Below are 72089 nucleotides of genomic sequence, written 5' to 3' on the forward strand. Positions count from 1 at the left end.
ATAGGTCATGTTCTAAATAAAGGATTGTACTTGGGCAAAATTATAACTTATCTTTTCAAACTTTGTTTGGCCGGGGGCAAGTAGATGGAATCCTTTTACAGGCTTCCTTGTTCTTTGAACAAAGTAGGAGATTATCTACACATTATATTGGTACTAAATCACAAGGGAGATTTAGATCTTTTAAGTCTTGATTGAGGACCTGGGAAAAATAGGAGGGGGCTCTAGTGAACTCCTGAGACATGACTGTCCAGGTAGATTGTTGTCCTCTCCAGGTGAGGGCAAAAAGGTATTGATTGTTTTGATCTAGAAGCACACTAAAAAAGGGCAAAGATCCACTATAGCGAAGCAAGTGGCTTCAGGTGGAATTGATGATAGGATGGTGCTTGGGTTAATTTCTATCAAGAAATGAGGTATACTTATTCTGTTGATGGACTTGAGGTCTTGAACAAATTTATATCCTTGTCTGTTTGGTTTCTTTTCTAGCAGGATGAGAGTGTTATGAAAGACAGGGTATGAGAAGACCTTTGTATATGAGGTCTTCACCTATAGGCTTAGCTCTTCCTTTGGCTTCAAGAGATATTGGGGAAGTCTGGGTAATGGTTTGGTAGAATGTAGCTGAATTTAATAGATCCTGCTCCCATTACCTTTCCTATGTCAATAGAATTTCTAGCCCATAGAGGGTGGGGTTGGGTGTCAAGATCTTTATTTGGGGTATATAGTAAATATGGAGAGTGCAAAGGTATATTCAAAAAAGACACAATTGGTTATGAATAGAGAAGTCCTCTGAAACCTCAAGAAATAGTTTCTTAGGTGTGATTTCAATATAATGAGTCTATGTGCAAAGTAAGTCTCTCCCTATTAAATTTACAGGTGTGTTATCATAGAACAGGAAGAACTGTTTCCAATCAAGGGCTCAAGGGTTACAGTTAAAGACTCAGGATGTAGGGAAAATCTGTGAGTTATTTGAAATAATGACCACCCGTGTGGTTTCTTTCCTCCAAGGAAGAGGCTGAGCAAAGGTGGCAGCGTTTAGATATAGAAACAGTAGCACTTGTATTGGTTTGTACTGGAAATGTTTCAGGTATGGTTTTTAGGAGACTTTGCCTAACTTTTCAGGCTTGTTTTCAGACCCTCAGGTTTATTGTGGTAAGAGAGATCCTATAGGTCCTTTTCTGGGTGAGTCTAATCTGCTTTGCCATCTAGGAGTTAGCATCTACATTTCTGACCAATATGTGTGAGTGGTATAAGTCAGGTAATTATAGGTCATATGCACCCAGAAGAATTCTAAATTCTTCTATGAATATTTGCTGGTCTTGTCTGAATTTAGGGAAATCTTTACTAATAGCTCTTAATTCAGTTATGGGGGATGGATTTTTAGAAGCAACTGGCATTTTAGGTTCTTGGGAAAGTTGTTGCGGAAAGGTGGGGCCTGAACAGGGGAATTGGAGGGAGGAGTCAACAGAAGTGCAGAAGGAGAGAGATTGGCAGGATAAGGGGAAGAAAGAGATTTTGAATAGGTCCTAGGCAACTGGAGGACAAGGACAGGGGATTTATTAGAGAAATGAATCTTGTTTGTTGTTTGTCAAGTTGCTCATAAGCTTTGGGGAAGGAATTTTTTAATGAAGGAACTGTTGATTCAAAGTTTTGTTTTGAGGTCTCTTTAAACCCAATAAAAAAAAATACTGCCATTGAACCTGGAAAATCTTTTTCCCTTTCATTTCTAAGGTGCTTCTCAAATGAACAGTTTTGTTGAAGTCAAATCACCCTTGCTGAAGCTGTGTCATTTAGAGAGAGAGGCAAGAGAATTAGGATTGTAATGAGATTATATATAAGCAGCAAGGCATTTTTCCTGGAAGAGAAGAGGAGTTAGACTTATATTACCTAATAAAGGTGGCCAATGGTGGGTAAAACATGATACTGATACACCTTGTGTTTTAGGCCCCTGTTCTGATGGTTGACTATCTCTGAATGCAGACCCAACAGTCTGCACCCCCTAACAGGCAGATGACCAGAGAACACTCTATCTGGATCAAAGCTGGAGTTTCAGGATGAAAAAAATTCAGGACAGAAGAACCTCATCTAGTTTTATTGATTGCCCACAGCAAAGTTTCTCCAAAGGGGTGCTGGTTTGGTGAGAACTGCAAACTCACCAGACTGAGGCTGGCTCAAACAACAGGCTTATAGGACCTATTACAGTGTTCTACTCTGTGATTCTCTTTCTGTGACAAAGAACACATTTAGTCAGCACAACACAAAATGGAAACACGAAAGAGAGCAAAAGAGGAGAAAAGGAATGGCTCAATTCCACAGGATGCCAAATAAATGGAAGTGGTAACAAAACCTGGTATCAGACCGAGAATAAATAACCAAGGAACTCAATGCAGTGAGAGAGTTCAGACCTGCTGTTGACTTACCACATTGATACATACTTTATAAGCCGAGAGTAGCAAGGCACAGGGTGCCTCCATGAGTACTGCACCTGGTTGAAGGCTGAGGTTTGGCAATGGGCAGTGCAGATTACATCTTACTGGGACCTCCAGGAAAATGGAAAATAAACAAAGGCTACTCAAATGAGAACAAGTGGAAGCTATTTATACAGAGCTTGCAATAGCAAGGGAGTCAGCGCAATCACTTGCATTTGACAGAGATTTTAGGCAGGTAAGGGAGTGAGAAAGCTTTAAAGTGAAAAAAAGGAAGTCTTCAGGTATGTTTGATTGGAGGTTGTTGGCATGATAGGAAAGCTGGAGGCAGGCTAACTGGAAGCAAGGCATCCTATGTAATTGGTTTGGTTTGTATACTTTGTATCTTAGATACAGCATATGTGACTTTCTCTAGCTGGTCCTGAGTTGTAAGTGGGGGTGGAAATTAGGGAAGCTGGCAGTTACTCACTAAGTCTGTCTATTTGGGGCCAGTTACTGATGAAGTTATGGTTTTGTTTCTGGGCTGGGTGCTGCAAAGGTTGTGGGTCAGAATTTTATTGTCATATGTGGTCTGGCCATTGTTCATTTGTATATTCAGTCTCTCAGATCCTGTTATCCCCATGGCTTCCAAGCAGTCCAGCTCTTTAATGGCATTTGCCATCACTGGCCATCTTGGACTATTGAGCTTCTCAATGATACTGGTGTCTCTCCAGTGCATTTCTTATTGCTTTGTTGCACAAAGGTCCCTCTAGTCCCTCCCACACTCTCTAGTAGCTGATATATTATTCAGCTTAGCTAGTATATCTGCTGTATCGTTTTCACTGCTTGAAACTTTTTTTTTTAAAGATTTTATTTATTTATTCATTCAACAGAGATAGAGACAGCCAGCAAGAGAGGGAACACAAGCAGGGGGAGTGGGAGGGGAAGAAGCAGGCTCATAGCAGAAGAGCCTGATGTGGGGCTTGATCCCATAACGCCCTGAGCCGAAGGCAGACGCCCAACCGCTGTGCCACCCAGGCGCCCCCGAAACTTTTTTTTTTTTTAAGATTTTATTCATTTATTCGACGGAGACAGAGACAGCCAGCGAGAGAGGGAACACAAGCAGGGGGAGTGGGAGAGGAAGAAGCAGGCTCATAGCGGAGGAGCCTGATGTGGGGCTCAATCCCATAACGCCGGGATCACGCCCTGAGCCGAAGGCAGACGCTTAACCGCTGTGCCACCCAGGCGCCCCATCACTGCTTGAAACTTTTGATCCATTATTCTACTGTCTGCCTCAGCATTTATGGTATTTTTACTTAACTTTGTGTGGGACATCCTTTTCTCTAAGCTTCCAAGAGCCACCCGTCCAAATGTGAGCACTGCCTTATAGGGTCCTTGCGAGTATTGTTCAATCCTGTATCATGAGTGCTTCTAAATTGATAGACTCTCCCTTCTCCAGGCTGACCTCCAGCACCCTCAGTTCTATACTTGGCAACTGCTGGTAATATGTGGAGTGAGTTCTATAGCTCTTCCAGGGTATAGGCAGTCCCCTTCCTTATGTATAGGCCTAACATTTCCCTGACTGGATTATATTGTATATAACTTTAGTTACTGGCCTGGTGACAAAGAGAGGAGATGGAGGCAGATCTTGAGGTTGGTGCATGTTATCTTGCCAGGAAGAGGCTTCTGTATCATCTTAAAGCAGGGAGAAGTGCCAACTTTTCACAGAAAGGAGTGGGCCACTTCTGAGGTTCAAGAGGATTGAGAGGGATCTGGGGATTCAAAATATTCAGTATATCTTTCTGGTTGTCTCCATTCAATGTCTCAGTGCTCAGTTAAGCTGTGATCTCACCATTACAGACTTGCCTAGTTTGAGAATTCAATCTTATATGGTTCTCCACTATCTCTACAGTGAATCCTGGGTTGGATCTTTGGGGTCTACCATTGACCCCTTTAGCTCCAGGAGGCTATTTGTATGCTGTCGAGGAGACTGTCTGAATCTCTTTTATTGGTAATTAATCACCCTTAGCCTTTCATTCTTTATCTTGAATGTATTGATTGTCCCAGCAACAGCCATTCAATTCCATACTGCTTATAAATGTTACTTCTTATAATTACTCTGTCCCCCAAATTCCTCAAATGCCTGAGATGTTGCCAATGCCAGTGTAGTCCCTTCTACCAGTACATCAGTAAGTTCACCATTGATTAAGATCTTATCTGCTTTGCTGTAGCATGCCATGGGCTATTCATACTCCATGATTCAGCTCTGAAATCCACTCCTCCCTATGGTAACTCCTGGTACTAACTGTATTAAATTGGTTTGGAGAGGGCGCCTGGGTGGCACAGCGGTTAAGCGTCTGCCTTTGGCTCAGGGCGTGATCCCGGCGTTATGGGATCGAGCCCCACATCAGGCTCCTCCGCTATGAGCCTGCTTCTTCCTCTCCCACTCCCCCTGCTTGTATTCCCTCTCTCGCTGGCTGTCTCTATCTCTGTCGAATAAATAAATAAAATCTTAAAAAAAATAAATTGGTTTGGGAAGACTGCAATGGAGATTTGCATGCAGGAATTTGGAGGAACAAAGAAAATATGACTGGGCAGATGGAGAACTTGAACTGGGTTACAATTGCAACAAAATCATCAGACAACCCATGGAGAGCTCTAGAATTGGGCTAGACCTCCAGAATTGTCTTGAACCAAGGGAACTGGGCCTGTGCATCCCCTAATTGACAATCGCTGGAGTGGACTTACCATAGAGGTTGAAGGTAATTCTTGGAGAGCAACTCAGCTGAGTTAGCTGCTAATACTCCCAGCGGCAGTTCTGATGGAGTGGGGGTGGGGACAGTCCACTCCAGCATCACTACAGCATTAAAATTGGAAATTGGGCCGTGTGTTATTGCTTGAGGATGAGAAATATGACTTTTGAGTGCAAATTATCTGAGTTCCATATGCTTGGCTCTGAGTTCTGGATCTTTGGGAGCCATTATGATGCACATACAAAATTCCAATATGGAACAGAAAATGAATTACCATTCAAAATGGGTCCCCAAGAAAAACAGAGCTTTTCGTCTATGGTCAGGTACAAGACAGGGTTGTCCACTCTCACCATCGTTATTTAACATAGTACTGGAAGTCCTAGCCTCAGCGATTAGACAACAAAAAGAAAAAGAAGGCATCCAAACCAGCAAGGAAGAAGTCAAACTTTCACTATTCGCAGATGACATTATACTTTATGTAGAAAACCCAAAGGACTCCACCAAAAAATTGCTAGAACTGATACACAAATTCAGCAAAGTCTCAAGATCCAAAATCAACATGCAGAAATCAGTTGCATTTCTATACATTGGCAATGAAGAGAAATCAAGGAATTGATCCCATTTACACTTGTACCAAAAACCATAAGACACCTGGGAATAAACCTAACCAAAGAGGTAAAAGATCTGTATGCTGAAAACTATAGAACACTTATGAAAGAAATTGAAGAGGACACAAATAAATGGAAAAACATTCCATGCTCATGGGTTGGAAGAGCAAATATTCTTAAAATGTCTATACCACCCAAAGCAATCTACACATTTAATGCAATCCCTATCAAAATACCACCAGCATTTCTTACAGACCTAGAATGAACAACTCTAAAATTTGTATGGAACTACAAAAGACCTTGAATAGCCAAAGCAATCTTGAAAAATAAAAACAAATCTTGAAGCATCACAATTTTGAACTTCAAGCTATATTACAAAGCTGTAGTCATCAAGACAGTATGGTACTGGCACAAAACCACACATAGATCAATGGAACAAAATAGAAAACCCAGAAATGGACCCACAACTATATGGTCAACTAATCTTCGGTAAAGTAGGAAAGAATATCCAATGGAAACAAGGCAGTGTCTTCAACAAATGGTGTTGGGAAAATTGGATAGCCATATACAGAAGAATGAAACTGGGCCACTTTCTTATGCCATACACACAAATAAACTCAAAATGGATGAAAGACCTAAATGTGAGATAGGAATCCATCAAAATCCTAGAGGAGAACACAGGCAGAAACCTTTTTGACCTCAGCCATAGCAATTTCTTACTAGACACATCTGTGGAGGTAAGGGAAACAAAGCAAAAAATGAACTTTTGGGACTTCATCAAGATAAAAAGCTTCTGCATGGTGAAGGAAACAATCAACAGAACTAAAAGGCAGCCTACAGAATGGGAGAAGATATTTGCAAATGACATACCAGATAAAGGGTTAGTATCCAAAAATCTATAAAGACCTTATCAAACTCAACACCCAAAAAACAAATAATCCAGTTAAGAAATGGGCAGAAGACATGAATAGACATTTTTCCAAAGAAGACATCTAGATGGCTAATAGACACATGAAAAGATGCTCAACGTCACTCAGCATCAGGGAAATACAAATCAAAACCACAATGAGATACCACCTCAAACCTGTCAGAATGGCTAAAATTAACAAGACAGGAAACAACAGATGTTGGTGAGGATGCAGAGAAAGGGGAACCCTCTTACACTGAGGGTGGGAATGCAAACTGGTACAGCCTCTTTGGAAAACAGTATAGAGGTTCTTCAAAAAGTTAAAAATAGAACTTCCCTATGATGCAGCAATTGCCCTACAAGGTATTTATCCAAAGGATACCAAAATACAGATTCGAAGGGATACATGCACCCCAATGTTTATAGCAGCATTATCAATAATAGCCAAATTATGGAAAAAGCCCAGATGTCCATTGACTGATGAATGGATAAAGATGTGAGGAATATATATATATATATATATATATATATATATATATATATATATATATATATCCATATGGATATATATATAGGAATACTACTCAGCCATCAAGAAGAATGACCTCCTGCCAACTGCAATGATGTGGATAGAGCTAGAGTGTGTTATGCTAAGTGAAACAAGTCAGTCAGAAAAAGATAAATGCCACATGATTTCACTAATGTGGAATTTAAGAAGCAAAACTGATGAACATAGGAGAAAAGAAAAAAAGGAGAGAGGGAGGCAAACCATAACAGACTCTTAACTATAGAAAACAAACTGAGGGTTGCTGGAGGGGAGGTGGGTGGGGGATGGGCTGATGGGTATAAAAGAGGGTGAGTGTTGTGATGAGCCCTGGGTGTTGTATGTAAGTGATGAATCACTAAATTCTACTCCTGAAACCAATATTACACTGTATGTTAACTAACTAGAATTTAAATAAAAATTTGAAAAAACAAAACAGAAAAACCCAAAATGTGTCCCCACAGCAAGACTTCTTTACCCAGAAGGAAATCAATCTCAATCACTGCCAAATAATTGGAGTTTATGCCTGAGGAAATGGAATTATTGGGCTAATTGATACATAATTTAAAATAAGAATGCTTAAATTCTTCTAGAGATAAAGGAGGAGATATCCATCAAATAAGAAAAGTTTATATGACATTGATTAAAAGTTGTGAAATAAGGGCAGGTAGATTTTTTAAAAAACAAGCAATTAGAAGTCTCGAAAAGGAAAAATGCAGTAGTTGGAATGTACACTGTCTTATAAAGAACATAAACAGAATTTTGAAAATAGAAAAGGACAGAATCAGTGAATTGTAAGAGAGAAAGTGGGTTATCATAAAGACCACAAAAACAGAATATGGATACTAAGAGACGCAAGGGTAAGAGCAGTGATTAAGCAGTATCACCATTTATCTAATAGAAGTTCCAGATATTGGAGAGGTATTCAATGGTCCAAGAGAACTGACTCATTCTTTTTTGATATTTTTTTTAAAGTTAATTCTCCAGATTTAAAAAGCTCATTGAGTTGCAGCAGCGAAATTTCCCCCACTAAACACATCACGTTGACATTGTAGAACATCGAAGTCAAGAAAATAGTTAAGTAAATCGTAAACAGAACCCCTGCAAAGGAGTGGCAATACAAGGCTTCTTAACTGTGACGATAAATGGCAAGGCAAATAATAGAGCAATATCTTTTTTTTTAAAGATTTTATTGATTTGTCAGAGAGAGAGAGAGCGCGCGCACAAGCAGAGGGAGCAGCAGGCTCCCCGCTGAGCAAGGAGCCCGATATGGGGCTTGATCTTAGGACCCTGGGATCATGACCTGAGCTGAAGGCAGATGCTTAACTGACTGAGCCACCCAGGCACCCCTAGAGCAATATTTTTAAAGTAGTAAGAAAGTATAGGCATTATTTTATTTTTTCAAAGTAGGCTTGAAGTACATAAACCCTTCATGAAAGGGTTTTTAATGAGATCAAGAGTTGGTTGCCCAACTGACTGAGCCACCCAGGTGCCCCTAATTATTTTAGAATTCCAGCTCTCACTAGAACATTACACAGGTTTGAGGGTGTAATTGAAATATTTGCAGACATGCAAAACTAAGATTTACAAACAGGCCACAGTTGAAAAAATTTTAAAGTGTGTACCTTGTAAGAAGAAAAACGAGGATGGAATGAAGGAGTGGAATGCAAGAATGGAAGGTGAGCAAAGACACTGGGAAAGCATGTTGGCAAATCTAAATAATAATAATTAATATTCAACAGAAAAAAATGAACATCTTGTTGACATTAGCTTTATCCTGAATAATTTATTTCTTTATAAATATGAGGCAAATCTGCAAAATATATTTTAAAATTAGAAGTTGTGTGTATATGGTTGTTTGTAAAAACAAAACAAAATTAAAAACAAGTAAAAGGAACCAAAGGTAGAATTAGAATTGTATCAAATAATGTGGAATAGCAGAAAGGCAAAGATTTACATTTTTAGGAGTTGCACATCACCACATTAAGAGATTAAATACGGAAGTACAAAAGTCATCTACATATACAGAAAAGTTTGCGTTAAAATTTAACATTAAAAACCCTTAAAGTGACCCAGCAGTTAACTGCCTTTCCCTTTCTACCTTCTCTTCTCAAGTCCTGAGGAGGGCATCCAAGTTTTAAGATCCCTGAAGCCCCAAGCCTGGTCCCATTTGCTCTGTTGGCAGGTTTCTGTATATACCCAGTGACCCAAAGGTTCCATGCAGCTATTTTATGTATACACACAATTAACTGCCAACATTTACAATAATTTGAGAAAGTCTTTGTAGTCAGTACAAATAGACAAAACAGAAGTCCAAGATTTTTGCATGATTAGAAAGACTCTAACTTCTTCAACAGGATAAGGGCTATCTACCAACAATGCACACACACACACACACACACGCACACACACACGCACATACACACATACAAAATCATGCTTTATGGTAGAATTTAGAAGCACTTGCATTAATACAAGCCACAAGATAGGGATGCCACAACAACCTTACTGTTCAACCTGGAATTGGAGTTAACATCCAATAAAAAAATCAAGGACACAAACTTAGGGTTACAGAAGGGAGGGGTAGGAGGATGGGGTGACTGGGTGATGGGTCTTAAGGAGAGCACGTGTTGGGATGAGCACTGGATGTCACAGGCAACTAATGAATCGTTGAACACTACAACAAAAACTTATGATGTACTATATGTTGGCTAACTAACATAATGAAAAATTAAAAAAAATTAAAAAAATCAAGGAAAAATAAAATGTAAGAGGCTTGTCAAAAAAAAAGAGACAATATTCGCATTATTTTGGACATATTATTGTCTTTATTAGTTAAGCAAGATAATCTACAGATAAGCCATTAAATAAATTAAATCATTTTTCTGGATACCAGAACAACACAACAAATTATGCCAGTAACAATGTACAAAATATATCCAGGATCTTAGAACTATCAAAGCACAGAGTCTTTAGAATTATGAACTTTTCCAGCACAGGAGAATTACATTAAAAATATAGTGGAAGAAAATAATGCCAAAGAGTTGGTTCTTTTGGGAAAAATCCCCCCCAACCGAGCAATACAGTTATAACATTTGATAACCTTCTCATTAAGAAAAAGAGGGCACATGATCATGGCTCCTCATTCTGTGTTTGTTTTGTATCCAGCAAACATTTGTCCACATACACCTATTTGTCAGATTCCCCAAAAGCATCTCCAGCCACCAAAAAGTCAAAATGGCAAGGCTGTCATAAACAGGGTAAGGACATAAACAGAGTAAGGACACTGGGGCCAAAACTCTCTAAGAAATTTTTTTTCTTTTTAGTAATTACTCAAATTTCGGAGGAAGAGGTGCAGTGGTAGGGTGCTGGGGAAAGGATGGGTTTTTAGAAAAAAGTGCAAAACTAGGAGAATGGAGCTACTTAAGTGTAACCTTATAGAGAAAACAACCTAAGCAGCATTTCGGATTTCTGGAAGTACACTGTATTTCCAGCAGCATGTCGTTGCTGAGGTGATTTCCTTTCAGATGTTTCGGTTCGCCTTGATCCAAAATTTTGCAATGCAGCCTGCATCAAAAAAGCATCTGTCCGTGATTCATGCTTGGCGATTCTTGCAGGTTGTGCAATGTACACACAGGGGCTGGTAGAAGACTCTCTTAAGGTGCCCACTGGATGGCAAGGGATTGTGGGAGCAGTTCATTCCCGGAACAGACGTCTCCGGGCCTTGCGAGAGGGACCCGGAGGGCGCTGGGGGCGCACTTGGGGACCTGGACTCGGAGAGGGAGGTAGAGGTTGGAGTGGCGAGCTGGGGAAGGGCTCCAGAAGGTGGGCGTCCAGGCTGAAGTAGCGAAGAGGAGAGCGTCTCTTTGGACGAGGGGTGGGGGCCCCAGGCCAGGGATCTGGTTTGGGGCCCTGCGGGTGGGGGCGGAGCCCAGGGACGGAGCCAGCCGCGGGGTCCAGCCCAGGCGGCAGGAACTCGGGGTCCGCGTCTTCCTCGTAGGCCTCTTCTTGGGCGGCCACCTCTGGGACAGATGCGCAGAAGAATCCCTGCTCGACGGCGACTTGGTGCCCGGGCGCGTTCCGGAAAGCGCCGTGTTCTAGGCCGGCGGGCGAGGGGCCCTGCCCTCCCGAGCTGAGGAGGGCCTCGGGGACCAGCACGAGGGAGAGCTCTCCGAGGGTCACTTGCAGGGCCGACGTCGCCTGGGGCTCGAGCACCAGCTCCACGTCGTCCAGGAGCAGCTGCAGGGCACAGCCCGTGGCCAGGACCACCACGGAGGTGAGTGCGCCGGCGGCGGCGGGCGGCCCCTCCAGGCCTTCCAGGCCCGCGGGCTCCTCGGTTCGCCGGCGCTTGGCAGGGCGGGGTCCTCCGGGCGGCGGTCCCCAGCAGAGCTCAGGGTAGGCGCTGGGGCTGCGGGGCCGGCTGCCCATCACCTGGACGGCGCGTCGGGCGGCGCTCCCGGGGCCTGGCGGAGGGTGTGAGGGACAGGGTCCTGCACGCAGTGACAGGTTTGGACGACAGGCGAGGCGTCCGGGGGCGGCGGGGCGCAGTGCCTGGCGACGCAGAGACAGTGCCTGGAGTTCTGGGGGCGCCTCCTGGGAGGCCCGCAGTCCTGGGGTTCTGGCTTCGCAGCACGGGTGGAGGGCTCAGCCTCGGGCGTTCGAATCCCAGGTTTCTCACACTGACGGATCTGCGCGGATAATTCAAGTGACGCCTGCGGAACCAGAGTCGTAAAATGTCAGACTAGGCTCCGCCCCTTCCGAGGCCCCGCCCCCTGGAGATCACGGTGTCTGTGCAGCCCAATAGCTGAGGCTGTGGTTAAGGAAATACTTAACTGGGCCTCTAGGAGGCAGAACAATGGTACCGCTTTAGGGCTTGGCTTCCAGTGTGGAAATCTCGGCCTTCTTTGAGTTGACTTCAGGTGAGGAGGACCTTAATCAGAAAAGTGTTTGAGTGTCAATTCCCAGCAGTGGAAAGCGACACCAGGACAGGGAGATGTAACGCCCGCCTCCTCCGAAGCCCCGCCCCGGAAATGACCTGGGCTTTTCTGTATATTGAATAGCGGGAAGCATTTTTGGACCATTTTCTTACACCTCTGCGGAAGTTGTAAACCACTCTCAAGAATCTTTCAGATGTTCTGTTGAAGGGGAAGTGAGATTAGAATTGAGTGCGTTAATAGCTGGCCCTGCAAGATGAGTTATTACCATACTACATACATACCCGTTTTGTCCTGTAGTAATGATTATAGTACCATCATAAGTATTAGGAGTTTATTTAGTTTGACCTAAAATACAACCACAAAGTATGTCTATTTTAGCCCATTTGACAGATGATGAAAATGTCATGCAGAGGGTTAATCGGTTTGCTCATAAGCCGGGAACTACCAGAACTGGGTCTGACGTGACAAGGCCCACTTAAGAAGATGCAAAGTCGGCACCTTGATCTGAGTGTCAAGTGTATTGTGGCTGCAAAAGGAAGGTGTGGCTCAGCTCGTTGTCTAGTGTTAACATGAAGAAACACCCAAAACTGGTTTTGGAATAAGTAATACTCCTAATATGGTTACAGAGGACAACAAAACATTTCCTTCCACCCCTGTTCCTTAACCATGCGATTGCTCACCTTATACCTTTTTACAAAATAACATATTTATATTTTCATTTTTAGAGCTGCATAGCATTCCTTTGTATGGAATTACATTTAAACCAGACCTCTCTTAATGGACATTTAATAGAGTGGTCTGTGACTTGGTGGCATTGCCATTCCCTGGCGAATTTTGGAAAATGCAGATGCTTTCCCCCATCCCAGAATCACTGAATAAGAATTCCTGGAGCGTGGGGCCTAGGAATTCTCTGTAAGCACCTCCAAAAAAATTTGTTTTACACTGAGGTTTAAGATCACTGAGTTTGTTTTCATTAATGGTGAGTGGTTCGGGTAGCACGGTGGTTATGCCTGCGATCAGGGCCCTGACTGTTGGTGACAAAGTTAGGCAGAAAACTCAAACTTCCTGGGCTACATTCAGGGTTTTTCCTTGCACAAGTGGCCAGCATCCGCTCTTATGGCAGGGCTTCCGGGGTTCCTGGCTGTGTGGCGGGAAATTCCTGTGAGCTGACGCAACCTGGGGCAAGGCACTGTCTGTGAGAACTAGCAAGGGCTCTGGCGGTGCGACCAGGGGAGGGGAAAGGGAGAGGGTGGGCTGCTGGGAGACTGCAGTCCTCACGGGGTGAATGTGGAAGCCGCTGCAACCTACTCCAAGGGTCCTAGGTGATAGGAGCAATCGCTGTGCTGCTGGTGTTCAGGCAGAAGATAGTGGTGGTGGTGCAGGGGGTGAGGGAGTGGGGATGGGGGAGGAGCTTGCAGGAACCACTGCTTCGGCCCTTGAATTTCCACGCCTGGGGAATAATGGGAGTTCCACTCAGGAGACTGAAAGTGAACGTGCCCTGGTGTAAGGCACACATGGATGAGTTAAAGCTAGCCTGGCTAAAGCTAGCCAGGACACAGGGAGGGGTTTAGAACTCCTGGCCTGCCCAGGAGTGGGGCTCTGAGCAAGGTGGAGCCTAGCCTTGGCTGGTGTCTGCTGCTCACCTCATCTAAGCCATTCCACTTTGGAGCTCATCATTGTCCTTGGTCCTGTGAATCCTCACTGGGAAGTCCTCTTCCAAGGTAATATGGTCCTGCCCTGAAACAGAAGCAGTTAGCAGGGGTCCTGGAATAGATGCACCCAATTTTCTCTTCTGGTCATCCACTTTCTACTTGGGTGATGACGGGCAAGTCATTTCACTTTCTCTGAGCCTCAGTGTCCTTACATATAAAAGGGAGAATGCCATCTACCGTGCCAGCTGGTTGTGAGATAATGTACGTAAAATGTTGGAACATAGTAAGTGCTTAGTAAATAGCAGCTGTTTACTGTTTATTATGTTTATAATCTGTCTCTCCCGCTTGACAATGCCAGCACTGTTCCCCAGCATTTTGAACAGCGCTTCACATGCAGCAGGCATTGAATGAATGGTAAAAAATACCGTCATCGTCATCATCATGATCTTCATCCTAAAAGGGAGTCTGATCTGTTAGAAAGTACTCTTCCAGGTATTTTTATGACATAATATGTATATGGTTCAGGAATGGCTTGCTGGGTACCGGATCAGATATCTTTCATCCTGCCTGACTTAACTTTCCTGCAAGAGGCCCAGGGACTGTCAGGGCCACTCTTTGGGTCAATACTGCCTAACCAATCAGCACGAAATGCTTGAACCACTGTCGGGGTGGAATTAACAACTGTAGCTTAAGGTTCTGGGCAGGGTACAGGTTGGCCACAGACATGTCCTATTGGAAAAAAAAAGTGGAAGTATCTTGGCTACTGGAAGTTAGGTACAAGGTGGACATCAGTGAGTGGGACTCAAGAGTTTCCTCCGCATTGTGCATCAGAACACTCTGACTCCTTCATTGCTTGGTTGGAGACTCTGAGGCCCAGGCCCTGCACTCCAGGCCCTGACACTGGTCTTGGCATTGGCTGTTATGTTATCTCCTAGAATGCACAACTGGCTTTAAGAAAATTTTATTTACATAAGTAATAATACCTGAATACATTTTCAAAAACTGTAAGCAGTGTAGCCCTCCCTTCCACTCCCCACCAACTCCCAATCCCGGATTGATGTAGTAAGATACTTTTCTTTGTATTTACAAACATAACATAGGGGATTTGTTTCCTTCCTGGAATGGCAAACTATTGTGGATATTTTTCTGTAATATGTTAGAGCTTACTGCTACTTGGTATTGTTATCAGCAAAGTACAGGATCTCTTGTGTCTTTTACGAAGAGATCTTTTTCAACATGCAATACTGGTGTCTGTATCTTGTTTGAATATTTTGTATAAGTACAAGATAAGGCAACTTCAAATGTCTCTTGCACAGCAACTCCTTTGTCTTTGCCTGAAGAAGAATGATTATAGTGGCCCATTCACTTTCTGCTTATCTCCTGGTAATTCTGGTAATATTGGTATATCTTTATTTCCTGAACACATCATTGAGGGGTGAATGGCATCATGCAATTACTGATGCTTTTACAATGATTAGATATGATCATGGCCTATGTTATCATAAAATCATCAATACCTTACTATTTTAAGAATGCCCAAATTGACAGTAAAGTAGTTATTTGGGTATCTGGTCTTTTAAAGGCTGAAGCTAAATTGCAGTTGTTTTTTTTTAACCAAATACTTAAGTTTCTATGTTATAAGCGAATGCCAATGATTTCTCTCTCTCTCTGTATAATTTAAAAATTTTATTTATTTATTTATTACAAAATTTATTTATTTATTTGAAAGAGAGAGAGAGAGAGAGAAAGCATGCCTGCCCCCAAGTAAGGGGAGCGATGGAGGGAAAGAATCTTTAGCAGACTCTGCTGCTGAACGTAGAGGGGAGGGGGGCTTCATCAGGACCTGAGATAAAGTTATCAGTCCCCTGTTCAACTGACCAAGCCCCGGGGCACCCCTTATTTATTTTTTACAATTTTAAGGTACAGATGGCCTTTATTGTTTACAAAGGGAAGTAGAAGAGGAGGAGACACGGCAGCTCTGGCTCCAGGGACAGCTCCAAAGACTGAGTCCACTGCTGTCCTCCCAGTGGTTTCTGTATATTAATTTTGCATTCAAATTTCTTATGGAATTGTCTTATTTTTTTCAGTTACTTTCTAGGTTTACAATCATATGGTCAGCAAATGGTCTTCTTTTCTTTTCTTTCGAAGTTTTATATGTCTGATTTCTTTCTCTTTTCTAATTTTGTTGGCTAGTGACTCCAGTACAATGTTAAATACTAGTGGCAAAGTGGCATCTTTTTCTTGTTCTAGACTTGGGTGGGAATGCTGCTGGTGTTTGCCTGTTAAGCGTAATACTGGCTGTTGTTCAGAAATTAATGTCATGTCAAAGAAGTATCAATCTCTTTCTGTTTTGTTAATTTTTTAATGCTTCGTTTTGAAATATTTCCTAATTTACAGAAACATTGCAAAAATAATACAAAAAACTGCCGTTTATCCTTCATCAACTTTTTACATTTTGTCACATTTGCTCTATATTCTCTGTCTCTCAGAAAGACCACAGGAGATATAAATATATATATATATATATATATATTCCTTGAATCATTTGAGAGTATGTTATATATATTAGGCCTTTTCACTGTATAATATTTCAGTGTATATTTCCTAACAAGAATATTCTTATATATCTTTAGTGAAATTATCAAATTAAGAAAATTTTGACATTGATACCATACTTTAACAGTCCATTTTCCAATTTTGTCCATTGTACCAATAATTTTTTATAATATACTTCTATTTATCTATCTCTATATCTACCTTTTAAAAAATTCTTTTATTTATTTATGTATTTATTTATTATTTTGCCTAGAAGATGTAGGTTAGGATCATGTATTGCTTTCAGGTGTCGTGTCTCAGGGGGAGAGTTGGGGGGAGGGGCAGAGGAAGAGGGAGAGAGAGAGAATCTTAAGCAGACTCCACACTCAGCATGGAGCCAACCAGGGGCTCCAACCCAGGACCCTGAGGACATGACTTAAGTAGAAATCAAGAGTCGGACACTTAACTGACAGAGGCACCCAGGTGCCCTGCTTTTTATTTTGATGTAGTCCCAATACTTTATTTTTGCTTTTGTTTCCCTTGCCTCAGGAGATCTATTTAGAAAAACACTGCTTAGGTCTTATAATGATAATTCTTGTCTTAAAGTCTGCTTTTTCTCAATGTTAATATAGTTACTCTAGCTCTCTTCTGGTTACTGTTCACATGATAGATCTCCTACCATTTCAACTCATTTGTTTCTTTGAATCTTAAGTGTGTTTCTTATAGACAGCACACAGTTGGATCTTGCTTTTTTTTAATGCAGTCCAACAATTTCTGCTTTTTGATTGGGATGTTTAGACTATTTGTATTTGTGGTAATTATTGATATGGTTGAATTTACACTTGCCACTTTGATATTTATTATCTAATTGCTTCTGTCTTTTTTGTTCCTCTGTTATTCCTTGACTTCTTTTGCATTAAATAAATATATTTTTTGTGTGTCTCATTTTAAATTTCTCTGTTGATTTTTTAACCATATTATTTTGAGCTGTTTGTGGTTGGGATCTAGGGATCACCGTATGCTTCTTAACTTATTACAGTCTGCTTAAGAGTAATTCTAACTTAATTTCAATATTATATAAAAACATTGCTCTAATATAACACCATTCCCTCTTTTTCATTCTATACTTTCATCTATATTATATTTATATACGTTATGAATCTAATAATGTCATAATTATTGCATTTTATAATCTTATGTCTTTTAAGGAAGAGAAGAAATGAGAGAATATATTCATAGCATTTCTTAATAATAGGTATTATTATTTTTAGAGTAGTTGTAGGTTCACAGAAAAATTGAGCAGAAAGTAGGAACAGTTCACATATACCCCCTCTCTCACACATGTATAGCCACCCTAAATATTAACATCCTGCACCAGTATTACATTTGTCACAATTGATGAGCCTACAACGACACATCATTATTACCCAAAGTCCATAGTATACATTAGAGTTCACTCTTGGCATTGTACAGTTCTGTGGGTTTTGACAAATGTGTAATGACATGTAGCTGTCATTATGGTATCATACAGAATAATTGCCCTAACAATCCTCTGCTCTGCTTATTCATTCTTTCCTCCTCTTCCCTAACTCCAGGCCATAATTGTCTGATCTCCTTACTGTTTCCATGGTTTTGCCTTTTCTGGAATGTTATATACTTGGAATCACAGTTTGTAGCCTTTTTCAGATTGGCTTCTTTCACTTAATAATACACATTCAAGGTCATTTTACGGCTTGATAACTCATTTGTTTTTAGTATTGGATAATACTCCATTGTCTTATGTGCCATAGTTTATTTATCTATTCACCTATTGAAGGACATCTTGGTTGCTTCCAAGTATCAGCAATTACGAGTAAAGCTGCTATAAACATCTGTGTGCAGGTTTTTATATGGTTATAAGTTTATAGCTCCTTTCGATAAACATCAAGGAGCACAATTGCTGGATCATATGGTAAGAGAATATTTAGTTTTTTAAAGCAACTGCCACACTGTTTTCCAAAGTAGCTATACCACTTTGTATTCTCACCATCAATGAGTGTTCCTTTTGCTCCATGCCTTTGTCAGCATTTGGTGTTATCCGTTTTTGTTTTGTTTTGTTTTTTTGGTTTTTTTTAGATTTTCACCATTCTAATAGATATGCAGTGGTATCTCATTGTTTTAATTTCTTTGGTGACATGAGTGGGAAGCACCTTTTCATATGCTTATTTTCCACTTTCTGTTTTCTTTGATGCAGCTATTTTGCCCATTTTAAGTCAGGTCGTTTATTATCTTATTGTTGATTTTTAAGAATTCTTTGTATATTTTGGCTAACAGTTCTTTATCAGATATGTCTTTTGCAAATATTTTTTCTTGTTCTGTGACTTATCTTCTCATTCTCTTTATAATGTCTTTACAGAACGGAAGTTTTAATGCCAATAAAGTCTAGTTTATCAATTATTTTTTTCATTAGTGTTTTATCTAAAAAGTCATGACCAAACCCAAAGTTATCTAGATTTTTTCCCATGTTATCTTCTTAGGAGTTTTCTAGGTTTTGCATTTCTGTTTAGGTCTGTGAGCCACTGTAAGTCAGCTTTTGTGAAGGGTGTGAGGTCTGTGTCTAGATGCTGCTGCTCCTGCCCTTCCTCCTCCTCCTCCTCTCTCTCTCTGTGTTTGCACATGGATGTCTAATGTCTAGTTGTCCCAGAACCATTTGTTGAAGGGTTGTGTTTTCTCCATGGTGTGCTTTTGCTCCTTTGGCAAAGATCAGTTAATCATATGTGGGTCTATTTTGGAGCTCTTTATTCTGTTCCATTAATTTGTGTGTCTATTCTTTTTGCCAGTTTTACACTGTCTGGATTGCTATATCTTTATAGCAAGGTGTTTTTTTTTAAAGATTTTATTTATTGGGGTGCCTGAGTGGCACAGCGGTTAGGCGTCTGCCTTCGGCTCAGGGCGTGATCCCGGCGTTATGGGTTCGAGCCCCACATCAGGCTCCTCTGCTATGAGCCTGCTCCTTCCTCTCCCACTCCCCCTGCTTGTGTTCCCTCTCTCGCTGGCTGTCTCTATCTCTGTTAAATAAATAAATAAAATCTTTAAAAAAAAAGATTTTATTTATTTATTTGAGAGAGAGAGAGAGATTGGGTGCATGTGTGCGTGCAAGTGTTGGGAGGGAGGGGCAAAAAAGGAGGGAAGGGGAGAGAGAGAGAGCAGGCTCCACATCCAGCATGGAGCCCAATGCGGGGCTTGATCTCACAACCCTGAGATCATGACTTGAGCTGAAACCAAGAATCAGGTGCTTAACTGACTGAGCCACCCAGGTACCCCTATAATAAGTCTTAAAGTTGGGTAATGTCAGTCCTCTGCCTTTGTTCTCCTGCAGTATTGTGTTGGCTATTCTGGGTCTTTTGCCTCTCCATATAAACTGTAGAATCAGTTTGTCAATATCTACAAAGTGATTTGTTGGGATTTTGACTGGGATTGTGTTGAATCTATAGATCAGATTGAGAAGAATTGAAATCTTGACATTATTGAATTTTCCTAACTATGAACATGGAATAGCTCTCCATTTTAGTTTTCCTTTGGTTTCTTTCACCAGAGTTTTGTAGTTTTCCTCTTATAGATTTTGTGCATGTTTTGTTAGATTTGTATGTATGTGTTTCATTTTGTTGGTGCTAATGTAAATGGCACTTTTTTTAAAATTTTGGATTCCTATAGTTCATCGCTGGCATATAAAGAAGCAGTTGACTTCTGTATATTAACCTTGCTGTGATTGCATTGTTCGGAGTGTTTCCCCTTCCCCCGCCCCAAGTGTTTTTGTTGATTCTTTGGGATTTTCTTTTCTTTTTTAAAAAAGATTTTATTTATTTATTTGAGATAGATAGGTGCAGAGAGAGAGAGAGAGAGAGAGAAAGAGCACACGAGCAGGGAGGGGGCAGAGGGAGAGGGAGAAGCAGGCTCCCCACTGAGCAGGGAGCCTGATGCTGATTCCAGGACCCCAGGATCATCAACTGAGCTGAAGGCAGATGCTTAACCGACTGAGCCACCCAGATGCCCCTGATTCTTTGGGATTTTCTATATAGACAAGCATGTCATCTGAGAACAAACACAGTTTTACTTCTTCTTTCTCCGTTTGTATACCTTTTATTTCCTTTTTTTTTTTTTTTGGCCTTATTGCACTAGCTAGGGTTTCCAATACAATGTTGTATTGGAGTGGTGAGAAGGAACAGCCTTAACTTGTTCTTGACCTTAGCAGGAAAGCTTCTAGTTTCAACCCACAGTTATGATGTTAGCTGTAGGTTTTGTAGATTTTTTAAAAAGATTTTATTTATTTATTTATTTATTTGACAGAGAGAGACAGCCAGCGAGAGAGGGAACACAAGCAGGGGGAGTGGGAGAGGTAAAAGCAGGCTCCCAGTGGAGGAGCCTGATGCGGGGCTCGATCCCAGAACGCTGGGATCACGCCCTGAGCCAAAGGCAGACGCTTAACGACTGAGCCACCCAGGCGCCCCTGTAGATATTTTTTATTAAGTTGAGAAAGTTCTTCTCTATTCCTAATTTGCTGTGAGTTAAAAAAAATCATGAACGGATGTTGAATTTTGTCAAATGCTTTTATTCTATCTACTGATATCTCCATGTAATTATTCTTCTTTAGCTTGTTGATGTGGTGGGTTACATTGATTGATTTTCAAATACTGAACCAGCCTTATATATGCGGGATAAATCCCACTTTGTCATGGTGTATAATCTTTTTATTGGATTTTATTTGCTAATTTTTTTAAATTGAGATTTTAAAAAATTTATATTCATGAGAGCTATTAGTCTATAGTTTTCTTTTTTTGTAATATCTTTGCCTGGTTTTGGTATTATGGTAATGCTGGCTTCATGAAATGAGTTAGGAAGAATCCCTTTGGCTTCTATCTTCCAGAAGAAATTATAGAGAATTGGTATAATTTCTTACTTAAATGTTTGGTAGGACCCTCCAGTGAATCTATCTGGGCCTAGTGCTGTCTTTTTGGAAGGTTAATTATAGATTTGATTTCTTTCATAGATACAGGCCTATTCAGATAGTCTATTTATTCTTTGCAGGTGAGTTTTGGCAGATTGTGTCTTTCAAGGATTTGTTTCATCTTGGTCATCAAATTTGTGGGCATAGAGTTGTTTATAATACTCCTTTATTATTCTTTTAATGTCCATGAGCTCTGTAATGATTGTCCCCTCTTTTGTTTCTGATATTAGTAATTTGTATCTTCTTTCTTTTTTTCTTGGCCTTGCTAGAGGTTTATTTATTTTACTGCTTTTTCAAAGAACCATCTTTTGGGTTTGTTGATTTTCTTTATTGATTTCCTGTTTTTAATTTCATTGATCTCTGCTCCAATTTTTATATTTTCCCTTCTTCTGCTTACTTTGGATTTTTAAAAAAGATTTTATTTATTTGAGAGCGAGAGAGAGGGAGAACATGAGCGGGGTGAGAGGCAGAGGGAGAAGCAGGCTCTCTGCTAAGCAGGGATCCTGATGCGGGGCTCGAGCTTAGGACTCCAGGATCATGACCTGAGCCAAAGGCAGATGCTTAACTGACTGAGCCATCCAGGTGCCCCTGCCTACTTTGGATTTAATTTGCTCTTTTTTATTTTCTGAATGTAAGATTACATTTTGGATTTTAGATCTTCTAAGATATGCATTCGCCTTCTTGCTAGACACATCTCCAAAGGCAAGGAAAACAAAAGCAAAAATGAACTATTGGGACTTCATCAAGATAAAAAGCTTCTGCACAGCAAAGGAAACAGTCAACAAAACTGAAAGGCAACTTATAGAATGGGAAAAGATACTTGCAAATGACATATCAAATAAAGGGCTAGTACCAAAGATCTATAAATAACTTCTAAAACTCAACACCCAAAAATCAAATAATCCAGTCAAGAAATGAGCAGAAGACATGAACAGACATTTCTCCAAAGAAAACATTCAAATGGCCAAGAGACACACGAGAAAGTGCTCCACATCATTTGGCATCGGGAAAATACAAATCAAAAGCACAATAAGATACCACCTTACACCAGTCAGAATGGCTAAAATTAATGAGACAGGAGAAGATAAATGTTGGTGAGGATGTGGAGAAAGGGGAACCCTCTTACACTGTTGGTGGGAGCGCAAACTGGTACAGCCACTCTGGAAAACAGTATGGAGGTTCCTCAAAAAGTTGAAAATAGAGCTACCCAATGATCCAGCAATTTTACTACTAGGGATTTACCCCAAAGATACAAATGTATTGATCTGAAGGGGCACCTGCACCCCAATGTTCATAGCAGCAATGTCCACAATAGCCGAAATGTGGAAAAAGCCAAGATGGCCATTGACAGGTGAATGGATAAAGAAGATGTGGTATGTATGTATAATGGAATATTCTTAGCCATCAGAAAGGATGAATACTTACCATTTGCATTGACATGGACGGACCTGGAGGGTATTATGCTTAGTGAAATGAGTCAATCAGAGAAAGAGAATTATCATATGGTTTCAGTTATATGTGGAATATAGGAAACAGTGCAGAAGATCATAGGGGAAGGGAGGAAAAACTGGATGGAAAGAAATCAGAGAGTGAGAAAAACCATGAGAGACTCATAACTCTGGGAAACAAACAGGGTTGCTGGAGGGGAGGTGGGTGGGAGGATGGGGTAATTGGATGATGGCCATTAAGGAGGGCACATGATGTGATGAGCACTGGGTGTTGTACGCAACTGATAAATTGTTAAACACAACATCTGAGACTAAATATGTTGGCTAATTGAATTTAGATAAAAGAAAAAAGAATAACATGCATTCAATGCTGTAAATTTCTGTCTACCACATATGTTACTGTTTTCTAGTTATTGCTTTTGCTCTTTGTTCATATTTTTGTCTTCTATTCTTTTTTTGCCTTTTTGTTGTTTTAATTGAGCATTTCATATTATTCCATTTTCTTTCCTTTCTTAACATATCAATTATACTTTTTCTTTTTTGCTTTTAAAATGGTTGCCCTAGAGTTTGCAATATACTTCTACAACTATTCCGAGCCCACTTTCACATGACACTGTAACACTTCACAGGTTGTACAAATACCTTATAATACCAAAATATTTATAATTACTTCCTCCTGACCCCTGTGTAATTGCTGTCATTCATCCCACTTACATGTACGGCATAATCATCGAATACATTATTGGTATTATTATTTTGAACAAACTGTTATCTGTTAGATCAATTAAAAACAAGAAAAAGAGTACAATTGCTGGATCATAGAGTAGCTCAATTTTTAACTTTTTAAGGGACCTCCACACTGTTTTCCACAGTGGTTGTACCAACATGCATTCCCACCAACAATGTAGGAGGGATCACTACTGGGTGTTTACCCCAAAGATACAGATGTAGTGAAGAGAAGGGCCGTATGCACCCCAATGTTCATAGCAGCATTGTCCACAATAGCTAAATCATGGAAGGAGCCGAGATGCCCTCCAACAGATGACTGGATTAAGAAGATATGGTCCATATATACAATGGAATATTACTCAGCTATCAAAAAGAACGATTTCTCAACATTTGCTGCAACATGGACGGCACTGGAGGAGATAATGCTAAGTGAAATAAGTCAAGCAGAGAAAGACAATTATCATATGGTTTCACTCATTTATGTAACATAAGAAGTAGGAAGATCAATAGGAGAAGAAAGGGATAAAGAAGGGGGGTAATCAGAAGGGGGAATGAAGCACGAGAGATTATGGGCTCTGGGAAACAAACTGAGGGCTTCAGAGGGCAGAGGGGGTGGAGGAATGGGATAGGCCGGTGATGGGTAGTAAGGAGGGCACGTATTGCATGGTGCACTGGGTGTTATACGCAACTAATGAATTATGGAACTTTACATCAAAAACCAGGGATGTACTGTATGGTGACTAACATAATATAAAAAAATTATTATTAAAAAAATAAGAAAAAGAAAAGTTTTTATTTTACCTTCACTTATTTCTTCTCCAATGTTCTTTATGTAGATCCATATTTTCTTTATGTAGGTCTACCTTTCTGACCTTTATCATTCTCCTTCTCTCTAAAGGACTTTTAACATTTTTTTTGCAAGGCAGTTCTGTTGCAACAAATTCCCTCAATTTTTGTTTGTCTGAGAAAGTTTTTGTTTCTCCTTAATTTTTTTTTAAGTAGGCTCCATGCCCAGTGTGGAGCCCAGTATGGCGCTTGAACTCAGGACCCTGAGATCAAGACCTGAGGAGAGGTCAAGAGTTGGACGCTTAACCGACTGAATCATTGAGGCACCCCCCTCCATTTTTGGAGGATAATTTCATATGATACAAAATTCTGGGTTGATTTTGTTTCTCTCTACATTTAAATATTTCACTCTACTCTTCTTGCTTGCATGGTTTCTGGGGTGAAGTCAAATGTTATTCTTCTCTTTACTTCTCTGGAGGTGAGCTGTGTTTTTCCTCAGGCTGCTTTCAAGACTTTTTCTTTCTCTTTGATAGTCTGTAGCTTGAATATGGTATGGCTATGTGTAGTTTTTTTTTAGATTAACTTTTTAAATTATTTTTTTGCATTTATTCTGCTTGACATTCTCTGAGCTCCTGGATGTATGGTTTCATGTCTTGTATGAATTTGGGAGAAATTCTCAGTCATATTACTTCAAATATTTTATTGTTTCTTTCTTTCTTCTCCTCTGGTATTCCCATTATGTGTATTTTATACCTTTTATAGTTATCTCAGAGTTCTTGAAAGTTCTGTTTTTTTTAATTTAATTTTTAAAATTGAAGTGTGGTTGACACACAATGTTACAGTAGTTTCAGGTCTATCTGTTTTGTTTTATTTTCCAGTCTTTTTTCTGTTTTATTTTCAGTTTTGTAAGTTTCTATTTATATATCCTCAAGCTCAGAGATTCTTTTCTCAGCTGTGTCTAGTCTACTAATGAATCCATTAAAGTCATCTCTACCATTGCTTTTTTTTAAGGGTTTTTTTAAAAAAAGTCCAGTATTGCTAAGATATAGTGTTACATTAGTTTCAGGTACACAATGTAGTGATTCAACAATTCTGTACATTACTCAGTATTCATCATGATAAATTTACTTTTAATCCCCATTCCCTATTTCACCTATCACCCCATCCTACCTCTCCTCTGTTAACCATCAGTTTGTTCTCCGCAGTTATTGGTTTGTCTCTCTTTTTTTCTACTTTGCTCATTGGTTTATTTCTTAATTTCCACATATGAGTGAAATCATATGGTATTTGTCTTTCTCTGACTGACTTATTTCATTTAGCATTATACCCTCTTGTTCCATTCATGTTGTTGCAAATGGTAAGATTTCATGTAAGATTTCATTCTTTTTCATGGCTGAATAATATTCCATTATATATTTTATTTTATATATCTCTCTCTATATATTTATGTATATATCTACACATACACACATACCACATCTTTTTAATCATTTATCTATCAATGTACATTTAGACTGCTTTCATAATTTGGCTATTGTAAATAATGCTGCAATAAACATAGGGGTGGCATTTGAATTAGTGTTCTTGTTGTGGTTGTTGTTTTTGTATTTTGTAAATAGCCAGTAGTGTGATTACTGGATTGTAGGGTAGTTCTATTTGTAACTTTTGAGGAACTTCCAAACTGTTGTCCACAGTGGCTGTACCAGTTTGCATTCCCACCAACAATGCATGAGGATTCTTTTCTCTTCATATCCTCACTAACACTTGCTGTTTCTTGTGCTTTTGATTTTAGCCATTCTTAAAATATTGCATTGTAGTTTTGATTTGCATTTCCCTGATGATATTCATCATCTTTTCATATGTCTGTTGGCCATTGGTATGTCTTCTTTGGAGAAAATTCTATTCATTCTTCTGCCCATTTTAAAGCAGATTATTCGTTTTTTGGGTGTTGTGTTGTATAAGTTCTTTATACATATTGGATACTAACCTTTTATCAGATATGTCATTTGCAAATATCTTCTCCCATTCAATAAGTTCCTTTTTAGTTTTGTTGATTGTTTCCTTTGTTGTGCAAAAGCTTTTTATTTTAGTGAGTCCCAATAGTTTTTGCTTTTATTTCCCTTGCCTCGGAAGACATCTCTAGAACAGAGTTGCTACAGTTAATGTCAGAGAAATTACTGCCTGTACTTTCTTCAAGGACTTTTATGGTTTTAGGTCTCACATTTAGGTCTTTAATCCATTTTTAGTTTATTTTTGTGTATGGTGTAAGAAGGTCATCCAGTTTCATTCTTTTGCATGTAGCTGTCCAGTTTTCCCCAAACCACTTGTTGAAGAGACTGTCTTTTACAACTGTATAGTCATTCTTCTTTTGTTGAAGATTAATTGACCATATAGTTGTGAGTTTATTTCTGGGTTTCTATTCTTTGCCATTGATCTATGTGTCTATTTTTGTGCCAGTACCATACTGTTTTGGTTAGTACAGCTTTGTAATACAACTTGAAGTCCAGAATTGTGATACCTTCAGTTGTATTTTTCAAGATTGTTTTGGCTATTTGGGGTCTTTTGTGGTTACATACAAATTTTAGGATTATTTCTTCTAGCTCTGTGTAAAATGCTGTTGGTATTTTGATATGGATTGTATTAAATGTGTAGATTGCTTTGGGTAGTATAGACATTTTAACAATATTTGTTCTTCCAATCCATGAGCATGGAATATCTTTCCATTTGTTTGTGTCATCTTCAGTTTCTTTCATCAGTGTTTTATAGTTTCCAGAGTATAGTTCTTTCCCCTCCTTGGTTAAGTTTATTTCTAGGTATTTTGTTACTCTCAGTGCAATTATGGGATTGGTTTTTTAATTTCTCTTTCTACTGCTTCAATATTAGTGTAGAGAAATGTAACAGATTTCTGTACATTGATTTTGTATCCTGTGACTTTACTCAATTCATTTATCAGTTCTAGGAGTTTTTTGGTGGAGTCTATAGGGTTTTTATATATAGTATTGTATTGTCTGCAAATAGTGGAAGTTTTACTTCTTCCTTACCAATTTGGATGCCTTTTATTTCTTTTTGTTGTCTGATTGCTGTGGCCAGGACTTCCAATACTATGTTGAATAAAAGTGGTGATAGTGGACATTCTTATCTTGTTCCTTACCTTAGGGGAAAAGCTCTAGTTTTTCCCCATTGAGTATGCTATTGCTGTGGGTTTTTCATATAAGGCCTTTTTTTTTTTATGTTGAGGTGCTTTGTTGAGGGTTTTTATCATGAATGGATATTATACTTTGTCACATGGTTTTTCTGTGGCTATTAAAATTATCATGATTTTTATTTCTCTCTTTTTTTTTCTTGAGCTCGACATACGTTTTTCTAATCAAAGGTTTAAAATGAAGAGCAGTTTCTCTTTGCAGCAAATGTACATTAAAAGAGAGTCTCTGTATAGCCAAGGGCTCTGGGCCCTTCCTTGCCCTATGTCCCTCCACTTATCTGGCCAAACCCCAAAATACAGTGTTATTGTTCTGCAGGAGATAGAGACAGTGCATTCCCTACCCCTTGAGGAGGCTGGGTGGGAGGTGATGGGGGAACCTGGGGTCCAGGGGCTGGAGCCTGCTTGGGTTTATTGCTTCGAGGGGGAGCAGTAAAGCCTTATGTAAACGATGAGAAGAGGAACAAAGGGGGCAGAACCTGTGCTCTCCAAATTCTCCTCTGCTCTAGAGAGGGGGCTGGATTAAGCAGCAGCAAAACATCACCCACTGGGACACTGTGGCCTCCACTCCCTTCCCTCCCTGAGATCAGGCTTCTGCCCCCACCCTCCACATACCCTGCAGTCCCCTATGGCTTCTGCAAGGTCCCCTATACTCTAGGGCACATTATGGCTTGCAAGGGGCAACACTGTGTCCTGAGCCTGGGCACACATGTCCCCAGCTTCTAAAACCCCCTGGGAGGGGGAGAGGAAGGGCATAGGGCCTGGTCCCAGGGGCTGATGGTATTGCCCTGGCCCTGCCAGCAGGCTGTAGCACTGCCCAGACCCAGCTCTGCCCCGTTGGAGCTGACCCTGTACTGGGTGGGTCCTGCCAGCACCCCCACCCATGCTCACCCCTTGCCTCAGTCATCATGGTCTCGAGCACTTCCAAGAATAGCTTATGCATGGGCACATTGCCTTCCAGCTTCACCCATAGATATAGGCCCACACTTTGCCCACTGTCTGGTGAAGGAGTGGTAGCATGAGCAGCCTGCCTGCCTGACGCTGCTCAGTACCCCCTCCAGGGCCCACCCTGCCTGCTTCATATTCTGGCATGGTCTCATGTAAAGCTTCTCATAGCTGCTCCACAAGCTTGGCATCCTCAATGTGCACAGAGTCTGAATTGGCAAGGGCCAGGGCCTTCGTTGGACTTATACCTTATGCTCCAGCTGGAGTGCCTGTAGTCACCTCACCAGTTACAGCAGGACAGCCCCTAATTCCCCCAAGCCAGCCGCTTGTGCCCCCTTTTCATCCAGGACTAGGTCCTCATCAAAGGCCAGTTCATCCTGCAGTAGCAGTGAGCGCTAGGCCACACCCGACACCAGGACCTCTATCCATACACTCTGCAGTACTGACATCTGGTCAGACAGTGACAGTGATGAGAAGCCTAGGATGCTCTTAGCCCAGCTGATAGTGACCATGATCTCTCAGTCAGAGAGGTCACAGAGGGTAGCCAGAGCTGGAAGGTTGGGGGCCCACTGGGTCAGGCATGGCCTGTACTTCTCAAGGTCCACCACCAGCAGGTCGTACACCAGTGCATTTACTGGAGCGGTTTTGGGAGTGCCGCTAGCTATTGTCAGGGGTCCAGCAGGGAAGGAGCCTGGGAAGAGCACTGGATCCCCCTCTGGCTGCTGCTTGTACTTCTGTCACCTATCCCGGACATGGTCCAGACAAACCTTGAGCATGTCCATCAGCAGGCAGTTGGTGAAGGGACAGGCCTGATAGGCCTTGTGTCTCTGCTTGGTGAACTTGTACTCATTGGAGGCTGGACAGTTATACTTGATGCTCCCCTGGATGGTCCTCTTGAAGAAGGCTTTGCAAGCCTCACAGGATGCCCACCCTAGTGGTAGCTGGAGGCCCCATCCCTACAGACCAGGCAGAGGTGTTTGAACAGAGAACTGAGCACCAACTTCCCACCACCCTGCTTGCCAGGTCCAGGCCCCTCCACATCGTCGTCTTTTTTGTGGCCTGGGGCGCTGTGGGTGGGAGCTGGGCCAGGGGCAGGAGGTAGGGATGTGGGATGGGGGCGGCTCAGTCTCTGAGGAACACTTTGGGCTGTTGGGGCTGGCTGGCTCTGCCTTGAGGTAGAGACGCTCAATGCCCACCACCTGGCACTTGTCACCTGGGACTCCACAGGGCAGGCGGGCAGGCATGGGGCCCCAGTGCCAGAGTGGGCAGGTGAGCCTGGGGCCAACAAAAGTCCCTCCTCCACCCTGCCTTGTCCCCTCACTGGGCAGAGCTGCAGGCAGCTTGTGGGATTCATTGCAGCCACTTCCTACTCTGCTTCCTTCAGCTCACAGGGGCATGGGCTATCCTTTTTCTTATTGATGTGATATATCACATTGATTGTTTTATGAATATTGAACCACGCTTGCATCCTGGGAATAAATCCCACTTAATCATGGTGAATGATTTTTTAAAAGGTTTTATTTATGTATTTGACAGAGAGAGAGAGAGAGAGAGCGTGAGCACAAGCAGGGGTTGTGGCAGTCAGAGTGAGAGGGAGAAGCAGGGAGCCTGATGTGGGGCTTGATCCCAGGAACCTGGGATCATGACCTCTGCTGAAGACAGCTGCTTAACCGACTGAGCCACCCTGTGAATGATTTTTTAAAAATGTATTATTAGATTTGGTTTGCTAGTATTTTGTCAAGGATTTTTGCATCTATGTTCATCAGGACCTGTAGTTCCCTTTTTTGGTAGTGTTTTTATCTGGTTTTGGTCTCAGGGTAATACCAGCCTCAGAATGAATTTGGAAGCTTTCCTTCCTTTCCTATTTTTGGAATAGTTTGAGAAGAAGTATAGGTATTAATTTTTCTTTAAATGTTTGGTAGAATTTGTCTGTGAAGCCATTTGGTTGGAACTTTCTTGTTTGTTGGGAGTTTTTTGATTACTGATTCAATTTCATTGCTGTTAATTGGGCTGTTCAAATTTTCTATTCTTGCTTCAGTTTTGGTAGGTTGTGTATTTTTAGGAATTTATCCATTTCTTCTAGGTTGTCCAATTTGTTGGCATATAATTTTTCATACTATTCTTTTACAATTGTTTGTATTTATGTGGTGTCAGTTGTTATTTGTCGTCTTTCATCTGTAAAGATTTTGTTTATTTGAGCCCTTCTCTCTCTTTTCTCTCTCTCTGTCTCTCTTTTGATCAGTTTGGCTAGAGGTTTATCAACTGTGTAGCTGTTTTCAAAGAATCAGCTCCTGGTTTCACTTACCTGTTGTATTGTTTGTTTATTTGTTTGTTTTAGTTTTTAAACATTTATTTTTTTCTCTAATGTTTACTATTTCCTTACTTCTGCTGGTTTGGGGTTTTGTTCTTCTTTTGCTAGCTCCTTTAGGAATAAGTTTAGTTTATTTGAGATTTTTCTTGCTTCTTGAAGTAGGCCTTTATTGCTGTAAACTTCCTGTTAGAACTGCTTTTGCAGCATCCCAAAGATTTTGGACCCTTGTATTTTCATTTTCAATTTTATTTTTTTCCAGATAATTTTTTTACATCTTCTTTGATCCATTCATTGTTCAGTAGCGTGTTCCATGTATCTGTGGTCTTTCCTGATTTTTTCTTGTGGTTGATTTCTAGTTTCATAGCGTTGTGGTCAGAAGAGATGCATGGTATGACTTCAGTCTTTTTGAATTTATTGGGACTTGTTTTGTAGCCTAATATGTGATGTATCCTGGAGAATGTCCCATGTGCTTGAAAAGAATGTGTATTCTGCTGTTTTAGGATGGAATGTTCTGAATATATCTGTTAAATCCCATCTGGTCCAGTGTGTCATTCAAAGCCATGGTTTACTTGTTGATTTTCTGTTTGGATATACTGTCCATTGTTGTAAGTGGAGTGTTTAAGTCCCCTATTGATTAGTTCCTTTATGTTTGTTATTAACTGTTTTATGTATTTGGGTGTTCCCATGTTGGGTATATAAGTATTTAGAATTGTCATATCTTTGTGTTGGGTTATCCCCTTTATTATTGTATAGTGTCCTTCATTATTTCTTCTTGCAGTCTTTGTTTTAAAATCTATTTTGTCTGATATGACTATTGCTACCCTGGCTTTCTTTTGACATCCATTTGCATGATAAATGTTTCTCCACCCCCTTACTTTCAATCTGCAGGTGTCTTTATGCCTGAAATGAATCTCTCATAAGCAACATATAGATGGGGTCTTGTTTTTTCACTCTGTCTTGTCATTCACTCTATCATCTTGTGTCCTTTGATTGGAGCATTTAGTCGATTTACATTCAAAGTGATTATTGATAGATATGTATTTATTGCCATTTTGTTACTTGTTTTGTGGTTGTTTTTGTAGTTTTTCTCTGATCCTTTCTTCTCTTGCTCTCTTTCATGGTTTATTCGCTTTCTTTAGTGATAAACTTCGATTCCTTTCTCTTTATTCTTTGCATACCTATTACTGGTTTTTGATTTGTGGTTACCATTATGTTTGTATATAATATCCTCTTATAGCAGCCTATATGAAGTTGATGGTTGCTTAAGTTTGGATCCATTCTTTACTCCTCTCCCCCCACATTTTTGATATATGGTGTCACATTTTACATTCTTTTATTTTCTGAATCTCTTGACTGATTTTTACAGATATACTTATTTTTACTGCTTTTGTGATTCCTAGTTTTCATATTTCATTTATGGTCTTTCCTTTCCACTTAAAGAGTCACCTTTAATATTTCCTGTAGGGTTGGTTTTGTGGTCATGAGTTCCTTTAGTTTTTGTTTGTCTGAGAAACTCTTTATCTCTACTTCTGGTCTGGTTCTTCCTTCCTTTCTCTCTCTCTCTCTCTCCCCCCAACAGGGGGCTCAAACTCATGACCCAGAGATCAAGAGTAGCATGCTCTACTGACTGAGCGAGCCAGATGCCCCTCTTCTATTCTGAATGGTAGCCTTACTGGATAGAGTATTCTTGGCACCAGTTTTTCCCTTTCAGCGCTTTGAATTTATCATGTCACTCCTGCCTGGCCTGCATAGTTTCTGCTGAAAAATTTGCTGATAGCCTTAGGGGGTTTCCCTTGTATGTAGCTGTCTTCTTTTCTCTTGCTGCTTTAATTTTTTTTCCTTTATCACTACTTTTTGCCATTTGAATTACTATGTGTCTTGGTGTGGACCTCCTTGGGTTGATTTTGTTGGGGGGATCTCTGTGCCTCTTAGATCTGGATATCTGTTTCCTTCCCCAGATTAGGGATGTTTTCAAGTATTATTTCTTTAAAAAAATTTCTGCCCCCTTTTCTCTCTTCTTCCTCTGGGATCCCTGTAATGTGAATGTTATTACACTTGATGGGGTCACTGAGTTCCCTGAGTCTATTCTCAATTTGCATAATTTTTTCCCTCTGACTTGCTCAACTCGATTGCTGTTTATTACTCTGTCTTCCAGGTCATTAATTCATTGCTATGCTTCCTCTAGCTTGCTATGTGTTCCTTCAAGTGTATTTTAAATTTCATTTATTGTGTTTTTCATCTCATGAGTATCTTTATGATTGTTACTTTAAATTCCTATCAGGCATATTATTTATATCCATTGCACTTAGGTCTCTTGCTGTGGTTTTTCCTGTTCTTTCATTTGGGACATATTTCTTTGTCTCCTCATTTTGTCTAACTCTGTGTCTATTCCTATGTGTTAGGAAAGTGAGCTTTATCTCATGCTCTTGAAGATAATGTCTGATGAACAAGAGGTCCTGTAAAGCTGTGCAGTGCACTGTCCCCTGTTCTTCAGGACTTAGTGCTTCAAGGGGTGTCTCCTATGTGTGTTGCCTATGCCCTGCTGTTGTGTCCTGGCTGCTCTTTCCTTCAGCCATTTGCAGAGGCTCTCTTTGCCTGTTGTGGGCAATGTTTTGTCCTGCTGCGGGGTGGGGCACATTTAACAAGGTGCATGCTGGTCTGCTTGTGAAATGCTACCTGCCTTGGCTGCCACCAGAACTGAGCGCCTGTAAAATGCTTGGCTTGGAGATGTGGTGTTGGTGGGGTTTGTGCCAGTCTTCTTGGGGAAAGAATCTACAATTTCTGGACTGAGGCAAGTGTGACTAGGAAGAATGGTTCTGCTAAAGCACAAAGGAGTGGAGCTTTGTGTAAGCAAGGTAGATAGCTAGTGTCGGTGCAGTGCTGGTTCCCACAGGTGGCCCTGTGTTTATTCTGAGGGCTGGGGAAGGGAAATGTTGCCTACCAGCTCCTTTGTTCTTGGAGGACTCTTTGTGTGATTCCTGCCTCTCCAGCTACACTGTGAGATGAGTAAATAACTCTCCCTCCCATATGCTCCAGTCGTTTTTCAAGCTGCTATTTCTACACTGTATCTCTGTGGGCTCTTTGCCGTGCTGTTTCTTTAAGAGTGGAGACTCAGCTTCCTATCACCTTCCAGGCTCTCCTAGAGCTGAGCCTCTGATATTTTAAAAATTCCAGGCTTTAAGTCCCACTGATTGTAGTAATTCATGAAATTTCAAAGCTCTCGCTTTGAAAGCCAAATGTATGAGGATTTGTCCTCCCCATGAGGGATCCCTGGTGTGCTAGTCTGTTTCTTGCCCTTCACTGTGCCCCCTACTCACTCCCAATCATGGACAACCATGATTCATTTTGCTTCCAAACCATATCTCTGCCCTTCCTACCTTCTTTGATGTGGCCTCTTCTCTATCTTTAGTTGTGGAGTTTATTCTGCCAGTCTTTGGGTCATTTTCTGGGTTATTTGTGCTGATGTGAGTGTTATTTAGTTCTATCCATGAGAAAAGATGAGCTTAGAGTCCTTCTACTCTGCCATCTTTCCAGCCTATCTACGGATTTCTTTTTGATTATTAGAGTTTCTGTCTCTCTACTTACATTATTTATTTATTCTTGCATGTTGTTTCCTTTTTCCATTGGAGCCTTTGGTATATTAGCCATAGTTATTTTAAATTCCCGGTATAATAATGCCAACATTGCTACCATATCTGAGTCTGGTTATGATGTTTGTCCTGTTTCTTCAAGCTGTGTTTTTGGCTTTTAGTATGTCCTGTAATTTTTTGTTGAAAGCCATGCATTACTTACTAGGTAAAAGGAACTATAGTAAATAGGCCTTTAGTGATGTGGTGGTAAGATTTGTGTGGGGGAAAGCATCCTATAGTCTTATGATTAAGATCTCAATCTTTTAGTGAGCTTGTATCTCTGGGCTGTGAACTCCACACCTATTTTTCAATTTCATCTAGTGTGGGACAGGATGGCTAGAGGGGGATGAGTTGGGCATTTCCCTTTCTCCAGATTAGTCAAGCTCTGAGAGAAACCCAATAAGTTCTGGTAAAATAGTTTCTTTCGAGATCATGCCTTCTTAAGAACAGAATGCTCTGGCATATTTAAAAATGTTTATTTTCCCCTCCCTCTGCTGGAAGCAGGAGGGGAATTTTCTCCAGTCTTTACTGGTAGAGCTCCTGGAAGTAAAACCCACAAAAATGTGGATTCACTTCCCTAAGTTGTGATTCTCTGTATCTGTCTTTCTCTCTAATTTTGGTGGCAGCAGTTTTCTGTGACTTCTCTGATGGATTTAAGAAGAGCTGTTGATTTTCATTATGTTCAGATTTTTACTTGTTTTTTAGGATGGAGTAACAACTTTCAAGCCCCTTATATGCTGGATAGGAAACTGGAAGTCTCTTCATAATGTTTGAGTGCTAATGTAGATATTTACCATTTTCATGCTATTTATTTCCTTCTTTGGATTTGAGTTGTTGTCTGGTGTCATTTCCTTTTACTTGAGGACTTTATTTTGTTGTTGTTTCTAGATTTTATTTATTTATTTGAGGGAGCGAGTGAGAGCGAGAGAGATCACAGAGGGAGAGGGAAAGGGAGAAGCAGACTCGCTCCTAAGCAGAGAGCCTGATGCAGGGTTTGATCCCAGAATCCTGAGATCATGATCTGAGCAGAAGGCAGATGCTTAACTGAGCCAACCAGGTGCCCCAACTTGAAGGACTTTAGTATTTTTTTTGTACAATTTTTTAAAAAATTTAAATCCAGTTTAATTAACATATAGTGTATTATTAATATCAGAGGTGGAATTTAGTATTCATCAGTTGCATATAACACCCAGTGCTCATTTGTTCAAGTGCTCTCCTTAATGCCCATCACCCAGTTACCCCATCCTTTCCACCTACCTCCCCTCCAGCAACCCTCAGTTTGTTTCCTATGATTAAGAGTCTCTTACTGTTTGTCTCCCTCTGTTTTTGTCTAATTTTCCTTCCCTTCCTCCATGGTTCATCTGTTTTGTTTCTTAAATTCCATATATGAGTGAAATTATATGATATTTATCTTTCCCTGACCAACTTATTTTACTTAGCACAATACCCTGTAGTTCCATCCACGTCATTGCAAATGGCAAAATTTCATTCTTTTTGATGGCTGAGTAATATTCTATTGTGTATATATACCACATCTTCTTTATCCATTCATCTGTCGATGGACATCTGAGCTTTTTCCATAGTTTGGCCATTGTGGACGTTGCTGGTATAAACATTGGGGTGCAGATGCCCCTTTGAATGTTTGTATACTTTGGATAAATGCCTAATAGTGCAATTGCTGGGTCATAGGGTAGCTCTATTTTTAACATCTTGAGGAACCTCCATACTGTTTTTCAGAGTGGTTACACAGGTTTGCATTCCCACCAAGAGTATAAGAGGGTTCCCCTTTCTCTGCATCCTTGTCAACATCTGTTGTTTCCTGATTTGTTTCATTGTGCTTTTGATTTGTATTTCCTTGATGTCAAGTGATGTTCAGCATTTTTTCATGTGTTTGTTGGCAATTTGGATGTCTTCTTTGGAGAAATGTCTGTTCATATCTTCTGCCCATTTCTTTTTTTTTTTTTTTTAAAGATTTTATTTATTTATTTGACAGAGAGAGAGCCAGCCAGTGAAAGAGGGAACACAAGCAGGGGGAGTGGGAGAGGAAGAAGCAGGCTCCCAGTGGAAGAGCCTGACGTGGGGCTCGATCCCAGGACTCCGGGATCACGCCCTGAGCCGAAGGTGGATGCTTAACGACTCAGCCACCCAGGCGCCCCACTGCCCATTTCTTGACTAGATTTTTTGTTTGTTTGTTTTTGTGTGTGTTGAGTTTGATAAGTTATTTATAGATTTTTGATACTAGCCCTTTATCTGATAAGACATTTGCAAATATACTCTCCCATTCTATAGGTTGCCTTTTAGTTTTGTTGACTGTTTCCTTTGCTGTGAAAAAGCTTTTTATCTGAATCAAATCCCAGTAGTTCATTTTTTGCTTTTGTTTCCCTTGACTTTGAAGACATGTCTAGCAAGAAGTTGCTGCAGCCAAGGTCAAAGAGGTTGCTGCCTATGTTCTTCTTTAGGATTTTGATGGATTCCTGTCTCACATTTAGGTATTTCATCCATTTTGAGTTTATTTTTGTGTACGGTGTAAGATAATGGTCCAGTTTCATTCTTCTGTATGTGGCTGTCCAATTTTCCCACCACCATTTGTTGGGGAGACTGTCTTGTTTCCATTGGATATTCTTTCCTGCTTTGTCAAAGATTAGTTGACTTTAGAGTTGAGAGTGCATTTCTGGGTTCTCTAGTCTGTTCCATTGATCTATGTGTCTTTTTTTGTGCCAGTATAGTACTGTCTTGATGATTGCAGCTTTGTAATACAGATTGAAGTCTGGAATTGTGATGCCTCTGGCTTTGGTTTTCTTTTTCAACATTTCTTTTGTTATTTGCGGTCTTTTGTAGTTCCATACATATTTTAGGGTTGTGTGTTCCAGCTCTGTGAAAAGTGTTGATATAAAAATAGGGATTGCACTGAATGTGTAGATTGTTCTGGGTAGCATAGACATTTTAACAATATTTATTCTTCCAATCCATGAGCATGGAATGTTTTCCTATTTCTTTGTGTCTTTCTCAATTTCTTTCATAAATGTTCTATAGTTTTTAGAGTACAGATACTTTACCTCTTTGGTTAGGTTTATTCCTAGGTGTCTTATGGTTTTTGGTGCAATTGTAAATGGGATCAATTCCTTGATTTCTCTTTCTTCTGCCTCAGTGTATAGAAACGCGACTCATTTCTGTGCATTGATTTTATATCCTGTGACTTTGCTGAGCTCCTGTATGAGTTCTAGCAATTTGGGGTGGAGTCTTTTGGGTTTTCTACATAGAGAATCATGTCATCTGTGAAGTGTGAGAGTTTGATTTCTTCTTTGCTGATTTGGATGACTTTTATTTCTTTTTGTTGTCTGATTGTTGAGGCTAGGACTTCCAGAACTATGTTGAACAACAGTGGTGAGAGTGGACATCCCTGTCTCATTCCTGACCTTAGGGGAAAAGCTCTCAGTTTTTCCGCATTGAGGATGATATTTGCTGTGGGTTTTTTGCATATGGCTTTTATGATATTGAGATATGTTCCTTCTATCCATACACTGCAGAGTTTTTAGTCAAGAAAGGATGCTGTATTTGTCAAATACTTTTTCTGCATCTATTGAGAGGATCATATAGTTCTTGTCGTTTCTTTTATTAATGTTATGTATCACATTGATTGATTTGCAGATGTTGAATCACGCTTGCAGCCCAAGAATAAATCCCACTTGGTTGTGGTGAATAATTCTTTTAATGTACCGTTGGATCCTATTAGCCAGTTACGTGGTGAGAATTTTTATATCCATGTTCATCAGGGATATTGGTCTGTAATTCTCCTTTTTGGTGGGGTTTTGTCTGGTTTTGGGATCAAGGTAATTCTGGCCTCATAGAATGAGTCTGGAAGTTTTCTTTCCATTTCAATTTTTTGAAATAGCTTCAGAAGAATAGGTATTAGTTCTTCTTTAAATGTTTGGTAGAATTCATTGGGGAAGCCATTTGTCCCTGGACTCTTTTTTTTGGGAGATTTTTAAAAAGATTTTATTTATTTATTTGAGAGAGAGAGTCAGTCAGCGAGAAAATGAGTGGGGATGGGGAGAGAGGCACAAGCAGACTCCCTACTGAATAGGGAACCTGATGTGGGGCTTGATCTCAGGACCCTGGGATCATGACCTGAGCTAAAGGCTGATGCTTAACCAACTGAGCCACCCAGGTGCCACCAGTTGGGATATTTGTTATTACTGCTTCAATTTCCTTGCTAGTTATGGCTTTTCTATTTCTTCCTGTTTCAGTTTTGGTAGTTCATATGTTTCTAGGAATGCATCCATTTCTTCCAGATTGCCTAATTTTTTGGCATATAATTGCTCATAATATTCTCTTGTAATTGTTTGTATTTCTTCAGTGGTGGTTGTGATCTCTCCTCTTTCATTTATGATTTTATTTATTTGGGTCCTTTCAGTTTTCTTTTTGAAAAGTCTAGGTAGGGGTTTATCGATCTTATTAGTTCTTTCGAAGATCCAACTCCTAGTTTTGTTGATCTGTTCTACTATTCTTTTGATTTCTATGTCATTGATTTCTGCTCTAATCTTTATTATTTCTTTTTTCCTGCTGCATTTAGGCTTCCCAGCTCCTTTAGGTGTAAGATTAGGTTGTGTATTTGAGACTTCTTGTTTCTTGAGAAAGGCCTGTATTGCTATATACTTCCCTCTTAGGACCGCCTTTGCTGCATCCCAAAGGTTCTGAACTGTTGTGTTTTCATTTTCATTTGTTTCCATTTTTAAAATTCTTGTTTAATTCTCTGGTTGACCTATTCATTCTTTAGTAGGATGCTCTTTAGCTTCCAAGTATTTGTGTTCCTTCCAAATTTTCTCTTGTGATTGAGTTCAAGCTTTAAAGCATTGTAGTCTGAAAATATGCATGGTATAATCTCAATCTTTTGGTACCAGTTGAGACCTGATTTGTGACCCAGTATGTGATCTATTGTGGAGAGTTTTCCATGTGCACCCAAGAAGAATGTGTATTCTATTGCTTTAGGATGAAATATTCTGAATATATATATCTGTGAAGTCTATCTGGTCCAGTATGTCATTCAAAGCCCTTGTTTCCTTGTTGATCTTCTGCTTAGATGATCTGTTCATTGCTGTGAGCGGGGTGTTAAAGTCCCCTACTGTTGTTATATTATTATTATCATCAATGTGTTTCTTTAATTTTGTTATTAATTGGTTTATATAATTGGCTGCTCCCAAGTTAGGGGCATAAATAGTTACAATTGTTAGATATTCTTGTTGGATGGACCCTTTAATTATGATATAATGTCCTTCCTCATCTCTTATTAGAATCTTTGGTTTAAAATCTAGTTTGTCTGATATAAGGATTGCTACTCCAGCTTTCTTTTGATGTCCATTAGCACGATAAATGCTTCCCCATTCCCTCACTTTCAATCTTGGAGTGTCTTTGGTCTAAAATGTGTCTCTTGAAGACAGCATATCAATGGGTCTTTTTAAAAAAATCCAATCTGATATCCTGTGTTTTTGATTGGAGCATTTAGCCCATTCAGAGTAATTATTGAAAGATATGTATTTAGTGCCATTGTATTACCTGTAAAGCCACTGTTTCTGTAGATTGTCTCTGTTCCTTTCTGGCCTTTGTTACTTTTGGGCTCTCTCTCCACTCAAAGGATACCCTTTAATATTTCTTGCAGGGCTGGTTTAGTGTTCATGAATTCCTTTAGTTTTTGTTTGTCCCTAGGAATTCTTAATCTCTCCTTCTATTCTGAATGACAGCCTTGCTAGATAAAGTATTCTTGGCTGCATATTTTTCCCATTTAGCACATTGACTATATCATGCCAGTCCTTTTTGGCCTGCCAGGACTCTGTGGACAGGTCTGCTGCCAGCCTTATGTTTCCACCCTTGTAGGTTAGGGACCTTTTGTTCTGAGCTGCTTTCAGGATTTTCTCTTTATTTCTGAAATTTGCAAGCTTCGCTATTATATGCTGGGGTGTTGACATATTTTTATTGATTTTGAGGGGGGTTCTCTGTGCCTCCTGGACTTGAATGCCTGTTTCCTTCTGCAGGTTAGGGAAGTTCTCAGCTATAATTTGTTCAAGTAAACTTCTGCCCCCCCATCTTCTGGTACCCCTATTACTCAAATATTATTGTGCTTTATGGTATCACTGATTTCTTGAAGTCTCCCCTGGTGACCCAGTCTTTGTTTCTCTCTCTTTTTCTCAGCTTCCTTTCTGTCCATCATTTTGTCTTATATTTCACTCTCTCTTCTGCCTTGTTTATCCTAGCAGTTAGAGCCTCCTATTTTGATTGCTCCCAGTAATAGCATTTTTAATTTCAGCCTGATTATATTTTAGTTCTTTTTTTATTATATTAAAGATTACCAAAAATGGTACTTAATGGTATCAGGCAATTATGTCTTTAAGAAAAACCAGATTTGTGACTAAAAGGAAACATTTTCTTGGATCCTTTCATTGTTATGGCTTAAATTTCCTTTTAAAAAAATAACTTTCCATAAGTTAAAATTAGCATTTTCACAAATAATAGCAGAGTCACTAAATGAAATATTAAGAGCAAAACAAAAAATTTGATTAATGAAGAAGTTGAATGTTTTATTACTAAACTATTTATCTTCCTGCAAGACTGTTGCTTCACTATATAAAAATAGCACCAGCAAGTGCAGTATTTTGCAAAATTAAGGTAGTATTGTTCTTTATCTGACACTATACAACTAACAAATCTTTCTCCACTGCCAGTTATTTCCAATGGAAAGATTGTTTAAGTATTTTGACCCCCATCCAGGGATAGATGTAAGCAAGTTATAATATTTCTTAATGTTGAAGTTAACAATGTTATCCTTGAATTACATAATTTTTATAATTAGTCTTTAACCACAGATAATTTCAGGATTCTGAATATCAGAACTGGAACATAAAAATCAGAGGGTGTTGCAAAACAGATTCATACTGTGTTTCTCTGCAATCATTATAAAGTTAAGGAGTATTTTTTTCCATTAGCATTGGTGCAAGTAGTTTCTTTATCGGCTGGTATTGCTAATAGTTGCTATTTTAAATCCTCTGTGTACCACTAATTTCAGACAACTATGCTAGATTAAGTTGTTTCATACTAGTTTATTTAGGGGTTCCATTTTCATTCCTCAATAGATTTTATGTATTTCTAATATGCTTCTTTACTCATTAATTCATCCAGTTCTGAAGGATTACTGAGTGCTATTTTGATCAGCCAACCATCTTCGTAAGAAGATTTGTTGATAAGTCCTGGATTTTCTGCAAGAGCTTCATTAATTTCAGTTACTTCTCCTGATGGAGGAGAATAGAGTTCACTAGCAGCTTTCTTACTTTCCAAAGCAGCAAACTCATCTTGTTTGTTCAGTCGTATCCCAACTTCAGGCAGACTACAGTAACAACATCTCCCAAAGCTTCCTGTGCAAAATTGCTGATTCTCACTGTTCCAGTACCATTTTACGTTGTTATCCATTCACGTTTGTCTGTGAATTTATGCAGGAAGAGGAGAGTGGAGCCCCTGCGCAGCATCCAGACCGTGCCTGCCCTGAGTCCCCAGGGCCGTGGCAGGCAGGGCAGGTTAGGAGCAGAGGCCAGAGCCCACACGCTCCGTGCTGCTCGCAGTGTTATGTTCACAGAGGTGCCTAGATTTTAGTTCTTTTATTTCTACAGTAAGCAATTTTTTAGTGTCTTCTATGATTTTTTCAAGCCCAGCTATTATCTTTATAATTGTTGTTTTGAATTCTAATTCCAACATCTTACTTGTATCCATATTGATTAAATCCATGGCAGAGAGTACTCCCTCCTGTTCTTTCTTTTGCAGTGAATTTCTCTTTCTAGTCATTGTGTCTGGAAAAGGAGGAAAGAAAAAACCCCAGCAAAAACAGCAACAACAACAACTTCAGGAAGTGTTCCTGGTGTATGCTGTGTACACTCTGCTGTTGTGTTTTGGCTGTTCTTTCCCACTGGTCCTTCCTCTGCAGAGTTCCTCCTTGCTTGTAGTGGAGAGTGGTTGGACCTTTAAGTAGGTGTGCTTTGGTTTATTTGTGAAGTTGCACCTGTAAAGGAAAATAGAAATGATAAGGAGGAAAAAACAAAACAAAACAAGCCTGATCCAAAACAAGAGAAAAGGAAATGGAACAAAAATTGATACCAACATACAAACAATAAACTTTAAGCCTGATTCTAAGAAATAAGAAACAAGGAGTGAAAGAATAATAGGCAAAGAAGAGAAAAAAAATTAAAGATTAAAAAAGAAAATAAGGAGCCTGATCTGAAAACTAAGACAAGGAAACAAAGGAACCAACAAATGAACAAAAGATTATAAGCCTGATACAGAAAAAGAAAAGGAAAAGATATATAAAATAAGGGATAAAGAATAAAAAATAAGTAGAAAAATAAAGTAAAAACATTTAAAAAATTAGGAAAGGGGAAAAAAAAAAGAAGAAGCAAACCTGGTCCTATTTCCATTGAAAGCTGATGTTTTGGAGCTTTCTTTAATCGCTAGACTTGGTAGATGTGGGGGCCTGTGTTGGTTTTCTGAGGAAGAAGCCTGCTGGGTTGGCTCACAAGCCGACTTGCCTTTGCACAGATGCCCCTGCCCGGCCAGTGGGGCGGGGTTTAGTGTAGGGGACTCCAGCCTCCACTGGAGGCGCTGTGTTTCTCTCTGGAGTCTAGCTGGGCTGATGGGAGGGGTGGCAGAAGGTGAGAATATGGCGTTACCCTGACCTCTTGTTCCTGGGGAGTGGAACTCCTGGCCACTGCTGTTCAGGGATCCTCTTAGAAAAGCAAAGAATCTGTGTCCCAGGCTTTAGTCAGTTCCCTGGCCTAACCTGCCTGTACCCATGCCCTTGGCAGGCCCAGAGCCATAGATTTCCTGTATTTTATCTCTGGCCAGTGGCTGGGATTCAAAACTCCACGTTTTATAGGGCCTGCTAAGGTGTGTGCCTCCTCCCCACGCCTGGCAGAGAGGTTCGGGGTGGATCCAGCACCACCCCGTCCCAAAAAGCCATCGCACAGTGCTCGGTGCAGAGGCTAGAGTTTATTGTAACTCTTGGTGAAAAGCTGGAACCAGGTTATCAGCCGTCTGCACTCTCCTACTCCCTTTTGCCCCAGAAAAGCTGTCGCAGAGGCTTGAATCTATTGTGGCAGACAGGGAAAAGCGGCAGCCAGGCTATCTGCAATCAGCTTCAGTCTCTGTGCTCTGCTCAGTTCAGCCCCAGAAAACCAGCCCCTAGATGAGCACATAGAGGTTTAAGCCTACTGTGCGCCACAGTGAAAACTTAGGAGGTTTTCTGCCCTCTGTGTCCACCTCCGACCCTGCGGCTGAGCCCAGCCCGATGGTTCCCTAGCTGGCCTTTCATCTTCGGACAGGCAAAATCCGCTCTTCCAAATGCCCTCTGGGAAGGGGAGCGATCTCTCCCTGAATGGTCCAGGGTATCGACTGGTGGAGGCTTTTGTGCTGCGATACTTTCTCTCTCTTTCTCCCTCTTCCTGACTTTGCTCTGTGAAATGGGTTTCCTCCCTTTCTCGGCCTCATGGCTTCCTCTCCCCCAGTTAACCACTCCAAACTTTGCATCTGCCTGCTTCTCATGCTCCAACTGTGTATATTGTTTCCTTAATCCTGCAATCCTCTTCCTAGTTGTTCAAAATAGTTGAATGTTGATCTAGCTGTATTGGAAGGATGAGGCAAGTTCAGGGTCCCCCTACTACTCTGCCATCTTAACGCGCATCCTCTCTAGTATTTCTTATAAGGTAGGTCTGCCGGCAATAAATTCTCTGTCTTTGTCTAGGGGGGGATATCTTCATTTTGCTTTCATTTTTTAAAGTATGATTTTCCTGGATATAAAATTCTTGTTTGACAGATTTTTTTTTTCATTCAGCACATTGAATATGTCATTCCACTGTCTTCTGGCCTTCTTGATTAATATGAGCAATTAGCTGTTAATCATATTTTCCCTTTATTTTACAAGTCATTTTTCTTTTGCTGCTTTCAAAATTTTCTCTTTGGGCTTGGGTTTCAAGAATGTGACTGTGATGTATCAAGGTGTGGACTTTTTGTATTTGTCCTACTTGGAGTTTATTAAACTTATTGGATGTATAGATTATTCTTTTCTTTTTTTTACCAAATTTGAGAAGTTACTTTGCCCCCCTTTTCCTATCTCTCCTCTTCTTCTGGACTTCAATTACATGTATTTTGGTACATTTGCTATTTTCTCACGGGTCTCCAAGATGCTGTTCATGTTTCTTCAAATTATTATTCTGTCTGTTTTTCAGATGGGATCATTTGTACTGATCAATTTTCACACTCGGTGATTCTATCTTCTGCTATCTTGACTCTGCTGTTGAGTCCCTCTAGTGAATTTTTCATTTCAGTTATTGTACTTTTCAGTTCCAGAATTTCCATTTTGGTTTTTTCTATCTTTTAGTTGACAATATCTGTTTATTGGTTCATTGTTGTCACATTTTCATTTATTTTTAAAAAAGATTTACTTATTTATTTGAGAGAGAGAGAGAGAGCCAGAGGAAGAGAGAGAATCTCAAGCAGATTTCCTGCTGAGTGCAGAGCCTGATGTGATCCCACAACCTAGGATTATGACCTGAGCCAAAATCAAGAGTCAGACGCTTAATTGAGTGAGCTTTCCAGGTGCTCCATATTTTAGTTTATTGTTTAAGCATGGTTTCCTTTGGCTTTTTGAATATATCTTTAATAGCCTCTTTGAAATATTTGTCTGCTAAATCCAGTGTCTAGGATCATGCAGAGACAGTTTCTATTGACTGCTTCCCACCTCCTCAACTCAAATATGGGTCACGCTTTCCTGTTTCTTTGAATGTCTCATAATTTTTTGTAGAAAAGTGAACATTTAAATAATATATCATAGCATCTCTGGATTCTGACTTTTTTCTCTAGAAGGTTTTAGTGGTTGCTATTTTGTGCATTTGTGTGCTTTTTGTTTAGAAACTTGTCTGGGGTTAATCTGTGAAATTTCTCTCCCTTGCAGTGTGACTACTGATGTGTCTGCTCTTTTCAAAAAAAAATTAATATTTTTAAAAATTTTATTATTTGTTTTTAAGACTTGCTTCCTAGGGTTTGCCCCTGTTTCTGAATAGATTATTCTCCAACACCTCAAGCCAATAAGGCTTCCATCTTCTGTTTATGAATGTGTGTGTGTAGGAGAGTAGATTCAATGTTCAAGCTGTTTTCAAGTGCCTGGCATTTAATTCCATTGGACTCTTCTGTATCTCTGCTGAGCGTGTGCACAACCTCAGGGTTAGCCAGGAGTATGTGGCAAAATTGGGTTCTCTCTAGTCTCTGCCGTACACATGTGGAGGCTGTCAGGAATTTGCTTATTCCAACCATGAATGGAGCCTTAGGCTAGTAGAGCAGCTGGCCCTCCCTGCTTGCTTACTCTGAGACTGTTACACCAACAGCTTTTGGGCAGGGATGTCACCTACCACTCCAGATTTAGTGAGCCCCCTTTGATTGCAGTAGAAAAGCTGCAGGTTGTTCCAGCCTGTGCCACCCTGGACAAACATCCATTAATTGAAGTTGTAGGAGGAGGGAGAGAAACCGTAGACCAGAGTGCCATAGATAACCATTGTTCTTACCCAAATTTCAGCAACTTAAAAATCATAAAAAATCTCATATTGTTGTATGCCTTTTTTCAGTTTTTAGATTGCAATGATTGTTTATGTTAATTTTGTCTAACTCTATAGGTGCTTTTTGGGGAGTGGAGAGGATTTGCCAATCTTATTCAGTCATAGCCAGAAGTCTGCTGATGATATTAATTTTCCTTGGTTGGTTAAGATGTTGTCTTTCACCAAAATATTTTTTCACTGTACATTTACTGTTTTTTCTTGTGTAATTAAGTAATTTGTGTATATAGACTTTGAGAATGTGTAAGTGTTGCTCCTCATCAAACCCCTCCTCCTATATTTGGCATTCATTGATGTTTTCTGACTGATACAATTTTACTGTTATGGTAGCAAAATGGAGACTTTTCTGCTTGGCACTGTATTGAGAGGAAGTTTCCTCTCTGTCCCTTTCCAGCCATCCACATATCCAGACATTTTCAGTATGGATGTGCACATTCTTATTCTATTCATTGGGTTATAACTTACTACTACCTTTTTGTTTTGGTGCTAAAATTGTTCAGATTTGGAGTTTCTTCAAATTGTCCCCTGTGTCTTTTTGATATGTCTCCATCATTTTATTTTGGAGCGCTTTCTTACTTTCTTTACTTTTTTAATGGAAGTATAGTTAATATACAGTGTTACGTTAGTTTCGGGTGTACAACATAATGATTCAACAATTCTATACATTTCTCAGTGCTTATGAAGATAAGTATACTCTTAATCCCCCTTATCTATTTCTTTCATTCCCTCAATCACTTCCCTTCTGGCCACTACCAGTTCTCTGTATTTAAGATCTATTTTTTTTTAGTCTCTTTTTTTTCTTTGTTTATTTGTTTTGTGTCTTAAGTGAAATCATATGGTATTTGTCTTTCTCTGACTGAATTATTTCACTTAGCATTATACCCTTTAGCTTCATCCATGTTGTTATAAATGGCAAGATTTTATTCTTTTTTTTTATGTCTGAGTAATATTCCTGTGTGTGTGTGTGTGTGTGTGTGTGTGTATGCCACATATACTTTTTGTGTCTTAAGTGAAATCTTAAGTAATATTCCTGTGTGTGTGTGTGTGTGTGTGTGTGTGTGTGTATGCCACATATACTTTTTGTGTCTTAAGTGAAATCATATGGTATTTGTCTTTCTCTGACTGAATTATTTCACTTAGCATTATACCCTTTAGCTTCATCCATGTTGTTATAAATGGCAAGATTTTATTCTTTTTTTTTATGTCTGAGTAATATTCCTGTGTGTGTGTGTGTGTGTGTGTGTGTGTGTATGCCACATATACTTTATTCATTCATCTATGGATGGACACTTGGTTTGCTTCCATATCTTGGCTATTGTAAATAACGCTGTTATAAACATATGGGAGCATGCATCCTTTTGGATTAGTATTTTTGTTTTCTTTGGCTACATACCCTGTAGTGGGATTACTGGATCATTTGACAATTCTATTTTTAATTTTTTGAGGAACCTCCATACTGTTTTCCGTTGTGGCTGCATCAATTTGCATTCCCATCAACAAGCACTTCCTTACTTTCTGACACAAGAGAACCTAGGCTCATCTTGCACATTACCTTCCCCAGTTCTATCCTTTGTGTAGTTTTCTATTATGTGGACTTTCTTCCAGTGATTTGTAGAAATTTTTTTATTATGGATATTAGCCCTTGCTAATTATTTTCTCAAATCTGTTGTTTCACTTTAACCTTAGATTATGGTATCTTTTGTCATGCAGAGGTTTTACATTTTGATCTCTTTATTTGATAGGATTTTTCTCTTACCAATTTTTTTTTTTTAAAGATTTTATTTATTTATTCGACAGAGAGGGAGAGAGAGCCAGCGAGAGAGGGAACACAAGCAGGGGGAGTGGGAGAGGAAGAAGCAGGCTCATAGTGGAAGAGCCTGACGTGGGGCTCGATCCCAGAACGCCGGGATCACGCCCTGAGCTGAAGGCAGACGCTTAACCGCTGTGCCACCCAGGCGCCCCTCCCTTACCAATTTTATTAATATATATTTAATTATTTTTTCTAGTGACTTTGTAAAATTTCCCACTTTTTACCTTTAGGTGTTTGATTTGCTGAAAAAAAAATTTAAATTACTATTGTGCATGAAGATTTTATCTTTTTTTTTTTTAATGGATAGCCAGTGGTCTCTACACCATTGTTGAATAGTGAAATATTTCTCTATTTATGTGAATTGCCATCTTTATTTTATGTAAAATTCTCCCCATGTTTGTTGGTCTGCTTCTAGACCGTTATGTTCATTAATCTGTGATATATTTATCCTAATTATGAAGCTATTTTTATTATTAACTTTTTGATGTCTGATAGGGCAAGTTTGCTCATTGGTCTTCTCTTTCAAAATTGTCTTGATTCTTCTGCATATGTTTTCCTTGAGATGAATAATAATAATAGTAATAATAATAATAGTCACCTTATTAGCTTTTTTTTAAAGCCTATTATGATTTTGAGTGAGATTGCATTGTTAATAGATTAATTTGAGGGCACTGATGTTCTTATAATTTCAAATCTCCCCATGTAAGAACAATACATCAAATAATTTATTTAGGAATAAAAATTTGTATAAAAGATTTTAGTTTTAAGTAATCTCTACATCCAATGTGGGGCTCCAACATACAACCCTGAGATCAAGAGTCGCACGCTCTACTGACTGAGCCAGCCAGGTGCCCTTGTTTAGTTTTTTAATATCAGAGTATTAAAGCTTTCTCCATATAGGTCTTACGAATTTCTTCTTAGACTGATTCTTATGGTATTTATTTATTTATTTATTTATTTATTTATTTATTTGCTTTCATGAATAGGATATTTCCTTTTTCTATCACATTTTCTAATTACTTATTGTAGGTGTAAAGGAAAGGTATCCCTTGCATTTCTTTCCTTCCTTTTCCCTTTCCCTTATCTGAGGTTAAATTAACTTGTGGATGCTGAGTTTTATAACTGCACTTTGTGGTTATGTGGGGGGAGGATGTGTCACTTAGTTAGTCTCTGTAGGTGGGAGCTTCCCATTTTTCCTAGGAGTCTCCAGACTCTGTTGGTGGGAGCTTCCCATTTTTCCTAGAAGTCTCCAGACTCTATGTTGTCATCCTTTTGTGGTCTCCCTCACTGACTCCACTTGGGCCAGATATCACTGCCTGCTACTAGCAGGTTAAGAGATGAAGGAGAGGATGACCCATCTGGCTGCTCTTTCAAGCATCCTTTGTTTGACTAGGATAGTCTGGAGCAAAAGCCGTCAGTGTCTCTGTTTATAAGACATGCAGAAATGTGGGAGACCCATCAAGAGTTCTCTCCCAACACTCTCCTGCTCTTGGGGTCCACCACTTCTGAGGTTTGAGTAGCCTTAGGGTCCTGTCTGCTTTTATGTACTAAATCCTTTCAAGCTTGAATTTTCTCTTTCAAACCATATCTTCTCTGTTTTTTATGTTTCAGAGATTCCTGAAATTTCTGGTTTGTAGAGAGCACTTTGTCCAATTTTCCAGTGCTTTTAAGGTGAGAAACAGTGATCCTGGGGGTCTGGGGTGTATCAATAGGAATTACTGTGGGGCCTGGAAGAGGGTGATCTCAGACATCCCTTCTGTTCCAATTGGTCAGCAAGCCATGTTGATTATTGCTTCAGAACCTCTCTTAAATCTATCCACTTCTCTGCCATTAATTTTTTAAGACCCTCATGATCTCTCACTAGGATTATTCCATTGGAATGTTAGCTCCACGAGAGCGGGAATTTGTGTCAGTTTTGTTCACTGTTCCCTCACTGCCTAGAACAGTGCCTGGAGATTTATTTATTGAGTGAATGTTTTTTTATTTTTTAGTAACAGCTTTGAGATGTAATTCACATACCATAAAGTTCACCCTTTTAGGGTGTACAATTCAGTGGTTTTTAGTGTATTCACAAAGTCTTGCGTCAGTTACCACTATCTACTTCCAGAATATTTTTATCCACCCCTCACCAAAAAATCCATTCCTGTTAGCAGTCACTCCACATTCCCTCCTCCCTCAGTCACAGGCAACCACCAATCTACCTTCTGTCTATTCTGGACATTAACATAAATGAGATCATACAATATGTGGTCTTTTGCGACTGGCTTCTCTCACTTAGCATTGTGTTTTCAGCATTCATCCATGTTGTCGTATGTATCGGTATTTCATTCTGTTTTGTGGCTGTATAATATTCTACTGTATGGATCTGCCACGTGTTTGCCATTCATCAGAATCATGCACATTTGGATTGTTTCCACTGTTTGCCCATTTTGAAAAATGCTCCTATAAACATTTTTGTAGGGGTCTTTGTGTGAAAACATGCTTTCAATATTCTCAGGTGGAATGGAGTAGCATTACTGGATTATATGGTAACTCTTTGTTCAACTTTTTTGAGGACCTGCCAAACTTTTTTCAAAGTGACTGCACCATTTAACATTCCTACCAGCAATTTATGAGGGTTCCAATTACTCCATATCCTCACTAATATTTGCCCCTTTTCTTTTTGATTATAGCCTCTTAGTGGGTGTGAAGTAGAATCCCAGTGTGGTTTTGATTTGCATTTCCCTAAGAACTAATGATGGTCAGCATCTTTCCATGTGCTTATTGGTCATTTGTATATCTTCTGTAGAGAAATGTCTATCCAAGTCCTTTGCCCAATTTTTAATTGGGTTATTTGCCTTTTTATTGTTGAGTTGTCGAGTTGTAAGAGTTCTTTTTGTATTTTTAAGGAAAGTCTCTTATCAGATACATGATTTGCAAATATTTTCTTCCATTCTATGGCTTGTTTTTTCATTTTCTTCACGTTGTCCTTTGAGGCACAAAAGTTTTTAATTTTTATGTTCAGTTTTCCTATTTTTTTTCTTTTATCATTTGTATTTTTGGGCATCATATCTAAATTAAATAAATGTTTGAATAGTTTCTTTTTTATGTTTAAAAATTCATTATAAAATATTATGAAATATTTTGGAAGCATGATCTAAAACATTTCACTTATGCAAGTTTTTAATAAAAAATTTTTTTTTCTTTCCAAATTTTCTTGGATAAATTGACATGTAACATTGTGTAAACTTGGGGTGCTGGGTGGCTCAGTAGGTTAAGCATCTGCCTTGCTCAGGTCATGATTTCGGGGTCCTGGGATCGAGCCCTACGTTGGGCTTCTTCCTCAGTGGGTAGTCTGCTTTTCCCTCTGCCCCTCCTCTCACTCCTGCTCTCTCTGTCTCTCTCTCTCTCTCTCAAATAAATAAATAAAACCTTTAAAAAATTGTGTAAATTTAGGGTATACAGTGTGTCACTTTGATACATTTATGCGTTGTAATATGATTGCCAGTGTAACAATTTTTATCACATTACATGTTTATAGTACAGTATTATTGTCTATTGAATAGGTTTTTTTTTTTTTTTTTTTTTTTTTTAGAGAGAGAGTGTGCACACATGGGGGAGAGGGGCAGAGGGAGAGGAAGAAAGAGAGAATCTTAAGTAGGCTCCACATCCAGTGCAGGGCCCGACTTGGGGCTTGATCTCACGACCCCACGATCATGACCTGAGCCAAAATCAAGAGTTGGGGGCTTACTGACTGAGCCACCCAGGTGCCCCTCTATTGAATAGTTTCTTCACTACTCTTCTCTACCCTCCACCTTCTTGTCTGTCTTTTACGTTATAATGAAAGTGAGTGTTCTAGAAAGATAATTTATCAGCCACTTCCTATTTTAAATCCTGATTTGGCTTCAGTGGCTTCCTATTGCTTTCAGGAAAAGTCTAAAGACTGTTTTATGGCTAGCAGGCTCTCAATGACATTGTCCGTCATATGTACTGGTGCCCTGCTTTTAGCTCTTGTTCGATCAATGACTCCTGCTCATTCTGTCTCTTTTCCTTTCTCATGAGGACCTATGGCTCTATATATGTGAAAGAGTAACACTGTGGAGAGATGAAATTACATAGGACCCTGACAGCATGAAAAAAATGTCTTCAAAATGGGCTTTGTGTAATAGAAATAATATTCAGTCCTAGAAATTCCAAGTGTGTGTTAATAAGGAACGAGTTTATTTCAAAGGCTAAAGCTGCCTTAGATGGTGATCCGAATGACTTCTTATCAACTTGAATGCCTTTTCCTGTGCAGTGTGCAGTTACTCTCAGGGTGAACACTTCTGAACTCCCTGGGAGAGCTGAAGCCTTCTCTGATTTCAGTGTAATTCAATTTAAGCAACGCTGTCATAGCATCTGCAGCCCGGAGCTGTTTCCCACCCAGATATCACAGTTTAGGGTAGACTGGAGGAGGCAGGGAGAGGTAGACTGGAGGAGGCATGTGTCCCCAGTCTTTCTTCTTGGGAGGTGGGGGAATGGGAGGATGGGATTAAGAGCATCTACTCTATGCTTGGTAAGGTGCTAGCTGCTTTCTATATATTATAGCATTTAATCTTCACAATGATCTGCTGAGGTAGGTATTATACCCATTTATACAGAAGCCTGTTTCTTTTGGCTGCCCAGATTCTTCTCTCATTGAGCATGAGTTGCCCCATCTGAGAGCAGGAGAACATGAAAACGCTCCCATTTTGGCTCCATTCTCCTCTGGTCCTAGGTGCAGTCATAAATGTGGACTTGTGGAGGGGGAGAATGTTTGACTGGGTCAGGTGTCTTTTCCTGGAGCTGACTTCCAGGGCTTCTCTCTACCCTCCTGGCATGTTTCTCTTTCCAGCTCTTGGTTCTCATCCCTGCTGTGTAACATTGCCTGCCTCATGACCACAGTGTCTGTATCTCTTTCTAGCTTCCCTGGGCTTCGGGTGTGGGGGGCTGCAGTGGGTGCAACCCCATGGTGATTTCTCACAGGGCAGTAGGAGACTCTCTGCCACCTTTCCCTCAGCACCAAATCCTTGGTCTTGGTGCATCTGCTGTATGGGAGATGCTGGGTCAGTGCTGGGGTGTGGTGGTGAAGGTGAGAAACACAGTTCCTGCCTTACAGAGCTTACCTTCTTATGCGGGAGACTGTTAATCAAGTAAACAAACATAGTCAGCATCGTTACACATTTCAATAGGAGGTAGAAATGAAACAACTGGGGGACTGTGCTTTAGATTAAGTGGCTGGCACAGATCCAGCTGAGGTGAGAATGATGAACTGATGCGGTCAGTGTTCCTTGGGCAAGAGTGACACAAAGGTCCTGAAGACAGAAAACTTGGTGTGTCTGGGGAACTGAGAGAAGGCTTGCATGGGGTCTGGAAAAAAGAATGCAAGGTGGATGGGCAGAGATGGGCAGGGACCAGGTTGTGTGCAGCCATACAACAAAGGGGCTTTGGGTATTTTTCAAGGTGTGTGGAAAGCTGCTGAAAGATTTCAAGCAGGGGAGTGTGTGATAAGACTTGTTCTTAAGAGATCTGTCTGGTCCTGTATGGAGTCTGCACTGGAAGGAGCAGTGCTTCATAGGAGGGAAAACAGTGCCTGGGACCAGGTGGTGGAGAGAGGTGGAAGATCTGAGAATATTCAGGAGGGAGTAGGTTCAGAGCATGCTGTTTGATTGGATGGAGGGTTGAGGGAGAGGCAAGGATGAAGGAGGAGAAGCAGGTCAGGTCAAGCGGGCAGGAGCACAGCCCTCCTGCTTTAGATTCCTCTGCTTCCTTGCTTCCTCCCACTTTCTTTATCCTATCCGTCCCCCCACCCCAACCCTCAGCCCCCAGCTGCAGGAATTCCTCCCTCTTTCCCACTGCTTGGGGAAGCCACCTTCACAGCTTCAAGAGTTTCAGGTCCCCCAGCTAGCGATCCTGGCTTGGCCAAAACATGGCAACCTCTTTTTCCATTTAACTTGGCTGAGTTTTCTGTTAAAGGAAGTTTATATCATGAAACTAGGAAGAATGGAAAATAAATTACCTTACCAACATCAAACTTTTGCAAAAAGAGGGTTTCAGAATGCAGTCTTATGTGTAATGATAATTTAGCAAACATCAACTAAGTTCCTATGGCTGGGTTTGTTGCTGGGAATCAGGGTTGAATTCCAGTGGGTTTCTGCCCTTGGGAACCCTCAGGCCCATGGGAGAGACTGAGAAAGGTCAGCCTCATGGTCAGGCTTTCTTAGGGGTGCAATTGGGGGAGTCCAAATGAGGTGGGTGTTGAGAGAGATCATATTCTTGTCCTGTTCGACACAGAGCCATGCCCTGGCACATCGGCCTGCAGTGGATTTACTGGTCAGACTGATGTGAAAAGGCTGAAACTATGGGTATTGGAAGGCTAACTTGGGCTTTGCTCAACTAGTGTGTGCCAGCTCTAAACTTAACCTCCTGGTGTTCCTGGGCTGGCAGGACTCCTTCATGTGCTAGCAAAGAGAGAACCATCTACTGTTGGGGCCTGTGGGGGCAGTCAAAGACTCGCTGGGTGGGCAGCCGCCCGAAGCAGTCTGATTACTTAGACTGGACCTTCCTTGTCGGATTCAGGGCAGGGGCTCGCTAAGAGCAGAGGTGGGGGCAGTAGTCTCCTGGCTTGGCCACTCAGCCTGAGGGACAGGAGCTGGGCCTGCAGAGCCCTGCGGGGAGTGTAGGCCCCGGGGGATTGCCCTGAGCTCCTGAGCAAGCTCTCAAGTGAAGAAGGTCACTAGGTGGGTGACAGGTGGAAGTTTCATTCTCTGGGGCCCTTGGGGAAAGGGGAGACAGGAACCTCTGCTGGAATGTTGAAACAGACATCCTCCACGTGGCAGTCACGGTGGCCATCTGTCCCAATTTCTCAGGAAGGTCCCCACTTACCATAGTTAGCTGTGTTTGTGGAGAAACATGCATTAAAATTGAATCCTTGATCTGCCACATGGCTATGCAACCTCCTTTAAGTTTCTCTTTCTGGGCCCATTTTTACACCCATAAAGTGAGGGGTTGGGTCTGGAATCCATCAGTAAGCAGCGTTCATTCTGTAGAGCCCACCTCAGAGTCCACGTTCCCTCTCTGGCTTTTCCCTTCTTCTCCTTCCCTCTGCTCTTATATGCCCACCCTTCCAAGGGCCCCCGAGGCCCAGACTCTTCTCTTGTCTATCCCAGGAGGCAGCTTGTTCTGTTGGTCTTGGGAAACAACATCTCCAGGACAAAGCACACCTTCCCTGCTGATCCTGGTCACTTTTCATGGCACAACTTTGATGCGTATGTGGAGATACTCCCTTCCCTAGGGGTGAGGTGCTCCTCCATCCATTTTGGTGAGGGACAGGGTGGACTAGAGGGCCTTATTTCCCCCCTTTTCGCTACCCTCTTCTCTAGTTTCCTGCCTTGTTTCACAGTATCTAGATTGTGGGATCTGGAGCTGGACAGACTTACATTCTGATTCCTGCTCTGTCTCTTCCTGGCTATGTGATCTCTCCAGCACCATTTGTTGAAAAGATTTTCTTCCTCTATTCAATTACCTTGGCATCTTTGTAAAAATCAATTCACCTTATATATGTGCATCTATCTGTGGACTTTATTCTGTTCTATTGACCTGTATGTCCATATGCCAGTGCCATTCTGTGCTGATTACTATAGTTTCCAGTAAGTCTTGATATCAGGGAGTGTAAGTCCTCCAACTTTGTTCTTCTCTTTCAGAGTTGTTTGCCTATTCTAGGTCATTCTGCATTTCCTTATAAATTTTAGAACCAGCTTGGCAAATTATTAAAAAATATCCTGCTAGGATTTTGATTGGGATTCTTTTGAATCTATAAACCAATTTGGGGACAATTGCCATCTTAATAATGTTGGGACTTCCAATCCATGAACATGGGATACCTCTTCCTTTATTTAGGTCATATCTATTTTTGTTGTAAAGGTCCATAGGTTTTTAGTTTTACTAATGAAGCACTTCCCGTTTTGATAGGGGGATCTGGGAATATGAAAAAACTCTTCTCTCATGACTGCCATCTCCCCCAAATCTCTTTTGCTAACTTCTTGAGAACAATCTTAGTTCATTAATTTTCACTTTTTTCATTACAAACATGGGCATTTGTGACTGTAAGTTTTCCTCTAAGCATTGCTATATCTGTATCTGACAAATTTTGGTGCATAATATTTTTCAATTTACTTAACTTACAATGATTGTCTATTTTCTCTTAGGACTTCTTCTTTGATCCACTAGTCATTTCAAAATATGTCCCTTAATTTCCAGACATATAAATATATTTTAGAGTTTGTTGTTGTTACTGATTTTAACTTAATTGCATATAGAGAACACACTATTATGATTTCAGTACTTCTCAGTTCACTGAGATTTGTTTCATGGTCCATTATATGTTAATTTTGTCATTTTTGTGTGTACTTGAAAATAACTTTTATTCTTAAGTGTTGGGTGCACTGTTCTATAATCGTCCCTTTGTTACATGTTGTTAAAATGTTCTTTATCCTTTTTTTTTTTTTTTAAAGATTTTATTTATTTATTTGACAGAGAGAGACAGCCAGTGAGAGAGGGAACACAAGCAGGGGGAGTGGGAGAGGAAGAAGCAGGCTCCCAGCAGAGGAGCCCGATGTGGGGCTCGATCCCAGAACGCCGGGATCACGCCCTGAGCTGAAGGCAGACGCTTAACGACTGCGCCACCCAGGCGCCCCAAAATGTTCTTTATCCTTATTGATTTTTTTATCTACTTCTTTTAATAGCTACTGATTACTTAATCTCTCATTTTGAGAATTTCTTTCTTTTCTTGGTAGATTTGCCCATATTTGAGGGCATATTACATGTCTTAAGGACATATTATTGACTGCATACAAATTTAGAATTATTTTATCTTCTTGATGAACCTAACATTTTGTCACCATGAACTGGCTCTCCTGTTTTCTAGTAATGCTTTTTGCCTTAAGGTTTTTGCTGACTAATAATAGTAGTCACACTGTACACACACTACTTCTTTAGGTTATTGAGTGCATGGTATATTCTTTTCTATCCTTCAGCTTGTAACCTTTCTATTTTAGTCCATGGGAGCTGCTATAGCAAAATGCCATAGACTGGCTGGCTTATAAACAACAATAATTTATTTCTCACAGTTCTGGAGGCTGGAAGTCCAAGGTCATGGCACTGGCAGATTAGGTGTTTGGTGAGGGCCTGCCTCTTCACAGATAGCCTCCTCGCACTATGACCACACATGGTGGGAGGGGCAAGAGAGTGCTGTGGGGCCTCTTTCATAAGGGCACAAATTTCATTCATGAAGGCTCTTCCTTCACAACACAATCACCTTTCAAACTGTGAATTTTGGGGGAACACAAATATTCAGACGGTGACATCTTTCTATATACTTATGTTTTATATGTTTCTTATTTATTTATTATTTTACATTGAAGTGTAGTTGACATACAGTATTCTATTGGTTTGAGGTGTATAATATAGCTATTTGACAATTACATACATTATGAAATGTTTATCACAATAAGTGTAGCTACCCTTGGTCATGATACAAATTGCAATATTATCGACTCTATTTCCCATGCTGTACTTTTCATCCTCATGACTTATTTATGTTATAACTGGAAGTTTGTACCTCTTAATCCCCTTCACTTAATTTCTTCTTCTCCCACTCCTCTCCTCTCAGGCAACCACCAGTTTTTTTTTTCTATATTTATGAGTGTTTCTCTTTGTTGTTATGTCGTTTGTTTTTCATTTGTTGTTTTTTAGATTCCACATATGAGTGAAATCATATGGTATTTGTTTTTTTTCTGCCTGACTTATTTCTCTTAGCATAATACCCTCTAGGTCCATCCATGTTGTGGGAAATGGCAAGATTTCATTTTTTTCAATAAAGAATGCACCCAGCTTAGTTTATTGATTATGGAAAATGATACGTAATTTATTGATACATAATTTAAAAGATTTTATTATGTTATGTTAGTCACCATACAGTACATCATTAGTTTTTGATGTAATGTTTCATGATTCATTGTTTGCATATAATACCCAGTGCACCATGCAATATGTGTCCTCCTTCATACCCAACACCAGCCCAACCCATCCCCCACCCCCTCCCAACTAAAACCCTCAGTTTGGAAGATTTCATTTTTATGGCTGAGTAATATTCCACTGTGTATATATACCACATCTTTTAAAAAATTATATGTTTTTATTTTTATTATTTTGCTACTTTCTCTATTTTTACCCTATTCTTAAAAAAATTTTTTTTATACCCCATTGTCTTTATACATTCATCTATCTATGCACACTTAGGTTTGCTTCCATATCTTAGCAATGGAGTGCATGGGGATACACAGATCTCTTCAAATTAGTATTTTCATTTTTTGGGGGGGGGGTAAATACATAGAAGTAGAATAACTGTATTGTATTTTTATTTTTTTGAGGTTTATGTTTTTCTTTTTATTATTTTTAAAAACATTTTATTCCTGCTGTAAATATAGCATTGATTATGTTGTATTATGGTTAGTGGCCAGTGTGTGGATCTCTGGAATCCTTTTTTTTTGTTTGTTTTTTTGAGTAAGCTCTATGCCCAGTATGGGGCTTGAGCTCACAACTCCAAAATCAAGAGTCACATGCTCTGTTAACTGAGCCAGCCAGGTGCCCCTTATGTTTCTCTTTTTAAACAGATATGTTTAAGTTAAAAAATACTTCTGATAGCCTTTCATTTGGGTTTTTTAAATTGGAGCATTTTGTCCATTTGTATTAAATGTATTTAAATCTACCATCTTACTCTATGCTGTCTATTTGTCCCACATGAGGTTGCCCTTTTTTTTTTCTTGTCTTCTTTTGCATTTGTTTATTCCATCTTTTCCCTGTTAGTTTTGAATCACATACTCCTTTGCTGTCCTTGTAATGGCATCCTATAGGTTACAATGTGTGGTGTCTAGGGCTTGCTGTGCTGAGTTCTTAATCAGCTCTTCACTTTGCTGCCTATGTGTGTTGTGTATCTTTTCTTCTTTACGTAAATCTGATGGGTGCTGCCCCAACCATTTCGCCCCGACCATACTACACACCCAAGGCTGTCTGTGTGGCAGATTTTATCGAAGGGTTTGGCAGAGCAAACAGCTTAAAGGGGAATTTTAGACACCTTTATTCTTAAAAGTCCCATAATCATTTTAACTTCCAGAGAATTCTCTCTGTTTGCCTTAACTCTTGTTTTTGTCCTATCCCAGCACAGGAACCATGTCTAGAGAGCCTCATTGCCAATGATCAACCATGCCCATTTGTGAGTATTCCTGAACAAATGGCAACTATAAATGTTATTACTGAGTGCTTACTATGTGCAAATCGATCAGTCAATCAGCAAATCTTTATTGGGTTCATACTTCATTCTTGGTACTTCCTAGGCATAGGGAGGGACTCGTGCTCTGCACGGTGCTTAGCCCATCTCCTGTGGTATCTAATGTAATCCTCGTGGCAGCTGCACGAGATAGGTATGATCGTGATCCCCTCCGTGCTGAGAAAACTGGGGAGATACGGCTTAGAGTTGCCAGATCACCTGGCCAACACAGTTCTCTTCCTAAAAGATATTCTGCCGTGTGTTTTGAGGTAACATGTTTTTACACTGTGTATTGGAATCAAATAAGATATTGCATGTAAATCATCTGGCTTGTCAAATCAAAGTTGCTCAGGTAATGTTAGTTCCGTGTAAACTGAAATAACAACCACAACAATAAAAGAAACAAAACACGAAGGCCGGTAACCACCTGATCCTAAGAGGTATTGGCTTTGACGGACTGTTTTTAGAACAAGGCGGGAAATAAACAAATGACCGTCCTAGCAGGGAAGCCGAGGCGCTGCACTGATGCATGAGCTCCACGTACCCTCTCTGGGGTGGGGATGCGAAGGAGAGGCGGACGCCGCTCTGGGTCTGGGGGACTACACCGCCCAGCCCGGCCCTGTAATGGCAGCGGGGAACTCCCCGGATGTTTGGCACTGAGCCAAGCTCTACCTGCAGGCTCTCATTTAATCCTTAGAAAAACTGCACGGAGCAGGTTGTTTTTCTTTTCGGATTAAGAATCCAAGGCCGAAGAGTACCAGTCACTTGTTCGGTTTCCTTTCGTGTAGGCCCTGTGAGGATGGTCTGACTGGTCTTTCCAAATGCTCACCTGCGCCTGCGTCAGCGTGGAGGCTGGGGCTGGCCTGGTTCGGGTTGCTGCCTCGGCCCTGCCACATGGGTGGTATAGAGGCAGAGCGTCTTTGTGCTGTGACCCCACCGCCCCAGAATGGTCATGCCACTGGAGAGTCTTGTGGCTGCTTGGGGTCAGAATAAACAAGTTATTTGAGCACATCCCTGGGCTCTCCCCTGCAAGCAGAGCCATTTATTACTGAGCGGACCTTGCCCATGCCTAGAATTGCCCCATTGTCATGGTAGCTTTGGACTTGGAGATGAAGTTGCCCGTGGAAAACAGGCTGGGTCCTGCGTCTGCCACACGCTCCCACAGCCTCCTTGGCTTCCTTCTCTCACAACACTGGTTCTCCCACACGGCCTTTATCAGATTAACCTCTGTGTCTTCCCTCTTGCCGTGGACACTTGGGGGCACAGATCAAGTCCTAATCATCCTGAGATGGGGCCTGGAAGTGGGCAGGTAAATGCTTCTTAGATGGATGAAATGGTATTTGAGCCCTGATTGTGTGCCCTGAAGATCCTTTAAGTTCCCAGCCTGGTTTTACATTTATTGAGGTTAAATAGCTTTCTGGGCAGCCTTCCTTGACCACTCAGCTCCTCTGAGCCTGGGGTCAGCACCGTCTGGCACTCTGTGTCTGTAGGCCCAGGCTCTTTCTAGTTTCTGCTGCCTCAGCTGTGTGTGGCTGTCAAGGCCTCTGGCCCCAGCCCAGCCTTGTGGCTCTTCTAGTCCAGCTCACTAGCTTTGAAATGCTAATTCTCTAAAGTCAGACTCTTTTTTAAAAAACATATTTTTTTATTTGAGAGAGAGAGAGAGAAAGAGAGAGGGCAAGCACGGGGGGAGCAGTGGGGGAAGGGGCAGAAGGAGAGGGAGAGAGAATCTCAAGCAGATCGCTACTGAGTGTGTAGCCAGACTCAGGGCTCGATCTCACAACCCTGAGATCAGGACCAGAGCCGAAATCAAGAGTCAGACACTTACCTGACTGAGCCACGCGGGCGCCCCTAAAGCCAGACTCTTCATGCCTTCTTCATCTTTTCACCAGCCAGCCTGTAGACTGTCTCCCCTTGGGCCAGTGTCTATCCCGGTCAGCTCAGCTGGGACTCAGCTGGTGGAGTCACATGGCCCACACTCTGGCAGCCTGGGCAGCAGACGGTCTGCACTGGCAGAGTCTATACAAGGCAGCTGGGGGCAGCAGGCTCAGTGACGTGCATCTCTAACCCACTGACAGCCACGCATGGACTCAGGGCTGTTCACCCGGACTCTCCTCCTTCACCAGCCTGAGCTCTGCGGAAGTGGTGCCCACCTCTCATTTGTGTCTGGATCTTCAGTGCTCAGCACGTGGCCTGGTCCGCGGTGATAGTCAGTAGCTGGGAGCCACGCAGGGACGCTGATTCTTGTTGGGGTGGGCCGCAGGTTCTACCGCGGGCTTCGTGGGGATCCAGACTGCGGTTCGGCAGGGGAGTCTGCTTCTGTTTGGATCTACCTGACCGTAAGTAGTCCGAGGCCCAGCTCTGGTCCGCAGGGCCTGAGCCTGGGCAGTGTTTAGCTGCGGCAGCTGTGGTTCAGGAAAATCTCATTGCTTGTATGTTGCATCAGTTCCCAACCTGCACAGCAACGGAATGTCTCCAAATAGGATAAACAGTAGAGCTGCTCAGGGAGCTTGCCCCCCAGCTTGCGCTCACCGGAGCAGAGCATGCATGGTGAAAGCTGGCTGCCTTTCTCGTAGATACTCCCCCTGTGGCCCTGGGAGTGTTGCCCAGGAGCTGCTAATTTCTGCCTGCCACTTGCAGGGAGAGGAAGGGAGTGTTGTGTCCTGCGATCAGATGGGTAGCTTCCAGCCGATTCCTGCTCTCACCATCCCCACCCCCCCTCCTAGCCGCTGCTTGGGAAGTTTTCTGGGAGACCTTCCCTAGCAATGGCAGCTGTTCCCAGGCCTGAGTGGAACTGGCCAGTCCTCCTCAAACCAGGAGGAAGAGTCTATAGCTGGGGATCCCCTTGAGGTGAGGCTTTAGTATAGCCCCTCCGAGGGCACTTGGGTGGAGGTGGGTGGCATGGTGTAGCGGAAAGGGTCAGAACAACCGCAGTTTGGACGTGGGCTCTGGGTGACTGGAAGAAGAGGGGATACATATGGGGAATTTAAGAAACAAAACAGATAAACATAGGGGAAAGAAAAAAAAGAGCGGGAAGCAAACCTTAAGAGAGACTCTTAATGACAGAGACCGAACTGAGGGTTGCTGGAGGGAGGTGGGTGGGGGATGGGCTAGATAGTGATGGGCAATTAAGAGGGCAGGTGTTGTGATGAGCACCAGGTGTTACATGTGAGTGATGAATCACTAAATTCTACTCCTGAATTATTATGCTAAATGTTAACTAACTAGTACTTAAATAAAAACTTGAAACTTTATTAAAAAAACCAAGGAGAGGGGAGAAGCATGTGGTGTTCCTCAGAAGTGGATTTCTTGGGGGCATTTGGAAGCGGTGAAAAGAATGTGCTAGGTCAGGAGGGTGCTTGCCGTGACCCAGGGATCAGGTGAGGAAAGTTGGACGCGGCTGACAACAAGGAGAAGGGAAGGTGAGAGGGAGGCCAGGAATCTGAGAATAGGAAACCGGTCATGGTGGCTGGAGCAGAGAGGAACAGGGGTGAGGACAGCCCCAAAGCAAATTCCCACATGTTGTGTCTGGGTGCGGGGAGAGGGGCAGAGCTGACAGGACCACCCTGGCCGCCTTGGAGTGGGAGGGTGGGATCGGAGGTGCTGAGTATGCTTGGCTCTAGGCAGGCCAGGGGGTGTGCGGCTCACAGGGCCGGAGTGGCTGAACACAGAGCCCTGCTGGAGGGACGTGGTGTGGCCGAGCGGGACTCTGCAGGCTCTGCTCTGGCCTCACCACACACTCCTAGCTATGTGACCTCAGGAGAAATCCCTAACCGTTCTGAGCCTGACTGCAACGTATCAGCTCCCTCCCCCGACCTTGAGGCAGTGATTACAGCTGCTGCCCTCCAGTTTACCGAAGGAGAGATAGAAAGGAGCCACAGATACACGGATAAAGAAACGAAGGCATACGTGCAATGAAATAGTACTCAGCCTTAGGAGGGAGATCTTAAAAAAAAAAAAAAAAAAAAAGAGAAAGAGGACGATCTTGTCATTGGCAATGACATGGATGACCCGGAGGATATTATGCTAAGAGAAATAAGCCAGACACAGAAAGAAAACTGCATGATCTCACTTAGATGTAGAATCTAAAAAAGCCAGATTCACGGAAGCAGAGAGTAGACCAGTGGTTACCAGGGGCTGGGGGTAGAGGAAATGGCCTGGTCAAAGGATACAAAGTTGTGGTTATAGAGAAGAGATAATTCTCTGGAGATCTCAGGTACAATGGGGTGACTAAAGTTGAAAATACTGTATCGAATACTGGATATTTGTTAAGAGTAGATTTCGGCTTTCATCTCACACCCATAACTCTGGGAGGAGCTGTGTGAATTAGCTTGACTCTAGTAATCGTTTCACTCTGTATATGTGTGTCAAATCATCATATTGTGTACCTTAAGTATATACAACTTCTGTTTAAAAAAGGAAGAAAAGAAGGGCGCCATGGCCAGATTGAGTCCAGACTGGGCGATGCGTTTCACAGGCCGGAGAACTAAGAGCCTGGAAAGGCCTCCGTCACCCAGCTGGCCCGCCGGGGCGGCTGGTGGGTCCTCATGTGGTACCGGTGGCCGTGCCTGCTGGCCTCGTGGCGGCTGCTCCCACCCCCGTTAGCTGTTGACACACAAGTGCCCTGCTAAGGAAAATATTTTCATTCTTTCATTACAACATTCTCGGACCTGCTTAATCATATTTTTCTTTGTCTTTAAAAACAAGCTTCTGTGTGGTTTTCTACCTTTTGCTGCTCTTCTCAGGACACCCTAGAACTGAGCCTTACTGGTGTTTAATGCCTTTTCATGTGTCGCCGCCCTCTGGCTTCTTTAAGGGAGTTGAGGGCGGGAAGCTGCTGAGCCCCTCCAAGTGCCTCACTCCACACCTGACACTTTACATCCGGGGATCTTTTACCAGCCTCACTTCTACTCTGGGAGAAAGGTATCACCTCATTTTGCAGAAGAAACTGATATTCAGAGAGGTTAAGTATCCCGCCCAAGGTCCCACAGCTGTAAGTGGTGAAGCCAGAGCTTGAAATGGGATTCAGGCCAATTTGATTTCCAAGTCAGGGATTATTCTGTTAATAGATCTGCTCTGCTAGTACCCTGATCTGATCTCTGGCACCAGCCTGCTGGGGTGACCTAAAGCGAGTCCCTGACAGTCTCTGTGCCCGATCACACCCTCTGGGTGTGACAGCTCATTGTGGAAATGGGGGAATGAGGAGGATAGCTGGAACTCAATCCCATACACTGCTGCCAGGTTGTGACAGAAGCAAGAATCAATCCATAGAGGTGTTTGCTGGAAGCCCAGGGATCACGTGGGTTGAAGGAAGGGGCGATCCTTCACAGACAGGAAGAGGAGGAACACGTCTTGGATGAAGCCTTGCCGTGCTACTATGGCCGGACCTGTTTAATCCTGCCAGCAGTCCTCTGAGGAAGGCACAGCACTGCCCACATTTTACAGACCAGGAGACAGAGCTGAGATGGCCTAAGGGCACAGAGCCGGCAGGGATGGAGCAGAGTTCCAGGCCTGGAAACCCAGCCTCAGAGCAGTCCTCCATTGCTCTGTGGCCCAGAGCAAAGCCTCTCCATATTGGGCCTTGGTTTCTTCAGCAGTAAAATGTGGGGTCTAGCCCTGCTGGCTGCACGGCCTCGTGTCCAGGTTAATTTCACTGAGCTCTAGTTTCTTCTCTGAGCCTCCCACCTGCTTCACCTGCATCCTGACAGCCCCTCTGGGAGTCCAGGCCTGGCCTTCCTCCCCTCTGTCAAACACTCCTGTCTGGAGACAGTGTGGGGGTGGGGCACGGGGGGGGACAAGACAGTAGAGAGTTACCCTGTCCTGCTGCAGCCCTCCCACTAGAGCCCCATCTATGTGGCTGGTGGGGTTGGGGAGAGGGCGGGTGTGCTGTGGAGGGGAAGGGGCTATCATTCGATGCATGGAGTTCTTCTAGGCTACCTTCCCTCTCTGCCCAATAGGGCCCCCAGGCCCTGCCCTCTACTTCGGGGTCTCCCCCATCCCAGGGTCCTTTGGTTTTGACATGGCTGATGATGAGCTCTGGCCCCTGTCCCAAGCAGGGCAGAGCAGTTGGAGGAAAGTGTGTGAACTTCCTACTATCTTCAGCTGTGCCTCTTTATTCTCAAGGTCTTTTGGTTGTGAAGCAAGGCCTGGGGCCTTGAGTGGCAAGATTAGCGTGGGAGGTGTTTCCCTCCTGCTCTCTGTGGTGAAAGCCGAGCGTACTTCCCTTCAGCCAGTGGCAGAAGCTATACCGTAGCCTATAATGACTGACATGAAAATCCCCACATGCAGAGAGTCTGGATGGGGCCTCCATGGAAGTAGCCTTGGACCGAGGAAGGGTTGGAGTCAATAAGCCTGTGTTTGAATCCAGGTTCTGCCTCTCAATTATCTGTGTGTCCTTTGGCAGGTTACTTGCCCCTCTGGCCTCAGCTGCCTCCTCTGCAAAATGCAATAACTCTGCTCACTTCTTGGTGTTGCTGTGAGGGCTAATGAGGCTGGTGTGTGCAGAATATATAACAGGGCCCACACAGCAATGTCACGTCCAGGTGAAATGGGTCTTTTGTGGATGATCACACTTTGTGTCCCCAGCCCAGCCTCTCGTCACTCTCGCATTCATTCCCCAGGCTCCCCGACATGACCTTTGCAGGCTTGTCTTCTTCCTTCTCCCCAGATCCACACTCTTTCTTCCTTCTGCCAGCAGCCTCCTCCAAGCCCCCCTCTGAACTAGCTATCGCTCTGGAAACCAATAGGCCAAACAAATTCTCACCAGTATGTGAACTACTGATAGGATCTTAGAATTTAACTCTCCCGTGGGTATTTGTATTGTAAAAGATTATTATTTTTTAAGATTTTATTTTTCATTTATTTGAGAGAGAGTGGGAGAGAGAAAGCACTAATGGGGGGGTGGAGCAGAGGGAGAGGGAGAAGCAGACTCCCCTCTGAGCAGGGAGCCCCATGTGGGGCTCGATCCCAGGACACTGGGATCATGACCTGAGCCGAAGACAGACGCTTAACTGATTGAGCCACCCAGGTGTCCCCAGATGATATTTTTAAACCCCACTTTTTCCAACTTTGGGTCTGGTGCACAGATGCTCAGTAAAGGCTGGTTAAGTGAAGAAGTGAAAGGACCTTGAAAAAGTTCTAATGGTGGAATTTCAGTCATGTATTCATACATTTAGCTCCTTTACAAATATTTATTTTGTGTGCTAGACAGTGGGGATATCTGGATGGATCAAACAGCCACAGTCCTACCCTTACCGAGCTTGTGGTGCAGTATTCCTATAGTGGAGATAATCAGATAATGAGCAAACAAACACATTGCTATTTACAAATTGTGATAAATTCCTTAACTGAAGTAATAATGCAGTGTCTCTGTGATATGGTGTGACAGGGGGTCCTAATTAAACTGAGGTGATCCTATTCCCACTGCGGGGGAAGATTTGGGAAGACCTTCCAAAGGAGTTAGACTTTAAGAGGAAAAGGAGCAGGGCTAGCCAGAAAGGATGTCCTGGCTTGCAGGCCTTCCTGGGCTCTGTGACACCCCCTCCTGGGCCAAGGCCTCCTGCCTGTGCCCAGTCCTGCATGCACGGTGCCCCTCCCTTGGGGGGCCCTCACAGTGGCCCATGTCTGCAAGCCTCCAGGGGTTAATGCCCAAACTCCTGGTGCTGCTGCTGACTGTTACCCAGAGAGGCTGCGGCAGACTTCCCTAAATGCCCAGGCTGTACACTCTGCCCTGGTCTGCCCGGGCCCTGGTCCAGCACATGTCCCTGCTGTTTCAGAGGAAGAATGAACTGTCCTCCTGCCCACGGGCTTTTTAAGGACTTGTCTGACACCACATGCCTGGCTTTGATAGCTGTCCTGGACATCCAGACCCCATGGAGATCAAACCTTCATTCAAGCCAAAACGGAGGTATTTTAGACAATAGACCAATACTTGAAAATACGGTCTTCTTCGCAGCCATATGAGTACTTAGTCGGGGATCACTGGTGGAGTCTCTGAGGCTGAGACGTTTCTCCCAGCCCTGAGGGTCAGACTGCCTGTCACCCCTGCACACATGCTTCCTTCTTCTGCTTGTCTGTCACAGCCTGTGGCCACATCACCTCCAGAGCCTTCTAGGACCCTCCTTCTTGGTTGTGCTGCTTGTAGGCCACTCTATAAAAAAGCTACTCTACCATCCCAATTGTTTACCCTCAGTCCTCCTTAAGCCTTTGTTGGTCCTCATGTCTGAGTGGATAAACTTGCTATTTGAAGTCAGGTCTGGGTTCGAATCTTGTCTTGACCACTCACTAGCCTTGAAGGTGGCAAAACAGGGTTGCCGTACAATTTATCATCTCAACTGAAATACTTCTGAGAGTGAATTGCAGAGGGACGACAGGCGTGAACTAGGACCGTGACCGGTGCTGGGAACCTGTTCGCCCTTTATTATATACCCACAGGGGCAGCGGCTTTCCAGGATGCATTGTGTTGGGGGAGGAGCCGGTTTGGGCTAGTCTAGCTCATGCTCACTTCCCACTTCCTGTGCTGGTCACGGGGGCTCCGAGGTGAGGGAGCCTGGGCCCCCGTCATCCTCTCCTTCACCACATGCAGTGGGGTGTGACAGTGTCTGCCTGGGGCCGGGGGAGAAGGTGGAGGTGCTGGCCTGGACATCCTCCACTAGGAAGGCCGGCACGTGAGGTGCCATTGGGAGGAACTCCCCAAGGGAGTCTTTCTGCTGAAAGGGGAGGAGGTAGGAGAGATGAGCCGGAGGACATGAGCTGTGTTCGCAAACATGCCGGTTGAGGCTGCTTAAGGGAGACTGATGCTGCAGAGAGGCCTGGGGGCCAGGCAGGGCCCAGAATCCGGATGGCTGCTCTCCCTGCAGTGGGCCACTTCAGACGAGAAGAGCCTGTGACCTTTTCCATTTCCAGAGGTCCTCTGGAAGCCAGCCAGCCTGGCACCAGTCCCCGACTCAGGGGGCCCAAAGCTGCCAGGCCACCACGCTCTAAGGCTCTCTGGGTTTCCAGGTTTATGGAGCGATATTCCCAAGGCCGAGGGCAGGCAGGGGGCCGGCCCCAGTCTGGATTTCAACCTGCCCAGCCTCGGGGACCGTGCCAAGGCCCAGAGCTCGCTCTGACCCCCATGTCCCAAGGCAGGGCAGACTGAGCCTGTTCTTGGGGAGTTATCGATAGTAGAAGCTGCCATCTGAGATTGTGGGGACCAGAAATGGGAGAGAGGGCAACGGGCTCAGCTGACTTCTCCTGTCTTTGGTTGCTGTGAAAGCCTTCACCCTGGGGGCTGGGAGGCGGGGAGGCTGAAGGCAGGGAGACTTGGCACTCCTCCAGGAAGCCATGCCTGCTTTCTCTTCGTCAGGTGGCATTTCAGGTGTAAGGAGCCACTTCAGAGGATTCTTGGAGAGCAGAACATACCAGGGAATAAACTTGGGAGGATGAAACTGCTTATTTCTGATTCTCTGCAGAGCTTACTTGTTTGTACTACTTTGGCCATCCCCAAACACACAGACTTATTCCCACCTCCATGTCTCAGCATTTGCTATACCACCTGCCTTAAATGCCTTCCCCTTTTTTGCCAGTCCTTTGAGGCCCAAATCCAGGCCTATCTCTGGAAAGTCTTTGTGACTTTTCCAGCCCACAGAGACCTTTTTCCTCTTAGAGTTCATCCTGTAATGTGTGCCCAAGGGACACCATTCAGGTCTGTGGCTTGTGCAGCCTCCCATCTTCCACGTGAAGGTCCCGTCTCTCCAACCAGCAACCTGCATCACCCGTCTCTCCAACCAACAACCTGCATCACCCGTCTCTCCAACCAGCAACCTGCATCACCAAGGTCACTTTGTCTCCACTAGCCCACAGTGGTGAGCAGGGACCCGACGCAGCACCGGGTGCAGGCATGCAGGAAGCCCCAGCATCAGAGGAGCCACATGTAGACCTGTGGGCTGGCGTTGTCCTCAGGTGGGGGCAAGGTGCCCATGCAGTCTCAGGCTCCAAAGCCTGGAGGTGCCAAATGGTTTTTATTCTACTTGGCATTTGTCACTCACCCAGTTGGCTTGTAGGGGTAGATAGCAAGCATAGTCCCATCACTACCCAGCCATCCTTTCCCAGTTCTCCAAAGGGGTGATTGTCCTTCTGGACCTGTGCTTGAATTGTCCCTCTTTTGGTAACAGTGGTGTCGAACTGGCAAGCTCTTCTGCCCTGGAGATGGTAGGAAGTTCACAGAGACAAAGAGCAGCCTCAGACAGTGATGCTCTGGTTTTTAGATTTCAGGGTTTCTTGGCACAATTCAAGGAGGTTAGATTACCCCATATAGGACAAATACATGCATATTCTCATGATTGTCTTATTTTTTTTTCTGGCATTTATCAGCTGCCTCTTATTCATTGCCTTGATTTCTTTCCAAAAGACAACTACATTCATTCCAAAATTCTGGTTGGGCCCAAAATGTCGAGGGATTGGACCCTGCCATGTGCCAAGCCATACGCCTGAATCTTTGATCATTCAACAGGCCATTCTTGTGACATCCAGTGGAGGTACGGCCAGAATGCAAAGGAGCTCCTGGAGCCCCTCATCTCAGAGTGTGAAATGTGTTCACCAGAGGAGTGCTCAGTGGAGGAGCTGTTCATAACAGGGCTGCCAGAAGCATTTTCTAGCTAACGTACTTTTGGGCCACCTGGAGCTCAGACCATCTGTATCCTGGTAGCTCATGCTCCCTTCTCTCATGAGAATGGTCCCCTTGAAACTTGCCACAAGTGTCTAAATATGCCAGGCAAGCCAGGAATCCAGTCCTGATCCATCTGGAGCACAGCCTTTTCTTCAGGCCTCAATTTATAGCAGTAGATAGGGGTGATGGACATACCCATTTGAAAGGCCTTCCAGAGTGGTGAGTTCATTCTGTCCATCTCTGTAGCTAGTCCTTCTGGGAATGCCCCCAGAGTATTCTTACTTTCAACACTCACACACCCTAGACTAATTAGAGGACCATTGTTGACTGCTTTTGGGAAAGGGGGAGAAAAGCACATTCCAGAGGACACATGCCACTCTTGATATCAAAGTTTCTCTAGTGGAAGGTTACCTTGGTTAGATTTCAGTTGCAGGCTGAAAACACTTCACTCTGCAATGTTGTTAAAAACCTTCAAAAAAAAAATCCTCCTGTGGTATGTTTCTAATTTAAGATTGAAAAAATATTTCTATTGTGCCATATATAGAGTAACCTAAAACCCAATAAAAGCTCCGAATTAGGGCCGGACAGAATGGTTTGAATTAAGCTCAGGTAGAGGCAAGGACACCGTATCTGTTGGCTGGGGCTGCTGGCTCTCAGGCCAAAAGGCAGGTTCAAACTGGGAGAATGGACCTGCCAAGTCTGGAGAAGAACCAGCTCTTCTGCCAGATTCGATGCTCTTGGCCACTGGCCCACAGGGCTCTGATACTGTTGTCATCTGCCCCAGCCCAGGAAGGGCCTGACTATTGCTCTTCGTGTCGTCTTAGTTGCTTTGCAGGTTTCTCACTGGGGCATAGTTTATTCGATTTGTTGGATATTTATTATTTTTTCTTTTCTTGAGGTGTCTGCCAGCCTTTGCCTTGCACCTCCCTTTCGAGAAGCTGCTTATGGCTTGGTCTTCTATCCATGCCGTGACTGCACAATTTTTTGAGCTGAGGCTAGACTTCCTGGCTTCTGTCTAGTGTCCCTTTCAGAGTCTAGAAAGCAGCACATGCTCAGCGAATGCATACTGAATTAATACATTTAGAACCAGTGAGTGAGAAAAATGGTTTTTTTTGTTATTGTAAACAATGCTGTGTGAAACATCTTCCCACCATCTATCTACTCATCTGTCAGTCATACTGCTTCTGCTCCTACTCCCTTCTCACATCATACACTCTCATTGCTCTGTTTGTGTCACGTGATCCAACCCTGACTATCCTTCCCATTCCAACCGCCTGGGGTCAGCCCACAGATGACTGGATAAGGAAGGTCATCTGCCTCCAGAGGACCCAAATCATAGGCTAGATTAAACCAATCAGATTCTCTTGAGATTTGAACTAAGAAACAGAGAAAGGCTGTAGCAGTGTTTACACTGGTGGGAGAGTAGAGTCAAGAGCCAAGGGTAGGTTCCGGTTGGCCATGGTGGGGCCACGTGTAAGCAGGTGAGTGAGCAGAAAAAGCGGGTGTGGGATGTGGGGCTGGGGAAGGGGAGACAGAGACACATCCATGGCCCCAGTGATGTGGACAATGTGACGTTAGTTCCTGTGAGGCCTGCCTACACTTTCTTCCCTCAGATGCCATGAGGACACTTCCCTCAGAGGTGTCCTTTCAAAAACAAAACAAGATGATCCTTCCCTTTTATGCTATCTCTTGACTATGGTATGGGCTGCTTCCTTCCACTGTGCAGCTTCCCAGTGGTCCAGGTGATGCTGGGAGTTCTGACTTTCTTGTGGGGCCAGAGGTGGTCCAGTGTGAGCCAGGTGGAGGGGCAGAGAGGAGGTGATCTGAACTGTAAACCCTCATCTACGCCCAGCCCCTGTCCTGCTTGACTCCATCCAACCTAAGAGATGAATGTGGACATCATTGTTCATTTCTCTCTGCTCATTTCTGGGGCAGAGGAAAATCTCCCACCTGTGTGCCCAGCCCCATGCCAGAATTGTCAGTGATGGCTATCCTCCACCTCCAGGTACCTCACCACTATGACGGTGGCCTCATAGCCCAGACCACTCCCCATGACCACGCTCACAGAATTGGCCTCATGTTTGAGGTGGCACGATGGTCACACAGACCTGGGTCTCAGGCCAGGTTCCTCTGCCCACCTTGATGGCCTCATCTTGAGGGCCTCTCTGAGATAGGCTTCTCAGAACCTGACTCAGCCCCTTGGACCATTTAAAAGAGATAGCGTGTAGGTAAAGTGGCCAGCACCTCACAGACCCTGCCACCCACCCTGTGTTTTCCTCTCCAGTCTGAGGAATGCTCACGTGACA

The 72089-nt window shown here is 42.1% G+C and overlaps 1 protein-coding gene and 2 pseudogenes across 1 annotated transcript; all 3 read right to left on the reverse strand.

Annotated features, from left to right (window-relative positions):
- Window positions 1-10112: 10112 nt before the first annotated feature.
- LOC123788492 (proline-rich protein 23A-like) lies at window positions 10113-11877 on the reverse strand. Its single transcript, XM_045791954.2, has one exon. The coding sequence runs from the start codon at window positions 11637-11639 to the stop codon at window positions 10908-10910; it is 732 nt and encodes a 243-aa protein (XP_045647910.1). The 5' UTR covers window positions 11640-11877; the 3' UTR covers window positions 10113-10907.
- LOC123788467 (steroid hormone receptor ERR1 pseudogene) lies at window positions 11639-29780 on the reverse strand (annotated as a pseudogene).
- Window positions 29781-41444: 11664 nt separating this feature from the next.
- On the reverse strand, window positions 41445-42121 carry LOC148108409 (glycine cleavage system H protein, mitochondrial pseudogene; annotated as a pseudogene).
- Between the last annotated feature and the right edge of the window lie 29968 nt (window positions 42122-72089).

The sequence above is a fragment of the Ursus americanus genome, chromosome 20, assembly GCF_024610735.1.
Source record: "Ursus americanus isolate L20-20 chromosome 20, mUrsAme1.1.p, whole genome shotgun sequence".
NCBI lineage: Eukaryota > Metazoa > Chordata > Mammalia > Carnivora > Ursidae > Ursus > Ursus americanus.

What these genes read in the sequence shown, in the direction of transcription:
- LOC123788492 (XM_045791954.2), bottom strand. Translation starts at nt 11,639, where the DNA reads ATGGGCAGCCGGCCCCGCAGCCCCAGCGCCTACCCTGAGCTCTGCTGG.